This window comes from Pongo pygmaeus, chromosome 7 (assembly GCF_028885625.2).
Source record: "Pongo pygmaeus isolate AG05252 chromosome 7, NHGRI_mPonPyg2-v2.0_pri, whole genome shotgun sequence".
Lineage (NCBI taxonomy): Eukaryota > Metazoa > Chordata > Mammalia > Primates > Hominidae > Pongo > Pongo pygmaeus.
Window position 1 is genome coordinate 124,642,556 of NC_072380.2, and position 72,089 is coordinate 124,714,644.

A 72,089-nucleotide genomic window follows, 5' to 3' on the forward strand; every position below is an offset into this window, starting at 1 on the left:
TCTTGAATTCTTTACCATTCTCTGCCCAAGAGCCTGCCTTGTGCCATATGACTTGCAATTTCTTCCAGCTATAAAGGCAGTTGAATACAGACTCAACCATTTCATTTGCTTTGGTCAGTAGAATGAGATGGAAGTGAGAGAGTAACACTTCAGAGCCTAGGCCTACGTATCTTTCATGCTTTTACTTGCTTGTTTGTCCTCTGCCATTGCAATGAGAGGGATTTGTCTAAATCAGTCCACTGATCCCAGGGAGAAGAGGAAAAACACAGAAATAGTAAACAGACAAATGAGTTAGCCCAGCTGGTATCAACAAAACACTGTCTATATCAGTTGAATCCTGCAGATGAAACGGGACAAGCTCCCTTGTCCCCCTCGCAGGGTGTGGGACGGGGAGAGCGGCTCACTCCTTCAGTGTCCTGCTGCTCAAGCCTCTAGAGGAGCACACAGATGGGCAGGCTGTGGGGTCTAAGCCCACAGCAGCATCTGGGGGTGGAAGTTTACAGCTCCTGAAGCCCCAGTGGGTGGGTGCTACCATGTGCTCTTTTAGTTTTACTGTCTATAGCCAGCTTGTGTTAACCAGCTCAGTCAGACCCTCTACCTTGTCACAAGGACAGAGGGCTTTCTGTATTGGTTTGGTGTACCAGAAGAATCAGATCACACACAGGCTTGGAGAATGGGTGCAAGGTTTTATTGAGTGGAAGTAGCTCTACAGCAGATGGGAGAGCCAGAAGGGAGATCGTTTTCCCCTGGAGATGGGCTCTCCTCTGACTGCTGTCCTAGCAAAACTCTGCCAGATTCTGCTGGTTGATGGCCTGCTGGTGTGCTGGTGCCTGTCATGTGTTCTTCCACACATGCTCCCTTCAGTGTCCTCTCGATGTCCAGCCACTTGTGTCTTCTTACCTCGATCCCTCCTCTCAATGTCCAACCACCTGTGTATTCCTCCACCGATGTGCTCCTCTGGACGTCTGTCCAGCTGCCTGTGTGACTACCTGCTAGGATCTTGGGGTTTTTATAGGCACAGGATTGGGGCGTGGCAGGCCAGGGTGGTCTTGGAAAATGCAACATTTGTGTGTGAAGGCAAGAGTGCCTGTCCTCACGGGCCCTAGGGTGGATCCCTAGCCAGAGACCTGCCTTCCTCTACCCAGCACTTCCCTGACCCCTCCCATATTACAGACACATGAGAAACGTATGCTTTTATGATATGCCATTGACTTCTGGGAAGGAAACAGTAAAACCTAAATGATAGAATGTTTATTATTTAAATCTTTCAGTGTACCATTCTCTCCCAATGAAATGAAGCATGCTATAAAGCAGTTGAGTACAATTGATATAATTATAGATGCATGTTCACAAATTTCCCTTATTGATTAAAATTAAGTCATTTTTACATTTTTATACTTAATAATTATTAATGGTGGATTCATTGTGACATACCTCAAAACTTTATCACTATTTTAATCTCAATAATTGTAAAACTGTCTCTTTTAGACTCATGATTTAAATTTTTTTTCTTGGAAATATTTGCCCAACTTTCAAAAATGTTATCCAGTTTATGTTTTGCTTTTCATTTTATTGTCCTGAGAGTCTATATTTAGGTTTATCTCTTTAGGGATATCTTCCAATTCAATTTTCTTCAGCTCTACATCTTCTATACAGTTTCATGTAAATAATAGGCAAAGCATAGCATGTTGGAAAGAGTGTATCCTGCTATTTATCAACAGCTAACTTAATTGCATAAAAATGACTAATATTATAATACTATTAACAGGAATTAAAACTAATTATGGATATTCTAATCATCTCTTACTCGTGTCAATCTCCCGTACACTGAAATACTATAAAAAGTTTTGTATGACTTTTTTTATTTCTCACCTAAGTGGCAAAAGTCATGTCCTATTTCAGAATTTAATATGGCACTTGGAACCTCTAAAATCTCCATATCTAACCACCTAAGCTCATTACACACCATTGCTTAGCTGAAATGGGATTTCAGATTTTACAAAGTAATTCTTTCACAACTACTTTTGTAACCAATATAGAAGAAGTACATGCATTCCTTTGGATTGCAAGACCCTAAATAATAAGATCAGTGATAAATGGAGCAGTCTGCATTTATTGAGGTATTGGGAACTGAAGTGTTGAATTGATGCACTGCTAGGAGGTGTTTTTCTCTATTAATGATATTTCAATTTCCTCTGATATAAGAAACTCTCAATTCAAGCTACTGAGTAGGATATGTGTTATCTCTGGAGACTTCTTTTAAATTTAAGATTTTGTCACTCTCAATATGTGAGATATAGAGGCTAGTTTTAAAATTACAGACTCATTACTTTTCGACCTGTCCTACCATGCCACTACTCCACATGAAAATATATGTATTTATTTTATTCTGAAAGGAGTTAATAGAAAATTTGTAAGAACATTATGTGTCATATTGTAGAACACGTAGAGATTTTACATAACTGATAATTCAGGATAGCTCTCCTATAATGGATACAATTGAACTCATATTAAGAATACTGAGACTGGGCGCAGTGTTTCACGCCTGTAATCCAAGCACTTTGGGAGGTTGAGGCAGGCAGATCACCTGAGGTCAAGAGTCGAGACCAGCCTGGCCAACATGGTGAAACCCAGTCTCTACTAAAAATACAAAAAGAAAAAAAAATTAGCTGGGCATGGTGGCACACACCTGTAGTCCCCGCTACTTGGGGAGGATGAGCCAGGAGAATCACTTGAACCCAGGAGGCAGAAGTTGCAGTGAGCCAAGATTGCGCCACTGCACTCCAGCCTGGGTGACAGATGCAGACTCCATCTCAAAAAAAAAAAAAAAAAAAAAAAAAAAAAAACCCGAGAATTTTAAAGTTATTAATGGTTTTAAATACTTCACTATTTAATATATGAAAGCCTGCAATAAGCACATATTTTATTTTTATTTTGGGCATACATTTAATTTTGTATGTTAGAAACAAACCTTCTCTTTCAATGACAACATAGAGGCTCTAAGATTAAATTTCAGTTCTTATATCAATTTATATGGTAAATTCTACTATCTCTGCTATGACTGGAAGTGGTCAAGTATGTGACAAATGAAGGCAAGATGGTAGGATGGTGGCAGGGGAAAGAGACAGTGAAGTGGGAAGCTCTACATACTTTCAAACCACCAGGTATCATGAGAACTCACTATCACAAGAAGAGCAGAGGGGAAATTCACCCCCATGATCCAATCACCTCCCACCACGTTCCTCCCCAGTATTGGGGATTAGAATGCAACATGAGATTTGGGTGAAGAGTCAGAGCCTAACCATATCACTGCCCTTCACCCTATTCTTTTTTTTTTTTTTTTCACTGAAACTTACTCTGTCACTGATTCTCCATTGTTCTTAACATTTCCTTTCCGGTTTATATTATCTTCTGCTCAGCTTATTAATGTGATCAAACATTCCCCTCAAAGATAGAAACCTAAAGAGAGAGAAAGAATATGTCCTATTGATAGAATATTGCCCTTTCACTATCATGCTTTTACTTTATTTTTTAGTCTAAGCACACACATACTCTGTTTCCACTTCTTCTTTGTCCCCAGCTATCAAGTAAAACTTCTCTGGCAATGAGCTCCATGATACTAAATTATTGTCTTTCTTGTTCTTTTTAAACATTTGAAACAGCACATTAATTTCTGCTACATAGGAGATTTATACAAATCTAACTATTGTGTTTAAATACTAGTCACTTCTTCCTGAAATTCTTCATGTCTTTGGATCTCATAGGCAAGATGGCCGAATAGGAACAGCTCTGGTCTGCAGCCACCAGCGAGATAAACGCAGAAGGTGGGTGATCTCTGCATTTCCAACTAAGGTACCCAGCGCCTCACTGGGACTGGTTAGACTATGGGTGCAGCCCACAGGGGGCAAGCCAAAGAAGCACAGGGTTTCATCTCACCCGGGAAGCGCAAGGGCTTGGGGAACCCCCTCCCCTAGCCAAGGGAAGCCATGAGGGACCATGCTGTGAGGAACAGTGCACTCCAGTCCAGATATCATGTTTCTCCCACAGTCTTCACAACCCACAGACCAGGAGATTCCCTCTGGTGCCTATGCCACCAGAGCCCTTGGTTGGAAGCACAAAATTGGGCGGCCGTTTGAGCTAGCTGCAGGAGATTTTTTTCATATCCTGGTGGCTTCTGGAATGTCAGCGAGACAGAACTGTTCATTCCCCTGGAAAGGGGTCTGAAGCCAGGGAGCCTGGTGGTCTAGGTCACTGAATCCCACCCCCACAGAGCCCAGCAAGCTAAGATCCACTGGCTTAAAATTCTCGCTGCCAGCACAGCAGTCTGAATTTGACCTGGGATGCTCGTGCTTGGTAGGGGGAGGGGCATCTGCCATTACTGAGGCTTGAGTAAGTGGTTTTTCCCTCACAGTATAAGCAAAGCCTCCAGGAAGTTCGAACTGTGCAGAGCCCGCTGCAGCACCACAAAGCCGCTGTAGCCAGGCTGCCTCTCTGGATTCCTCCTCTCTGGGCAGGGCATCTCTGAAAGAGGCAGCAGCCACATTGAGCGGCTTATAGATAAAACTCCCATCTTCAAGGGACAGAGCACCTGGGGGAAGGGGCGGCTGTGGGCATAGCTTCAGCAGACTTAAATGTTCCTGCCTGCCTCCTCTGAAGAGACCAGCAGATCTCCCAGTACAGTGCTTGAGCTCTGCTAAAGGACAGACTGTCTCCTCAAGTGGGTCCCTGACCCCTGTGCCTCCTGAATGAAAGACACCTCCCAGCAGGGGTTGACAGACATCACGTACAAGAGAGCTCCGACTTGCTTCTGGCGGGTGTCCCTCTGGGATGAAGCTTCCAGAGGAAGAAATAGGCAGCAAACTTTGCTGTTCTGCAGCCTCTGCTGGTGATACCCAGGCAAACAGGGTCTGGAGTGGACCTCCAGCAAACTCCAGCAGACCTACAGCAGAGGGCCCTGACTATTAGAAGGAAAACTAACAAACAGAAAGGAATACTCTCAACATCAACAAAAAGGATGTCCACAAAGAAACCCCATCCGAAGGTCACCAACGTCGAAGGTCACCAACGTCAAAAGCCAAAGGCTGATAAATCTACGAAGATGAGGAAAAACGAGTGCAAAAACGCTGAAAATTCCAAAAACCAGAAGACCTCTTCTCCTTCAAAGGATTTCAACTCCTCATGACCAATGAAACAAAACTGGACGGAGAATGAGTTTGATGAATTGACAGAGGTAGGCTTCAGAAGGTGGGTAATAACAAACTCCTCTGAGCTAAAGGAGCATGTTCTAACCCAATGCAAGGAAGCTAAGAACCTTGAAAAAAGGTTAAACGAATTGCTAACTAGAATAATCAGTTTAGAGAAGAACATAAATGACCTGATGGAGCTGAAAAACACAGCACGAGAACTTTGTGAAGCACACACAAATATCAATAGTCAAATCAATCAAACAGAAGAAAGAATATCAGAGATTGAATGTCAACTTAATGAAATAAAGCATGAAGACAAGATTAGAGAAAAATAATGAAAAAGAATGAACAAAAACTCCAAGAAATATGGGAACTATGTGAAAAGACAAAACCTACATTTGATTGGTGTACCTGAAAGTGACAGGGAGAATGGAACGAAGTTGGAAAAAACTCTTCAGGATATTATCCAGGAGAACTTCTCCTAGCAAGACAAGCCAACATTCAAATTCAGGAAATACAGAGACCACCACAAAGATACTCCTCGAGAAGGGCAACCCCAAGACACATAATCATCAGATTCACCAAGCTTGAAATGAAGGAAAAAATGTTAAGGGCAGCCAGAAAGAAAGGTCGGGTTACCCACAAAGGGAAGCCCATCAGACTAACAGCAGATCTCTCTGCAGAAACCCTACAAGCCAGAAGAGAGTGGGGGCCAATATTCAATATTCTTAAAGAAAATAATTTTCAACCCAGAATTTCATATCCAGCTAAGCTTCACAAGTGAAGGAGAAATAAAAATCCTTTACAGACAAGCAAATGCTGAGAGTGTTTGTCACCAACAGTCCTGTCTTACAAGAGCTCCCAAAGGAAGCACTAAATGTGGAAAGGAAAAACCAGTACCAGCCACTGCAAAAACATACCAAATTGTAAAGACCATCGACACTAGGAAGAAACTGCATCAATTAATGGGCAAAATAACCAGCTAGCATCATAATGACAGGATCAAATTCACACATAACAATATTAATCTTAAAAGTAAAGAGACTCAATGCCCCAATTAAAAGAAACAGGCTGGCAAATTGGATAAAGAGTTAAGACCCATCAGTGTGCTGTATTCAGGAGACCCACCTCACATGCAAAGACATGCATAGGCTGAAAATAAAGGGATGGAGGAATATTTACCAAGCAAATGCAAAGCAAAAAAAGCAGGGGTTGCAATCCTAGTCTCTGATACTACAGACTTTAAACCAACAACAATGAAAAAAGACAAGGAAGGACATTACATAACGGTAAAGGGATCAATGCAACGAGAAGAGCTAACTATCCTAAATGTATATGCACCCAACATAGGAGCACCAAGATTCATAGAGCAAAACCTAGAAAGAGACTTCGACTCCCAAACAATAATAGTGGGAGACTTTAACACCCCACTATCAACATTAGACCAATCAAAGACACAAGAAATTAACAAGGATATTCAGGACTTGAACTCAGCTCTGGACCAAGTGGACATAATAGATATCTACAGAACTCTCCACCACAAATCAACAGAATATACATTTTACTCAGCACCACATCTCACTTATTCTAAAATTGACCACATAATTGGAAGTAAAATACTCCTCAGCAAATGCAAAACAATGGAAATCATAACAAACAGTCTCTCATATCACAGTGCAATCAAATTAGAAGTCAGGATAAGAAACTCACTCAAAACCACACAACTCCATGGAAACTGAACAACCTGCTCCAGAATGACTACTGGGTAAATAACAAAATTAAGGCAGAAATAAATAAGTTATTTGAAACCAATGAAAACAAAGACACAATGTACCAGAATAACTGGGACATAGCTAAAGCAGTGTTTAGAAGGAAATTTATAGAACTAAATGCCTACAGGAGAAAGCTTGACAGATGTAAAATTGACACCCTAACATCACAATTAAAAGAATTAGAGGAGCAAGAGGAAACTGATTCAAAGAAGCAGAAGACAAGAAATAACTAAGATCAGAGCAGAACTGAAGTACATAGAGACACAAAAAAACCCTTCAAAAAAATCAATGAATCCAGGAGCTGGTGTTTTGAAAAGATTAACAAAATAGACTGCTAGCCACACTAATAAAGAAGAAAAGAGAGAAGAATCAAATAGACACAATAAAAATGATAAAGGGAATATCATCACTGATCCCACAGAAATACAAACTATCATCAGAGAATACCATAAGCACCTCTACACAAATAAACTAGAAAATCTAGAAGAAATGGATAAATTCCTGGACACATACACCCTCCCAAGACTAAACCAGGAAGAAGTCCAATCCCTGAATAGACCAATAACAAGTTCTGAAATTGAGGCAGTAATTAATAACGTACCAACCAAAAACAACAAACAAACAAACAAAAAACCCAGGACCAGATGGATTCACAGCCGAATTCTACTAGAGGTACAGAGAGGAGCTGGTACCATTCCTTCTGAAACTGTCCCAAATAATAAAAAGAAAGACTTTTCTCCTACTCATTTTATGAGGCCAGCATCATCCTGATACCAAAATCTGGCAGAGATACATACAAAAAAGAAATTTCAGGCCAATGTCCCTGATGAACATCGATATGAAAATCCTTAATAAAACACTGGCAAACCGAATCCAGCAGCATATCAAAAAGCTTATCCACCATGATCAAGGAGGCTACATCCTTAGCTTGCAAGGCTGGTTTAATATACACACATCAATAAACATAATCTATCACATAAACAGAACTGATGACAAAAAACACATGTTTATCTCAATTGATGCACAAAAGGCTTTTGATAAAATTCTACAACCCTTCATGCTAAATACTTTCAATAAACTAAGTATTGATGGAACATATCTCAAAATAATAAGAGCTATTTATGACAAACCCACAGCCAATATCATACTGAATGGGCAAAAGCTGGAAGCAATTCCTTTGAAAACTGGCACAAGACAAGGATGCCCTCTCTCACCACTCCTATTCAATATAGTATTGGAAGTTCTGGCCAGGGCAATCAGGCAAGAGAAATAAATAAAGAGTATTCATACAGGAAGAGAGAAAGTCAAATTGTCTCTGTTTGCAGATGACATGATTGTATATTTAGAAAACCCCATTGTCTCAGCCCAAAATCTCCTTAAGCGGATAAGCAACTTCAGCAAAGTCTCAGGATACAAAATCAGTGTGCAAAAATCACAAGCATTTCTATAAACCAATAATAGAGAGCCAAATCATGAGTGAACACCCATTCACAATTGCAAAGAGAATAAAATACCTAGAAATCCATCTTACAAGGGATGTGAAGGACCTCTTCAAGGAGAACTACAAACCACTGCTCAAGTGGTTTGTAGACAAAAAGAGAGGACACAAACAAATGGAAAAACACTCCATACTCATGGACGGGAAGAATCAATATCGTTAAAATGGCCATACTGCCCAAAGTAATTTATAGATTCAATGCTATCCCCATCAAGCTACCATTGACTTTCTTCACCGGATTAGAAAAAACTACTTTAAATTTCATATGAAACCAAAAAAGAGCCCATAGAGCCAAGACACTCCCAAGCAAAAAGAACAAAGCTGAAGGCATTACGCTACCTGACTTCAAACTATTCTACAAGGCTACAGTAACCAAAATAGCATGGTACTGGTAGCAAAACAGATATATAGACCATGGAATAGAACAGAGGCCTCAGAAATAATGCCACACATCTACAACCATATGATCTTTGACAAACATGACAAAAACAAGCAATGGGAAAAGATTCCTTATTTAATAAATTGTGTTGGGAAAACTGGCTAGCCATATGCAGAACACTGAAACTGAACCCCTTCTTACAACTTATACAAAAATTAACTCAAGAGGATTAAAGACTTAAATATAAGACCTAAAACCATAAAAACCCTAGAAGAAAACCTAGGCAATACCATTCAGGATATAGACATGGGCAAAGTCTTCATAACTAAAACACCAAAAGCAATGGCAACAAAAGCCAAACTTGACAAATGGGATCTAATTAAACTAAAGAGCTTCTGCACAGCAAAAGAAACTATCATCAGAGCAAACAGGCAACTTACATAATGGGAGAAAATGTTTGCAATCTATCCATCTGACAATGGGCTAATATCCAGAATCTACAAGTAACTTAAACAAATTTACAAGAAAAAAACTACCCCATCAAAAAGTGGGGGAAGGATGTGAACAGACACTTCTCAAAAGAAGACATTTATACGGCCAACAAACATGAAAAATGCTCATCATCACTAGTCATTAGAGAAATGCAAATCAAAACCACAATGAGATACCATCTCATGCCAGTTACAGTGGAAATCATTAAAAAGTCAGGAAACAACAGATGCTGGAGAGGATATGGAGAAATAGGAACACTTTTACACTGTTGAGGGGAGTGTAAATTAGTTCAACCATTGTGGAAGAGAGTGTGGCAATTCCTCAAGGATCTAGAACCAGAAATACCATTTGACTCAGCAATCTCATTACTGGGTATCTACCCAAAGGATTATAAATCATTCTACTATAAAGACACATGCACACGTATGTGTATTGCAGCACTATTCACAATAGCAAAGACTTGGAACCAACCCAAATGCCCATCAATGATAGACTGGATAAAGAAAATTTGGCACATATATGCCATGGAATACTATGCAGCCATAAAAAAGGATGAGTTCATGTCCTTTGCAGGGATATGGATGGAGCTGGAAACCATCATTCTCAACAAACCAACACAGGAACAGAAAACCAAACACCACATGTTCTCACTCGTAAGTGGGATTTGAACAATGAGAACACATGGACACAGGGAGGGGAATATCACACACCAGGGCCTGTTGATGGGCACGGGGCTAGGGGAGGGATATCATTAGAAAAAAAAAAAACAAAACTTTTCTTTGACAGGCACAGTGGCTCACACCTGTAATCTCAAAACTTTGGGAGGCTGAGGAAGGAGACTCACTTGAAGCCAGGAGCTCAAGACTAGTCTGGGCAATACCGCAAGACCCAATCTCTACAAAATAAATAAATAAATTATCCAGGCATGGTGGTGCACGCCTGTAGTCCTAGCTACTTGGGATGATGAAGTGGAAGGATCCTTTGAGCCCAGTAGTTTGAGGCTGCACTCCAGCCTGTGTAACAGATTAAGACCTTGCTTCAAAAAAATAAAATTACGAACTTTCTTAAGTTGCCTATCATCTCTCTGAACACCCTCAAACCTTTAATGGAAATTTCTTTCTTCTGTCATCTTTTTAAATTAGCATTTCTCATGCCTCTGTAAAACGTCACTGCTCTTCTGGACATTACAGGCTTTACAATAATTTCATCTACTTTCATAATTTCATTGCTTTATGATGATGTCTCCTTAATCTATCTCTCAAATGAACCTACTTCAAATGTGATTACTGCAAAAACTTAGTGAATGCCTTTATTTCAATAAATAGAAAGATCAGAGGTTGAGTAAAAAATATAGGGAAGAAGAATAGCTGAACTTTATTAATATGTGTAACTGTAATATTTAGTCTAACACATATGACCATATTTGAATACCACAAAATCCTTGATTCAGGAAACATTATTATATTAAATGTCATGTATGAGAAAACTAAGGCTTAGAGAAGCTAAATAATATTCTCAAAGTTCTGTAGCCAACAAAGAACAGAGAAAAGAATTAGAACATATATGCTATAAAATCTAAGCCCATGTTGTAGCCCCTATGCAACAGTTGGGTCTATAAGTGTGTCAAACTCAACATGTTCAAACCATTTCTACCTTCTATTCCTGTATTATCTCTCCCTGTATGTGTTAATCTTATGACATTTGCATCTACTAAACCATAAAATTTGGCATTATTCCAGAACCACAATGACCAGGCTCTGTCAATCTCTCCCATTTTAGCTCTAACTGTTCCCTAACATGCGTTTCAAGCAGCAAAAATATGGAACAGCTTGTATTTCTTCAGTGTTGCCATGGTATTTTATTTCTTTGTGACCTTGCTCATTGTGTGCCCTCTGCTACAATGTACTCCCTCTTTTTTTATCTAACTAATTCCTACCTATCCATTATGACTCAGTTCAAGCATTCTATACTCCATCTATGGTTTCCTAAGACTTTAGCTACCCTAACTCCAAAAGCTACTATATACTTGTAGTTAGAGTTAGATTTGTTTAGTTATTATGACAAACATAACAGATGGTCATAAAATATAATTAAGAAAGATGACTTTTTTTTCCCAATTTGCACAGAGTCTTGCAAACTGCCCTGCCTAAACTTTAGCATTTGAGTAAATGTCCCTCTTGTACTCCCTCTGATTCCTCTAACTTACATAAATAATTAGTTGCCTGTCCAACTGCAATATCTAGCCTCTTTCTTCTTTTTGGTTAGAAAGACCCCACAGAAGTTTTTATGTGCTCAAATTCCAAACAAGTACATGTGCAGCTTTTTCTACTGCAGTGAGGCACTGGGCATGTGACCCAGTCTTAGCCATCGGGACCTGAGAGAAAGTCTGCTAAGAGTGAGAAAGATTATACTCAGTTTTAAAAAAGAGAAACATAAGGAAACCCCACTCTCTCTGAATGTTTCCTGAATTCGTTTGCTGGGGCTGCTGTAACAACATACCACAGATGGGGTGCCCTTAAACAACAGAAATTTATTTTCTAACATTTCTGGAGGCTGAGAGTCCAAGATCAAGTTCCCAGCAGGCTTGGTTTCCTCCGACGCCTTTCTCTTTGGCTTGCAGATGTCTTCCTTCTTGGGGTCTCTTCATATGGTTGTCCTTCCACACAGGTGCCCCTGATGTCTCTATGTGCCTAACATTTATCTCCTAAAGGTACACCAGGCAGATTCATTAGGGCCCATCCTAATGACTTGGTTTTAACTTCCACTTTTTAAAAAAGACCTTATCTCCAAATTCTGAGGTGCTGGGGGGTTAGGGCTTCAATATTTCACATTTGATGTGGGGGCGGGGGGTGAGCGGTTGCAGTGAAATTCATCCCATAACACTCCCCAACCCTTTTATTGTGTTGGACATTGCTGTGTAATATGATATTTGATAGCATAACATGCTCCAGAAGGAAAAGACAAATGAATCCCAGAGAAGTTAACCCAGAGTCCTAATATCACCGACTTGCTATGTTATCCAGCCCTGGAACTCCCGGGCTTCAACATTTTGAGATTTATAAGTGTGCTTACATTTTAAAATAATTTTAGTTTGGTACATTAAAACTTTTACCCTATAGCATATAATTGATACACTAATATAAGTATTTATGTGTTACAATAGTCAATGAATTGATTCTAACTCAAGTGATACTGCATTTATCATTACCCCTCTGCTACACATCACAGGGCTTAACACTCAGTGTACATTTATGGAACAAACTCTATGCTTCCACTCCCGCAGCTATCAAAGAACACACACACTCACAATCTCACATCAGATTCCTTCCCCTGAACCATGGATCACTCTGGAAAGGTCTTTGATGACCCTTTTTCCTTGTAACCACCAGAAAATCCCTCTTTTATATCCTTTTGCAACTACCTGTATCTCTAAGTCTTTCTGCATTTTGATGCTTTTTTGTTCCCTAATTGTTTGCACCTCCAAGCAGTTATGAGTAAATAATGATTTTATATTTTAGGAAATAACATATATTAGTTGTGACTTCATTATTCAAAATATATGATCCAGCTGATAGTTGGTATAATTTTTTTGATATTTTGGTCATTGCACGGTTTGAAGTTTAAAATATAATGTCCTAGAATCAGTAAGCACCTCTAATGCATTCATCTCTGTTCTGACACAGGCTCAGCTCTTCTTCATTCAACTAAATTTTACTTGTTCAATAATATTTTATCAAATGAAATGCTACATTCACTTTAATATTACATTTTATGGCTTTCAAATGGAGCTGCACTGACTCTTGAAATATGTAATGCACCATAACTTATGACAATAGTCTCTAATTTGAGCCTTCAATGTTTAAAGATTCTCATTTTTAAAATAAGACACACAGAAACATAAGTAGCTTCATGAAATGAATACTAATACTGCTTATACACTCCTTTATTTAGTTTTATAGGAAAAAGAACCTTTGAGTTTAACATATACTTCATGGTTCCTCTGATACATTACTTTAGGACCTCAAATTCCCTAAGTATCCATAGACGCTCTGAATTGATGCATATTTCTGGTGAAATTATGTTCTTCTCTATTTCCTCTTGACAGGCGTGGTAATGTTTCTTCTCAGTTCTCCACAGCTGAAGAGAAACAAAACTACAGCCATTGCCAGGCAATTTAGATAAACAAAACTGCAAGTAATCCCTACTATTCAAAAACTCCAACTTGCCCATTTTATTGAAAAACAATAGAGAGAAAACAAGAGAGATATTAAGACTGCATGAATAATCAAATAAGGAGCAAGGGGAGTTTTGGAAAGAAATGAACGTTATTTTTCTAATTAGTCATTATATTAACCAGGAAATGTGAAAAATCAATGTGTTAAAATAATACATTGAGAACACAATAATTTTTTAAAGAGAGTTCTTAAAATGCTCTTCTGATAATAGGTAATTTTGCTCTAAGGTAATGACAGCTACTTCCAAAAAACTTGTACTCTTTAAGAGTCTCTATAGCAGTATTAGTTTAGATTTCATATTACAACTTTGTACAAATGGACCTGTTATGTATCATATTTATTTATGTTCATATTGCATATTACATATGACTAAGCAGTAAGATCATTGTTTTAATAGCCAAAACAAGTATAATATTATATTTAAGGTAGAATTTTTCCAACTTAATTCACTGAATTGAGCTCACAGACATAATATGCAGCATGTACTTCATGAAAAAAATTATATGTTCTAAAGGCTATACTTTGTTGGCAGATGTACTAAGCAGATGTAAATATACTCATCTGAAAGGTAACAACTTTCACACAATTAACCTTTACACAACTTTACCCAGACCCCCAGAAAAAAAAGAGGGGGGGTTTTGGCTCTAAACGTCAGCAAGTGAGCAAAACTCCCAACACATACACAAGGAGCTGGGATTACTGCCAGTGGGAGCCAGAGGATGATGTATGGTATTGCTGAAAATGAATGCCTCTATAAAGGAGTTTATGGGGAGTGACACGGTAATTTTATAAAGTCACTAAGAAGTTGTGAGTATCCCACGTCAACCTTAAGATGGTTAAAAAAAGTGAACAATTTGAAGTAAAAATACATTAAAAAACATGTTTTTTAAAAAAATATTTCTCACTCGTGAAAATGCTGGTCAATGTTTGCCCCTGGAAGCCATTCATTTTTCAGTTCCTGGAGCCAAGAGGATTGTACAGATACCTATTGACCCCACTTATTTGCTTTGACAGAGTAATCTACGGTATAAAGACAAACAGCAGCCTCATAGTATTTCATAAAAGTACAATAAATAAATAATACATAGACATAATTAAAAGAAGAGAGATGATTCAGGACTGGAAAGATGACTGGCACAATAACACAGTAGTTATATTTTCCATACTGATTGAGCATTTGTAAAGTGGGGGCAAAAATGAGAGGGAGAAAGAAGAAGAAAGTGATTTCTGAACTTTTGTCATTTATTATAGGTTGTAATGAATACATACAGACAAACAAGCAGATATATAACCATAAAATCAAAATAAATAGGTCTTTTTTGGAAGGTTTGCTGAATTTTAACCATCTATTTTTGCAACATGCATTATTTCCCCTAAATGGTATGTGTACCCAGCCCCCTGCACCCCCCAAAAAATGTTTAGTGAAAGCAACCCAAATATCATGAAATTTGAAAATAGCTGAGATTGGTCTGTGTTGTTTTTCTGTTTTGATTTTGTTGCTTGTTTTTAAGAGAAGCAGAAAATCTGCCCAGGTTTATTAAGAGCCTTTAGGAAACGGTAGAATAATGCTTAAATGTCTGGCAGTTAAGCCATGTTTCTATATAAAAACTTAGGGTGCAGTTTTTGATCAGACATGTATCTAAAAATCAAATCTGTGCACACTGTCACCATTTCCTGTCCTCTCCTCTCTCACTTTCTCTTCTTTCATATCCAGTGTCTTTTTTTCTCTAGAATTCAACTCAGGCTGCTCCTATTAAAATCAATAGTTATCTCCACTGACTAAAGCTGGATATCAGCTTTCACTCCTCATCTTGTTTGAACTCTCAGCAGTATTTCATATTATTACTTACTCCTGCTTCACTGAAATTGTGTTTCCCCCCTGGCTTCCAAGATGCCATATACTTCTCATTCTCTTAACTCTTTGGCTACTCTGTCTCAGTCTCTTTTGCTGGTCATTTCTCATATTTCCAACAAATAAAGGTTGGGATTCCCCAGAGCCCAGTCCCTTGCCCTAGTCTGCTCTTTCTTGACACTCATCTCTTGATGTTCTCATCCAGTTTCCTGACTTCAAATAACATCTTTTTATTGACTACTTCCCAATTTTTATTAACATTCTAGTCTTTTTTGGTGTGTTTTTTTTTGTTTTGTTTTGTTTTTTTTTTTTTGAGACAAAGTCTCACTCTGTTGCCCAAGCTAGAGTGCAGTGGTGCGATCTCGGTTCACTACAACCTCCACCTCCTGGGTTCAAGCGATTCTCCTACTTCAGCCTCCCAAGTAGCTGGGACTACAGGCATGTGCCAACATGCCCGGCTAATTTTTGTATTTTTAGTAGAGATGGCGTTTCACTATGTTGGCCAGGCTGTTCTTGAACTTCTGACCTCATGATCTGCCCACCTCAGCCTCCCAAAGTGCTGGGATTATAGGCGTGAGCCACTGCATCTGGCCAGCCTTCTAGGCTTCTTATCCCAACTCCAGTCTTATATATCTAAATGCTTATCCAATATCTCAGTGTCAATAACAAATGCATTTCAAATGTAATACATCAAAAACCAAACACTTAATCTCCTTCCAAAATATGTTTGTTTTTTCTCAAGTTTTCAATTTAGCTAATGGCAACAATATCCTCCCACATGCTCAAACCTCACTCAGTCACTTCTAACATTTTTCTTCCTCATACTCTTTGTCAAATCCATCAGAAAGACTTCATGTGTATACTTATAAAATACATCTAGTATCTCATCATTATTTACCATCTCCAATGCTACCATACTGTGCTAAACTACTACCAAACTACTTGCATTACTGCAATAATGCATCTTCTTCTATCTTTGCATTCCAAAATATTTTTCTCATCACAGGAGCCAAAGTGATCCTTTTATACTCTTCAGTTTGATATTCTCCAGTGCCTATCTCTGTCATTCAGCGAATGTCCAACTTGTACAATTACATGGAAAGCTACAAAATCTGGACCTGTATCCTCTCTAACTTCTCTTAATAACTCTTTCCATCACTCACTACATTCTTGTAACACTGGCCTCCCTACATTTTTCTAAATACATAAGTTACGCTTGAATCCTTTGCACAGCTGTTCTTTCTACATGCAATGCTCTTCCATCAATGGGCCCTTTCCCCCTCAATTGTTTCCACCACTAGAATGTAAGCTCAATCAGCATAGTGACTTGAAACTTTTTTGTTCACTTTGGTATCTTCAGCTCCTGGAAAAATATCTGACACACAGTAGGTAGCCAAAACAGATGAATGAATGATGTTGCTGAACTTGAAATATTTGGAGAAAATATTTTTTTATAAAGGTGAAGTTAAGAAAGGAAAAGAGAGGCATATGTAAGAATTAACTTTGAGAAGTCGAACGGGAAGTTTTCATTTTATGTCACTGCATTCCAATTCCAAGATTGACAGTTGTTGTCAGAGTTCTTTTTTACCTGTATAGTGCTATGTCCAAATTCTTAGAACATTTTATCTCACACAGTGGTAATGTTATACTCTGATTTATTGCATTATTATATTAATAATATTTAGTGGTTAATTGATAAAAATGTATTTATATTTATAGCCCTTAACATACTTATCAAGTGTCAAGAATTGCACTGGACATTTCTTATGTACCACTTCAAAATCCTTTCATTCTACACTCATACTCTATCCACAGCTGCAGCAACCTGTTCCAGGCAGGTTTTGCATGCAGTGTCCTCAGGAAACTGTGCAGTCATGCGTGTTCACCCTTATGATGTGAGGGTGAGAACACTAGAGGGTCAGTCCATTATCAGTAGAAAATTAGAACTTATGGATATGGGCTTTATTGCTTTGTCCCCTGGGGAGTCATTTCTTAGATGCATTTAATAAGGAAATTTATAATGGACAGGTGTAATCAAACATCAGTGACAAATGGCAGCGATGAACTCAGAAATGCACTTACATTGGCTGTCTTCCTTGTTTCACATCCTCTGACTTGTTTTTCTGCTTTTTGCATACAAGAGTCTATGTCAGTCTCTGTCTCAGAGAGAGCACAAACACATAACTGTATTTAAATACCTTAAACTATTAGTTTATTCCTTCAAAAACTCTATTAGGTATTATTACAATCTCTTTAAAAAAAAAGAAAATAAGTCTCATCTAATTAACATATCTTACAAAGACAAAAGAGTCAGAACTGAATTCATTTTTGTCTGATTCAAAATGCGGATTTGTTCTGCAGGGTAGAAAGATCTAAACTAGTGAGCTAACAGGATTTTTGAACTCATTTTGAGCTAATAGGATTTTTGAACTCATTTTATGTTTTCATTTAAAAAGTAAAATGTCCAGGATACAGAGTTGATAATGCACAATAATTAAGATTACAAGTCAACTCATCAGAAATAACTTCAAAATAAAATATATAATGGGCCCATAAATAATTATAATGTGCCACAACAAGAATGTGAGGCCTTTCCCGTGTTATTTTGTGAATATGTGATACATACTTTGTTCATTTTATCTTTGTCTGCCTTGCAAAGTGCCTCTGGGAGGTTTATGGATTTGATGAGAAAGGTCCTTTGCCCTCTGGTTACAGTTAGTTTCAGCTGGTGGGAGGCTTTGGCAGTAGAACATAGGGTGGGCTAGAGTGTGGACAGGGTATCTATTGCCAAGGTTCCTTCACTGCCTCCAGGAAACATCACAATCTCAATACACAGTTCTCTTTGACTTGCAGAAACCCTTCTAACCCATGCTCATTCAAGTTCACTAGCCCTAGGGTACTGTTCCTCTCTGATAGTTCCCTTAACCTCACTCACAACTTTATAATTAGATGCTTTATTAAACTCCTCCAATGACCCCATTTCTGAGTGGGCCATCTGTTTCCTCCTGGGATTCTGGCTTATACAGGAGACAACAAAAACCATAAAAATATATATTCTTGAGAAAGAAATGGTTGAAAGTAATTGGAGACAAACTGTCCAATAGGGAGAGTGGGGGTAGGAATATAGTAATTATTAACGGGAATCAGTAGTCATATATTATAGAAGGGGGAAGGAAATAAATGTATTATTTATGGACCAGAGGGGGTCTCCACAGTATGATTTGAGAAATGTAAAGGTATATAAACTAATTAACTAACAAACCAACTGAAATTCTTTGCTATGTATATTTTGTAAAATAAATGTATAGTCCAATTTTCAACGGTGTTGGTCATCAATTGACAGAATGTTCACTACAGTGAGTATCACATTTAACAAAATGTCAACCATGACCTGTAGATTATATTGATTATATCCTTGATGTAAACTGGCATTGGCATTGGCATTGACCATAAAGATATTTACTGTGAATTGTGTGGTTTGAAATTTGAAATCATTTTTATATGAAAAGCATTTCTCTTACTACATATAGGTTTACATTAAACAGGTTTTATTCTACATAGACTGTCCCATAAAATTGGAATTTAAAGTTAAATTTTATGGATATGAAACCATGAAATCTAATCTTAATAAAGAAAATATCAGAAACTGCTTCAGGACTAGAGATTTATGTAGCTGTAGAATAAAAGATTAATGGAGTAGAAAGTATGAAGCACAGCTTACTGCATTTTCTTCTCCTTTTAGACATGGTGCTTGGCCTCCTATTACCTGGCAATTTTGTAATATCTTTCTTCACGTTTCTTATATAACTTTCACTTTGAAAATCATGTTTCAGCTTTATTATTTTTAGTAAGAAATAACTCTCCAGATAACTTTCACAACTGGTGCAAGTTTTATGAGCCTTCCCTGATTGTGTTCTCTCCGATTCCTTTTAAATAGAGTCCTTACTCACAGGAAGACAGGACACTTTCAACTTGCATTTTACATAAGCATTTTTTCCTATTAGGTTACTTTAACATGGGCCTAACATGTATACACAATCAGACCAATTTTATAGGTCGAACAGCACATCTATAATTCACATTATCTGAACCTTTTAAAGTTTTGTCATTGCCTTGAAGAATTATTCCTTGCCGTTCCTTTTGCCCTATGATTTTTATTTTTATACTTTGGAAAAATAATTTACATGTAAAATTTCCTCTACATATTATAGCTTTAAATGTTTATTAAAAATTATAACACACTTAAGGGAAAATATACAGAATAATTTATCGCAAAATGAATACCGATTTTATTTCCACCATGGACAAGAAATAAAACATTGCCAGTAACCCCCACCTCTCTCACTCTAAATAACCCTAATTTCTTCTTTCACTTGCTGTTCCTTCTCTCCCTTCCCAAAATGTTACAGTCATTCTAATTTTTACGCTAATCACTCTTTCCTTTTCTTTTAAATTGTACTCTCTAAACCCGTTTTGGTAATCACTGTGGTTAAGTTTAATCTGTTTTTATTCTCAGTGTGTAATGTTTTTGCTCAATATTATTTTTGTTAGAGTCATGCATGGTATTGAACATATTTATTTCCACAGCTGTATGACATTTCAAGTTTGAATATATTCTGTTTATTAGTACATAATGCCAACTTTTCTTCCAAATGGTGGCATAAACATTCACTCTTATTAGCAGTGTAGGAAAGTTCCCTCTTTGTAATATGGCTCTGGGATTGACTTTGCAAATGAGATAAACTTGTGTATGATTTACCAGATGGAAGTAAGGCAGAAACCATTATTTCTGGAAAATTACAGCAGTTCTTTAGATCACCACGTTATACCCTTTTAGCTGTGCAATATCCCAGCCCATCCCCTACTTAGGTAAGCCATAATTAATAGCCATATTAGCTTCCTAAATAATTTTATAAAGTCTAATTAACATTGATGCCAAAACCAGAATAATGAACTAATATGTTTCATATACTGGCAAGGATGGTAGATATGAAAGAGAAAAGATAACTTATGAGACACTGAACAAAGAGAAAACACAGGAGCTGTGGCTGACTAGACATAATGAACTAAAGAAAGAGATTATTACTAATGATTCAGGGCCACGGGTCTTAAGTAGCTGAGAATATGTTGATATTATAATCATACAGAAAAATCAGGAGGGAGTATCTGTTGTGAAGTACAACATGTTTAGATTGAATATTTTGAATAATGTTAAGGAATCACAGGAGATCATAAGGAAACAAATAATAAAGACTGAAAATACAGAAGTTGATAGAGATCAGAGATGAAAAAATGGATTTGTGGATCACTTTGAAGGCAGTAATGCTTTTCACAGCAATCAGTATCTTATGGTTAAAAGAAATAGTGAAAACTAATCCTTTATATTCAGAATATCTACACACATTTATAAATCCAATATCTTATCTTATAGCTGTTATTATTTTTTGCAATCCTCCTAGTCAGGCAATTTCATAAGTGGTCTGTAGTACTCATGACACTAATATGTATCACATATTTGTTCTATCTCAAATAGCACAGATTCATAGATTGCCACTTTCTTGAAAAGGGAAGATGATGCCATATATATCGCTGGATTCCTAAAGATATACGTAGTTAAAATTTATCAAATATCTGTTTAGTTAAAGGGCACAATAGATAAATAGATAAGACATAAATAAATGCAGTGGTACCATTATTCTGTGTGTAACTGCAAAGGCGAGTTCAACTTATATTAGGAATCTATACATATTTTTCCAGTTTTACTTATGCCTTATTAATTAGACTGTTACTGTGATTATTCAATAATCCAAATTTCAATGACTTCAATATGTATCTATTGTAAATCGGTAGCATAAATTATTAACATACTTTCTTTTTCCATTAACAATTTTTATCTCTGTAAAATCATGTGTTTCCCTCTCTGGTGAAGCACATCTCCTGCCCTAGGGAAAAGCACTAAACCTCTTCCAGAAAAAATAGGAAGAATCCGAGATAAATATTCCAATGAAAATAGCAGTACTTCTGAATGCAATTATGATCAAATTTTCTAAGGACCATGGTTTCCCAGTGGAATTAAATTTTAAGTATAAATCTCCCTAATTTATACAGTAATAAAAGCGAATGAAGAGTCCTGGAAGACTGCCTTGCCCTTTAGAGCTTACGGTCAAATAAAAAGTTTCATTTAGGGAATCCGGTCGAGTGAAATGTCCTGAGAATCTAGAGATGAAAGTCTTCAGAGGCTCCTGGTGTGAGACAGAGCAAATATTCTTACACAAAATCAGACTATGTGTGACATTACTTTCTTTTTTTTTTTTCTTTGAGAAAAGAAAAGCTCTATATTGCCAGTCAACTCACAAGGAAACAGGAGTAAAGGTCAAATTTATCTCTCCATGCTGATTTTAAGGCAATATTTTTATCAGTGATTGGTGGAAGGAAAGGGGAAGTCAGGAAAGTCTTTGGACAAGGGCAATTATGTCTTCATGCTACCTCATGGGGTGTATGTGTAAATTTAGCAGGATCTGATATGAAACATGTAGTAGAATTTCAGGCTGTGATGTCAGCATGCTCATTCTGCACAGACTCCAGGCAGCCATATCGGTTCCAGCTGAATCTGAACCAGTTCTTTTACCTCATAAACTGAGGGAGTTTCAGCATTTCAGCAGGTGGTTTCTTTTTTACTTTTAATTTTGTGGTTACGTAGCAGGTGCATATATTTATGGGGTACATGAGATGTTTTGATACAGGCATGCAATGTGAAATAATCACATCATGGAGCATGGGGTATCTATCCCCTCAAGCATTTTTCTTTAGTTACAAAAAATCCAATTACATTCTTTAGTTATTTTAAATGTATGATTAAGTTATTATTGACTATAGTCACCCCGCTGTGCTATCAAATAGTAATTCTTATTCTTGCTTTCTAACTATTTTTCATACCCATTAACCATCCTTATCTCCCCTCAACCTCACCACCCTTCCCAGACTCTGGTAATCATCATTCTACTCTCTGTGTTCATGCATTCAATTGTTTTAATTTTTAGACCCCACAAATAAGTGAGAACATGCACAGTTTGTCTGTGCCAGATTTATTTCACTTAACATAATGACCACCAGTTCCATTAATGTTGTTGCAAATGTCACAATCTCATTATTTTTTATGACTAAATAGTACTCCATTATGTATATGTACCTTATTTTCTTTATCCACTCTATTGATGGACACTTAGGTTGCTTCCAAATCTTAGCTTTTGTAAACAGTGCTGCAATAACCATAGGAGTATAGATAACTCTTCAATACACTGATTCCCTTTATTTTTGTTATATATTCAGCAGTGGGATTGCTGGATTATATGATACCTGTCTTTTTAGATTTTGAGAAACCTCCAATCTATCCTCCATAGTGGTTATACTAATTTACATTCCCACCAACAGTGTACGAGGGTTCCCTTTTCTTCATATACTCATTAGCATTCATTATTTCCTGTCTTTTTGGTATAAGCCATTTTAACTGGGGTAAGATGAATATCTCATTGTAGTTTTTATTTGCATTTTGCTGAGAATCAATTATGTTGAGCACCTCTTCATATGCCTGTTTGCCATTTGTGTGTCTTCTTTTGAAAAATGTCCATTCAAATATTTTGCTCATTTTTAAATCGGATTATTAGTTTTGTTCCCATAGAGTTGTTTGAGCTCCTTATATATTCTGGTTATTAATCACTTGTCAGACGAGCAGTTTGCAAATATTTTCCTCCATTCTGTGGGTTGTCTCTTTATTTTGTTAATTGTATCCTTTGCTGGGCAGAAGCTTTTTAACTTGATGTGATACCATTTGTCCATTTTTGCTTTGGTTGCCTGTGCTTAAGGGGTATTGCTCAATATTTTTGCCCAGATCAATGTCTTAGAGATTTTCCCCAATATTTTCTTATAGTTATTTCATAGTTTGAGGTCATAGGTTAAAGTCTTTAATCCATTTTTATTTGATTTTTGCAAATGGTGAAACAGGAGCCTCGTTTCATTCTTCTGCATGTAAATTGTTGTTGTTGTTTTTAATCTGCCATCCTGAAAATTTAAGAATTTATGTTACTCATTGATGCCTTAAATTATTTGGGGCATCATTTCAGTTCTTCCTATCCTATGTACATTCCTCAATTATGAATATTAAGAGCAATGACAACCCTAGCTACTTCTTGCTGACTAGTGTTGCATTTGTGGGTCTAAGAAATGATATTTTAAAATATTTAATTGTAAACATTTATGTTTCTCAGGTTGTGGTCAGACAGGTGGGTCAGAGAACTCTTTTGTATATTGGGTAATCACTTTATGTGCAGAAAATGTTGATTTAAAAAACAACTGTGAAACATACAGCAGGTATACAGGACTTGATGAAAAGGAAGAGAAATCCCAACACACACAAAATTTTAATTCCTAGCTTAAGTAATATTTCAAAAATAAATCATTTTTCCTGATGGGCTCCATGAAAACAAGGGTTTTAATATATTATTTCCAGATTTTTAAGAACAGACATGTAGGAACCAGAAAATGATTTAGGATTTAGTCCAGATTATAGGCAACTAATACAATCTCTAAAACAATAGTCAGAGTTGGAATCTAATAACAGATGTGTTTAAGTTTTCTTTTGAAATATAGTTTCTTCTCTCCCTCCAATTTCTCATTTTTACCACAGCAAATCACAATAGAAACAATTTGCGTATAAAATAAGTTTTAGTCTTATTATACCTGGCCTAATTATTTACATAAAGTGCAGCAAGAACAGTGCACTATAGGATCTTTAAAAGAAATTGCTCTGCTGGAAATTTTTAATAAGTGATCTTGGATTTTAAATGCTTTCAGGCTAGCTATACCAAAGATTTGTCATGAGACTGTGCCTATAATACCTGTATGAATTAGTGCATTCCTCTCTTTTTGAAGTCCCAAATTATCTTGAGGCTCTCAAGCCTGTAAGAAAGTGCCATTTTTAAAATTTTTATTTTAAGTTCAGGGATACATGTGTAGGTTTGTTATGTAGGTAATAAGCATAGTACCTGATAGGTAGTTTTTCAATCCTCACTTTCCCCTAACTCTCCAAACTCAAGTAGACCCCAGTGTCTATTGTTGTCTTATTTGTGTCCATGTGTAATCCATGTTTAGTTCCCACTTAAAAGTGAGAACATGCAGTATATTTTTTTCTATTCCTGCATTTGTTTGCTAAAGATAATGGCCTCCAGCTCCATCCATGTTCCCACAAAGGATATGATCTCATTCTTTTTTACAGCTGTGTAGTATTCAATGGTGTATCTACACCACATTTTCTTTATCCAGTCTACCATTGACGGGTATTTAGGTTGATTTCACGTCTTTGCTATTGTGAATAGTGCTGCAATGAACATATGAGTGCATGTGTCTTTATGGTAAAACATTTTATATTCCTTTGGGTATATACCCAGTAATGGGATTGCTGGGTCAAATGGTAGTTCTGTTTTTAGCTCTCTGAGGAATTGCCAGACTGCTTTCCACAATGGTTGAACTAATTTACACCCCCACCAACAGTGTTAAAGTGTCCTTTTATCTGCAAATTTGCCAGCATCTGTTATTTTTGGACAAATAATAGCCATTCTGACTAATGTGAGATGGTATATCATTGTTGCCTTAATTTATGTTTGTCCAATGATTAGTGATGTTAAGCATTTCTTTCAGGTAACTTGTTGGCTGCGTGTATGTCTTTTGAAAAGTGTTCATGTACTTTGCTCACTTTTTAATGTGGTTGCTTGTTTTTTGCTTATTAAGTTCTTAATAGAAGCTATATATTAGATTTTTGTTGGCTGTACTGTTTGCAAGCATTTTCTCACATTGTGTAGGTTGTCTGTACTCTGTTGACAATTTATTTTTCTGTGCAGAAGCTCTTTGGTTTAATTAGGTTGTACTTGTCAATTTTAGTTTTTGTTGTAATTGTTTATTTTTTTTTGATAGGGAGTCTCACTCTGTCACCTAGGCTGGAGTGCAGAGGCATGATCTCGGCTCACTGCAACCTCCGCCTCCCAGGTTCAAGTGATTCTCTTGCCTCAGCCTCCTGAGTAGCTGGGATTACAGGCATTCACCACCATGCCCAGATAATTTTTGTATTTTTAGTAGAGACAGGGTTTCACCATGTTGGTCAGGCTGGTTTCAAACTCCTGACCTCGTGATCCATCTGCCTTGGCCTCCCAAAGTGCTAGGATAACAGGAATGAGCCACCGCACCCGGCCTGTAATTGGTTTTGATGACTTTGTCATGAAATCTTTGCCAGGGACTATGTCCAGAACGTTATTTCCTGGGTTATCTTCCAGGATTTTCATAGTTTTAGGTTTTACATTTAAGTCTTTAGTCCATCTTGAGTTGACTTTCGTATATGGTATAATGAAGTGGTCCAGTTTCAATCTTCTGCATATGACTAGCCAGTTATCTCAGAACCATTCATTGAAAAGGGAGTCCCATTGCATTCTTACTCAAGGACAGAAATTTTGTACAGAAACTGTGTAGAGAAGGTAGCAGGCCAATCATTTGAAAGGGCTTTTTATCAGCTCTATAAAGTCAACCAATTCCTCAAAGAGAACTAGTCATATCTGAAAATATGCCATTCCAAAGTCTTGGTAAAACAATCAATGTCTCCACCTGAGTCATGTTAAAAAGAAAATAGATTCTTATTGAATGTATGCAAATAATGACATTGTCATAAATTAAGAATATTCACAAATAGCCTCCAAATTCTGGAGCAACCAAGAAGAGAGTAGGATAAATATTTCAAATTTTTGTTCACAAAATTATATTTTATCTAATTTTTTCAAGTTAGAAATGGCTCAAAAGAAAAGAGGGTTTTTTTGACTCTGGAAAACAAAACATAAGGAGAATCAGCAATATTTCAAATAAAAACATCATTAAAAAAATCTTTTTAGTCCTGTATCATTTCAGAACCATGTAATCAACTCCTGTTCTACTCAATGTCACATAAGTAATCTTCACGCAGCTTTTTAATTAGAGTCCTGGAAGTTCTTTCCTAGTCCAATGGTATGATCTCTAAAGCCATCAGAAACCTGTACTTGTATTTGTCAGAATCCTTTCCATAAAAAGTAATTTGGATTATACTTTATTGGAAATGATTTTAGAGAAGGATTTAAAACAATAACTGGGGATGACAAATCTTTATTAACTAGAATTCTGGAATACTGCTGAGTCAAGAACTTTATTCCTTCTGTTATTTATTTATTTATTGCTATCTCCTCCATCAGTCTGGATTCCATCAAATAGTGCTTACCACTATTTTTTTTTCATAATTTATAATCAGTCTTGCTATAAACCATTTGAATTCTCAAAGCATTGTCACATTCTGGGGTCAACTCATATTACCTTTGAAACAGTTAAAACTCTCCTTTTCATAGTGCATTATAATTCACAAATTCTTAACAGTGAAGGCCGAATCTGGTGGCTCATGCCTATAATCCCAGCACTTTGGGAGGCCTAGGTGGCAGATCATTTGAGCCCAGAAGTTTGACATTAGGCCTGGGCAACATGGCAAAACTCCATCTCTACAAAAAATACAAAAAATTCAATGGGTGTGGTGGCGCACACCTGTGGTCCCAGCTACTTGGCAGGCTGACGTGGGAGGAATGCTTGAAGCTGGGAGGTTGACACTGCAGTGAGCTATGATCATGCCACCGCACTCCGACCTGAGCAACAGAGCCAGACTCTGTCTCAAAAAAAAGTTATATTTTAATTGTAAAAACAACTTTATGCAACAAATATTATTGTCAGGCTTTGAAATGTAGAAAATTGAAGAAGCTAAAAATAATAGACAGCAATTTATAGAATGAGGACTCCATTGCAAGATTATTTTTCTCTCACTCATATCTTTTTATTTTTTTTTGATATCTGCCTTTCTTTGTTCTTTAGAAACATTTTTTTCTGTTCTTTAGTTCATTGACAGAATACAGCCATGATCAGCCTCCTAATTCTCACTTTCATGACAGGTTTCTACTTACTGATCCAATACCTTTTTTTCCCATCATGTGTACTATAACCACAATTTATAGATGATATTATGCCTCACAGAGTAAAAACTGCATTTCCTAGCCTCCAATTTTTTATAAGTAGTAGTCAAACAAATATAAGCAAAATTCCTTCAGGAATAAGTCATAAGCATTTGAGGTTTTACTCCATTTCTCCTTCCACCTAAGTGAAATGCAGAAATGATGGCTGGAGCACTAGCAGTCAACTTGAGGGATGCCATCAACAAGAAAGTGGAAATCAGTGCTAAGGATGGCAGAGTAGAAAGACAGAAGGAACTCAGTTCCCTGATTACTACGGAATCACCAAACCAACGGTAGAATACGTAACTCTAGACTTCTTCAAAATATGAGGTGACTATAAGCTTCAACTCACCTAAGCCCCCATAGTTTAGTTTCTTTTATTAACAGTCAACCTTAACTCTAATTTACACAGCATGCTATATTCAAATTCTCAAAGATTGATCAATCTTCCAAGTTCTACACCCCATATACAACTGGTTGACAGAACTTTGACCAGTTTCCTGCCATTTTACCAGTCATCTTTGTATAAAAGTGTAGAATTATATTTTACAAAAGTATTCTTTCCATGATAATCATATGGATGGAGATGGCAATAATTCTCAGAAAATTTGGGGAACAAGCAGGCAAAAAAAAAAGATTACCAAGACAGCTTTTCCAAAATTTCTCCTTCCTGTGGGAGACTTTTTGTCCCTTCAGTATCTTCAACTCTGTTTTTAGAAGTCAATTGTGGTTAATATAAATAAATGACAATTTGGGTGAAATATTGGATGCCTTTAAACCATAAAATTTATTGATACTAAGAATTAAATTGTAACTGTTGTCTGATCTTTTCTGTGTGCAGTGTAAAATGAGAAATAGTACATTGTTTTAATTCTTCTAATAAATATGCCATGTTGGATTTAAAGCCTGTGCATAACATGAATAATAAACATGTTATTGAGAAATGACTAGAAGTTGATATTATAGTCTAGGCAGAAACATGTGACACATTAACTTTTCTTTGTAAGTTTATACAATTGTCTTGACAAAGCACCTATTTCTGAATGCAACATAGCTTGTTAATAAAACTTTTACAACCATCGTTTTGTCATAAAGATCAAAGAAAATGGATATTTACTTAGCAGATGTTGCAATCATAACATTTCATTGGTTTGTATTGTAGCAAAGTTGCTTAATTTGATAACTTTTTTATTACTTTGTGAATAACAACATATATTTAGGAGTGAAATTTAATAATATTCAGTCAAAATAGAAGACTAAGCTAATCTAAAAATATTCAGAACAGTTTTTAGGTTCTACATATAATTCCCTCAAAAGACTGAATATTAAGATAGGCAGAGTAAGATTAAAATTACGTCTTCGCAGTCTTTTTTTTTTCTTTTGTGTAAACATGGGATATATCTCTACAAAGTAAAAGAGGTTAGAAAATTGAGGTTAGAAAATATGTAAAATTGTTCATGCTAAGGAAATTTTAAAAATCATATTAACATCTTAGGATATAAGATGGCAGGCAGTTTGATATACGGAGAAATTCTCAGGGTGAATGTAGAAAAACAATCGCTAGTACATTTCTTTATTAAGTAGCTATGACTTTGGGCAAGCAACTCAGTCTTAGTACATGTCAGTTTTTTCATGCAAAATAAGAGTTAATTTGATCTCACATGAATTGTGTGAAAATAAAAATTTTCTAACAGGCAATGCATTAACAAATTTTTGCAGTTTCCAAGAATGGAGATATTCTATCACATAGAAATTAACCATAATTTGTTATGCTTAGAAAAGTGAAATATTTCAAATATTTTGCCTGCAATTCAGAGAATTTCACACAGGCTGGATTTATGTTACTAAAGTTTGAGGAATCGTTTTTAAATTTATATTATCCTACCCAACAGATACATAGTATGGCTACTATGAAGTTTCTGTTTTTCTTTTGTTTTGTTTTTTAATTTAGTAACCCTGAGTAGAACACGCTTTATGAAACTCAAAAATTATCAGAAAAATTTTACTGTAATTATAAGAAATCTTTCACTGTAAAAGAAAGCAAATAGTTTATTTTACAATTACAGTTTTAGTTTTCTTCTATATTTTCAGGGATTTAAAAGAAATTCCTAAAAACTTCGAGATGGACAAGACTGGGAATAATACTAATACATAATCTGAATATAGCATGGTGTTATAGAAAATATGAATATGATCTACAGTATAAAATTTAGGAGGAAATTAAATTAGACACCTAATTCAGAATGATAGTTGAAACATACCATTTTAAAGATACCTGATTCTCCCTATCAAACACAGGAAATATGTATGCTTATTATATATGTGTATGTACACACATGCACATACATATACATATATATGTATACATATATGTACACACATATTTACATATCTGCCTTAGTTCTTGGGTGACCAATTTACCTGGTTTGTTTTCAACTTTCCCTGTTTAGCACTAAAATTCCCATGTCTGGAAACTTTTTTAGTCCCAGACTAATTGTATAGTTTGTCTGGGGATGTCATGATTTTAAAACTAAGTCCTATTTTCTGAGAAAACCTTCAGTCTCAGTCAAGCCAGGACATCTGGTCACACTACTTAGTTCATTGGTGAAGGTACACTACAGTGGAAGGAAGGGAAGAGAAAAATCAGTGGAGGAGGGATATAAATATGTGCTAGGCCCAGACCTACTGCTGGGCATGGGGCAGGATAACTGAGGGGGTCCCAACTGGAAGATTCAATGACAGACATTATGCATGCTCAAAACTGAAGATTATTCATAAAGACAGAGATAACATCCTCCTCTCACTCAGACACCACTAGACTAACAAAAGTACAAATAACAACTTTAAAATATATATATTTCTGAAAAAGAGGCAAGAGCAAAGTGAAAAAAATTCCAATGGTGCAGGAAAAGGGGTAAACATTTGTAAAAACCCAGATCTCAATCTAAACACAGGTGATACTAAAAATCTGTGGCCTGTAATACAGAAAGAGTATACATGGAAAAGCCAAATTACAAACACAGCTCAACTCCTGAATGGATTGACTCAACTCCCCAAAATGAAGTTCGGAATAAAGGAAAAGCATGTTAATTTTCAAGTATACAAATTGTCTTCCTCCACAAGATGTCTGGGTTTCAATTAAAAATTATAAGGCACATAAAGAAGTAATATTTTTAAAAAACCTTATTGTGAAGAGGCAAAGTAATTGTAACAGTATTACAAAGTAATTGTAAAAGTATTACAAAGTAATAAACAGAAGCAAATTGAAACATGACACGCATTTTGGCACTCTCAAACAGAAAACTTTAACTATGATCAATACTTAAATCTTCTGTAGAAAAACAGGACAGTGTGCATTATTGAATGGGTAATTTCAACAGAGAGATGGAAAGTATAAGAATGGATCAAATGGAAAATGATGGGGATAAAAATAAACAAATAGCAACAAGTATGAATATCTTTGCCTTTGGTGGCTTATCAGTGGATTTGAAACATGTAAAGCAAAATTAGAGAATTTGGAGACAGCTCAACAGAAATTCTCTAAACTAACACATGTAGTGTACCAAAAAAAAAGTGAAAAAAGAAAAATGGAGTAGCCAAGAGTTTGGGAAAGCATCAGATGATTTAATTTTGGAGTACTTGGAATTCCTGAAAGAAAATATAGAGAAAACAGGACAAATAAAACATTTATAGAACAATTTTCCAAAATTAATGACAGATATAAACGAAGCATATTAGATTCCCTTTCCACTCCCCTGCCCCCCTACATGTACATATCATATTCAAACTGCTAAAATCAAAAATGAAAATAGTATCTTCAAGGCAGCCAGAGACAAAAGACATTATAGAGGAACAAACTAAGAATTACATAGCAAGGCCAGGCGCAGTGGCTCATGCCTGTAATTTCAGCACTTGGGATGTCATGGCGGGCAGATCACTTGAAGCCAGTAGTTCGAGACCAGCCTGAGCAACATGGCTAAACCCTGTCTCTACTAAAAATACAAAAATTAACAAGGCATGGTGGTGCAGGCCTGTAATCCCAGCTACTCGGGAGGCTGAGTCACAAGAATTGCTTGAACCAGAGAGGCAGAGGTTGCAGTGAGCTGAGATCGTGCCACTGCACTGCAGCCAGGGCAACACAGCAAGATTCTGTCTCATAGGACAAAAAAAACTTTGCATAGCAGATTTCCCTTCAGAAACTGTAAAAGCTAGAAAACAATGTAGTAGCATCTAAAAGTGCTAAAAGAAAATTAGTCAGCCAAGAATTGTATAACCAACATAAAGATTGTTCATAGAGGAAAGCAAAATGGTAACTTTTCAGCAAAAAATAAAAGAGTGAGATAAAATTTATTGCCAGCAGATCTGCTCTGAAAGAACTTTTTAAAGAAATGTTTACAGAGAAGGAAAAAGATACAAGACAAAAGCCTGTACTCATACAAAAACTTAAAATTGCTGCAAATCAAATACATAAAGGTAAATATAAAATTAATTTTGTTTTGTTTTAATTATTCTAAGTAGTTTATTTTTTAAAGCAAAAATAATAGCAATGTTTTGCGTGTTTATAACGTGTAAAAGTAAAATGTTTTAAAATAATAGTAAAAAGAATAAGAAGAAAGATGTAGGAGTATACTATTGTAACTTTCACTATAGTGGAACAGTGTATTTTTTCAAGACTAATTGATCATTTACTTGTCAATATTAAGACAACCACTAAATTTTTAAAACAGAAGCAAACATATAAAATATTATATGAAAACAATAAATGAAAATAGTGGATTTAATATGGAATCATAAGAATATTCAAAATAAGTCAGAAATACAGAAAAGATATAAACTTTTATCAACACAGTATATTTTAATCCAGCCATATTAGCAATCACTTTAAATGTGAATGTTTTAGAAACTCCAGTGAAAACATACATATTGTGAAATGTATAAAAGGCAAGATCCAACCACATGATATCTTCGGAAAATCACATTAAATACCAGTTGCAGAGGTTAAAACTAAAAGAATAATGTAAACATTAACTAAAGAAAAGCTGAAGTAAATATGTTAACTTCAGGCAATGTAAATTTCAGAACAAGAAAGATTATCAAGGACAAAAGTGGACATTGATTAATAATACGGGGTCATCTCCAAAATGATGTAATTATTCTAAATGTGCATGAATTTAACAGAGTCCACCAATGCAGTACCTCTCAAACACACATGTAATGTTCATTAAGATGGACCATATTCTCACTCTTAAAATAAGTCTTAACATATTTATAAGAATAGAAGTCATACAAAGTACAGGTTCAAATAACACTGGGGTTAAACGAGAAATAAATAATAGGAAAATACCCAGAAAACTTCCAAATATATAAAAAAAAATACACAATCTAAATAATCCAAAAGTCAAGGAGGAAGTGAGAAACAAAATTTAAAAGTATTTGTAAATGAATTAACATAAGAATACAACATATTAAAATTTACAAGATACTGCTAAAGCAATTCTTAGATGAAAATTTTTACCATTAAATGCTTGTATTGGAAAATGAGAAAGGTTTTATAACAGTTAGCTAAGTTTCTATCAAAAAACTCTAGAGAAATATTAAAATAAAATGAAAAATTCAGGGGAAATAGTGAAGGTAATATCAGAATTCAAGAAAATTGAGAACAAACAATAGAGAAAATCAATTTAAAAAATCTGCCTCTTTTAAAAAAATCAATAAAGTTTATATTTTTCTTTTTTTTTTTCTTTTTTTTTTTCTTTTATTATTATTATTATCATTATTATACTTTAGGTTTTATGGTACATGTGCGCAATGTGCAGGTAAGTTACATATGTATACATGTGCCATGCTGGTGCGCTGCACCCACCAACTCGTCATCTAGCATTAGGTATATCTCCCAATGCTATCCCTCCCCCCTCCCCCCACCCCACAACAGTCCCCAGAGTGTAAGTCAAAACTACAAATATTAAGAATAAAAAAGGAAACATTACTACTTATGTCATTATCATTAGAAGTACAGAAAAGACATTCAAAGAATAGCTCTATGCCTTTAATTTTTTTAACTTAGATGAAAAGCACAAACTATTTGAAATCACAACTGACGTGGCTCACTTAAGAAGAAATAATCTTTATCTCTTGCAAACAAATAAAATTTTTACTTAATAACCTTTCCATGAATTAAATCTAAGATTCAAATGGTTTCACCTGAAAATGCTACCAAAGACTTAAAGAAAAAATAATACTAATCCTCCACAAATTATTTAGAATATAAAAGAGATGACATCTCCCAACACATTTTATGTGTCCAAAATTATGTTGATATTAAAATAAGACAGACATAACAAGAAAAAGAACTAAAATCTATTATAGCTTATGATTATAAATTCAAACATTCTCAAAAACAGCAAACAAATCAAATATCATATCATATAAAATAGATAATACAATAAGACTGAGTGATATATAGTTTAGGAATGCAAGGCTGGTTCAACATCTAAAAATTAATTTTATTCATCATATCAACAGACTACAGGAAAAAAATAATTTTCATAGGTAAAGTGAAAAATGTAACTTCGGGAAATTCAACATACATTCATGATCAAACACCCACAAACAAGGAACAGCAGGAATATTCCTCAATCTGATAAAGAATTTCTGCAAAAATCTACAGCTACATCATATTTAATGATCAAATATTAAGCATTTCCTACTTAAGATCAGTAAAAAGGCACACGTCTACTCTCAAAGCTCATTATTAATCATTGCCATAAAGTCCTAACAAGCGTAAGAGAACAAGAAAAATAAAAGTATCAGGATCAGAAACAACAAGAACAAAAACAAATTCCCTATTTGCCAACAATACATTTTTCTGTAAAAATCCCAAGCAATCTACCAAAAACACTTTAAAATTAATAAGTGATTTTAGCATTGTCACAGAATACATTATCAACATTAATCTTAATAGTATTTATAATTCAAGCAAAGAAAAATTATAACTGGATATAAATAAAACAGACTATGTATAATAGCATCAGAAAACACAAAATACAGATGCTCCTCTACTTATCATGGGATTATGTCCCAATAAACACATTGTAAGTTGAAAATATCCTAAGTGGGAAACACATTTAATTACATTTTTTGTAGTTTTGTGATTATTTTTCCAAGATGGTGAATTAGAGGCTTTTAGCGTGCCTCAGCCACTTGGATATAGCAAGATAGTGGATAAAGATAGCTTTAATTCAAATTAGAAAATGAGACCATCAGAATTGTGAAGGACACTTCAGATACCAGAAATGATAACATGAACAAACAGCCTCCATGACAGCAGCGGGCTGATAAAAGTTAGTGAAAGTCCAATACACAACAGGGGAAGAGAGCTTTCCTCTGTGACTCACCTTTCCACTAGGGATCCAAACAACCTAGGCCAAGGGAGAGCGCTTTGTTTCTCCCAAGCCCTGAAGCTAACTTGGGGAAAGAATATTGTGAGGAAAAGACACTGAGCAAAGCTGCAGGCATTTGCCATTTTCCTAGATCTAAGATGAATAGTAGGATGCTATTTTAAATTCAGAAACATACAAACACAGCCATTCTTCCTTAACCAACAGCAGGGCCATCAGGCATTTTAGTCACAGGAGAAGAGATTGGAGTACCTGCTCTAGAGCAGAGTAGAAGCCTCAACACCCAGAACTGTTGAAAGTACCACCACAGTAGGCACTGGAATTCCGCTCTTTCCTTTTGCAGGTCAGGGCACAAGGAGAGATTCCACAGGTGAATCTCTTCAGGATGATAAGCATTGCACCCCAGGCCAGCTTAGTAACCTGGAGGGTTTGCATGTGCCATTCCTGGGAGTCCTAGCCTTCTCCCCTGAGGTCATGGTGCAACACAGCTGCCCCTACACCACCCCCAAGCAGAAATCAAGGCATTTGGAGGACCTAATTGCCTGGACCAGAAGTCTGAGATGCCCCTCCTTCCCTGTGCATAGATCATGGTGCAGAGGGGGTCTCTCCACTCCAAACACAGGCAGATCTCCAGGAATTTGGAGCACCTGCTCAGATGGACTAGCAGCCTGAGTTCCCCCATCTTTCCTGTGAAGAGATCCTGTGCAGGGGGCTCTCTTCATTCTACAATGAGGCAGATCTCCAGGCATTTGGAGCACCCATTCTCCTGCTTCAGAATCCCGAGCTGCACCAGCTTCCCTGTGCAGAAATCTGGGTGCAATAAGGCCCTCTTATTGCAGGGAAATCTTCAAGCATTCAGGCTGCTCACCTATATCAGCACCCTGAACTTCCCCACTCATCCTGTACAGAGATCTGGGTGCAGGAGGGCTCTTTACTTTATACCCAGGCAGATCACCTGGCATATGGGGCACACACTCAACTGAATTAGGAGTTTAGGCCATCCTCTATCCCTGTGCAGAGAACTTGTGGTTTAGGAGGTTTCTCAGCTGCATGCCTAGGCACGCCTCTGGGCACTTGTGGGCTTCCTGTTGGATTTTCCTTCAATGATGTGCTTGTGCCTGCCATCAGGGGACCTGTAGGTAGACATGCCAAGTCCAGCTCTGCCCATCCTGTGGCCCAAACCCCTGAGGCTGAGGAGGGAGTTCAGACCACTGTGCTTTCCATGAATCAGTCCATTGCCTGACGCAACAGTAAGCTTCTACCACAAAGCAGCCCATTGCTTGAGGCAACAGAGAACTTCTTTCAGTAAAAAAGGTTCAAGTATATACCCAACCATTTTGGCTACAACCAGCTTTTACAAGTAAGTGTCATCTACTGGCTTGTAGATCAAACTGCATAGCCCAATATAAAACCTGCTGACAAAAGTGCATACTGCTATAGAAGGAAAGTGAAAAAAGCCTGCTCAGCATTCTCTGCAGTCACATTCCATACAGAAAAGGGAAAAGAGAAAGAAAACATAATAATAATATTTTAGAGAAAAAAACACAAAGAGAAAATTCTATCTACATAAAAATAATTACGAAAAGTAGAAGTGCTAGCATCTCCAGATCACAAGGAGCCAGCACAAGAATTCTCGCACCATAACAAATCCAAATATAGTCTGAATATGGTAATACCACCAAAAGATCACACTTGCTCTTCAGCAATAATCTCTAAACAAAATGTAACAGAAATGACAGATAAAAAATTCAAACTATGGATTGACAGGAAACTCAATGAGACTCAAGATGAGATTTAAAATAAAAACAAATAAAACTGTAAAGCAATCCATGAAATGAAGGAAGACACAAACATCTTACAAAGAAATCAGTCAGAACTTCCAGAATTAAAAAACTCACTTCGGTAATTTCAACTCACTTCAGTAATTTCAAAATACAATTGAATGCCTTATCAATAGACTGGACTAAGAGAATTTCAGAGCTTGGAGACAATTGTTTTGAAATAATGAAGTTAGACAAAATAAAGGAAAAAGAATTTTAGAAAATGAACAAATTCTTTGAGCAATATGAAATTATGTGAAGGAACAAAACTTATGAATTATTGGCATCTGAGAGAGAGAGAGAGAGAAAGAAAAAACGAAAGAAGGAAGGAAGGAGAGAGAGAGAAAGAAAGAAAGAAAGAAAGAAGGGAAGAAAGTAAGAAAAAAAAGAAAGAAAGAAAAGAAAAGAACAGAACACGGAAACAATATTTGAGGGAATAATTCACAAAAATTTCCCCAGTCTTGCTGCTAGAGAAGTAGACATCCAGATACAAAAAAAAATCCAGAGAATACCTGCAAGATACTATACAAAATGAACATCACCAAGGCATATAGTCACCACACTTCCAGGGTCAACATGAAAGAGAAAATCTTAAAGGCAGCTAGAGAGAAAGGTCAGATTCTGTACAAAGGGAACCTCATTAGGCTAACAGTGACTTCTTGGTAGAAGCCTTACAAATCAGGAGTGATCGGAGAGAAGCCTTACAAATCAGGAGAGAATATTTTTCAGCATTTTTAAAGAAAATTAATTCCAACTGAAACTTTTATAGCTTTCCAAAATGAACTTAATAAAACATCAAAGAAAATCTTTTCGAGACAAGCAAACACTAAGGGAATTAGTTACCACTAGACCAACCTTACAAGAGAGCTTTAAAGAAGTTCTAAACATGAAAATGAAAGAACAATACCTACTACCACAAAAACATACTTAAGTACAGAGCTCACAGACACTATAAAGCAAATACACAATAGAAACTACAAGGCAAACTGTTGACAACTTCAGGATAGGATCAAAACCTCACACATCAATATTAACTTTGAATGTAAATGGTCTTAATACCCAACTTAAGAGGTACAGAGAGAAAAGATAGATTAAAAAAACAAGACCCATTCATCTGCTATGTTTCAGAGAACTATCTCACACATAACAACACTCATAGGCTTAAAAGGTTTGAGAAAGATCTATCATGCAAACAGAACACCAAAAAAGAGATGCAGTTGCTATTCTTATGTCAGATAAAACAGACTTTAAACAATAGTAAAAATGGACAATGAAAGCCATTACATAATAACAAAGGGTAGAATCCAACCAGAGGATTTGATATACATATTCTAAATATATATGCATCTGATTAACTATTCTAAATATATATGCATCCAACATCGGAGCACCCAGATTCTTAAAACAAGTACTTCTAGTCTCACGTAAAGACTTAGCCCCAAAATAATAGTGGCAGACATCAAGACCCTGCTGAGAGTGTTTGATCATTGAAGCAGAAAACTAATAAAGAAATTCTGGACTTAAATTTGACACTTGACAAATTGGACCAAATAAACATCTACTGAATACTCCATCCATCAACTGCAGAATATATATTCTTCTTCTCATGTGCACACAGAACAACTCCAAAATCAACCAAATGCTTGACTACAAACCAAATCTCAATAAGTTAAAAAAAAAATCATACCAAACATACTCTCAAACGACAGTGAAATAAAAGCAGATATCAATACCAAGATCTCTCAAAATCACACAATTACATGGAAAATTAAACAACTTGCTTCTGAATGACTTTTGGGTAAAAAATGAAATTAAGGTGGAAAAAAATTCTTTGAAATAATTGAAAACAGAGACACAAGATACCAATATCTCTGGGATTCAGCAACAGCAGTGTTATGAGACAAGTTTATATGACTAAGTGCCTAACTCACAAAGTTAGAAAGACCTCAAATTAATGATCTAACATCATACCTAAGAGAACTACAAAAACAAAAACAAACTAAAGCTGAAGATAGCAGAAGAAAATAAGTAAAATTAGAGCAAAACCAAACAAAATTGAGACCCAAAAATACATACAAAGAAATAAGGAAACCAACAGTTGGTTATTTGAAAGGATAAATAAGATTGATTTACTTCTAGCATTCCCCTAAATAATTAGAAAAAGGCAAGCATGTCCACTCTCACAACTCATATTAAACATAGTTCTGGAAGTCCTAGCCAGAGCAATCAGGCAAAAAGAAGAAATAAAAGGCATCCAAATAGGAAAAGAAAAAGCCAAACAATCTCTCTTTGCTTACAATACTACAATATTATTCCATAGCTAAAAAATTCTAAAAACTCTGCCAAAAGGTTATCAGAACTGATCAATGACTTTAGTACAGTTTCAAAATACAAAACCAATGAACAAGAATTAGTAGCATTTCTATACATCAATAATGTTCAATCTGAGAGCCAAATCAAGAATACAATCCAATTTACAATAGCCGCAATAAAATAAAATAGAATCCCTAGGAATACATCTAAACAGGGTGATAAAAAATCTGTACAAGGGGAACTGTAAAACACTGCTAAAAGAAATTATAGATGAAACAAAGAAATGAAAAAATATCTCATGTTCATGGATGTAAATAACCAATAAAATTAAAATGACCATACTGCCCAAAGCAATCTACACATTCAATTTCTATGAAGTTACCAATGTCATTTTTCACAGAATTAGAAAAAAAAGACCATGTTAAAATTTATATAGAACCAAAAAATAACCTGAATTGCCAAAGCAATCCTAAGCAAAATGAACAAAACCAGAGGAATCACATTACCTAACTTCAAACTATACTATTACGCTATCATAACCAAAACAGCATGGTACTGGTACAAAAGCAGACACATAGATAATGGAACAGAATAGAAAACCCAGAAAAAAAAGCCACACACTTACATTCACTAATTTCAACAAAGATGACAAAAATAAGCAATGGGGAAAGGACTTCCTATCCAATAAATGGTGCTGGGATAGCAAGTAGCTATATGCAGAAGAATGAAACTGGACACCTACATTTCATCATATGAAAATTAACTCAAGAGAGGTTAAAGAATTAAGTGTTAGACTTCAAACAATAAGAATCCTAGAAGAAAATCTAGGAAACACTATTTTTTGTTTTTTGCCTTGGCAAAGAATTTAGGACTATGTCTTCAAGAGCAATTACAACAAAAGCTAAAATTCACAAGCGAGACCTAAATAAATTAAACAGCTTCTGCACAGCAAAAAAACTATCAACAGAGTAAACAGCCTACAGAATGGAAGAAAATATTAACAAGTCATGCAACTGACAAAAGTCATAAACAATTTAACAAGCAAAAAACAATAAAGACCATTAAGAAATTGGCAAAAAATATAACCAGACACTTTTCTTAAGACATATAATCAGCCAACAAACATGAACAAATCCTCAATATCAATACTCATTAGACAAATAAAAATTGAAGCCACAATCAGACAACATCTCACACCAGTTAGAACGGCTATTACTAAAAAAATCAATAAACAACAAATACTAGAGAGGCTGCAGAGAAAAGGGAATGCTTATATGTAAATTGGTTCAGCCACTATGGAAATCGGTTTGAAGATTTCTCAAAGAACTTAGAACTACAAGCTGGGCACAGTGGCTCACACCTGTAATCCCAACACATTGAGAGGCTGAGGGGGGTGAATCACTTGAGGCCCAGGAGTTCAAGACCAGCCTGGTCAACTTGGTACAACCCTTTCGCTATCTGGTTGTGGTGGTGCACAACCGTAATTCCAGCAACTCAGGAGACTGAGGCATGAGAATCGCTTGAACCCAAAAGGTGGAGGTTGCAGTGTGCCAAGATTGTTCTACTGCACTCCAGCCTGAGTAACAGACCTAGACTCTATTTCAAAACAAACAAAATCAGAGCTACTTTTTGACCCAGCAATCCTACTATTGAGTATATATTCCAAAGAATTAAATTGTTCTACCAAAAAGGCACATGGACTCATACATTCATTGCAGCACTATTCAGAATAGCAAAGACATGGGGTCAACCTAGGTGCCATCAATGATAGACTGTATAAAGAAAATATGGTACATATACATGACTGAATACGTATGCAGCCATAAAAATGAACAAAATTCTGTCCTTTGCAGCAACATGGATTCACCTGGAGGCCATTATCTTAAGCAAATTAACAAAGGAACAGAAAATCAAATACCACCTTCTTACTTATAAGTAGCAGCTAAACAATGGATTCTCATGGCCATAAAGATGGCAGCAATAGACACTGGATTACTAGAGGGAGGATGGAGGAAGGAGGTAAGTGTTGAAAACATAACTACTGGGTACTGTGCTCACTACCTGGGTGATGGAACCATTTGTACCTTCAATGTCACCATCACATAATGTACCTAGGTAAAAAACTGACCATGTACCCTCTCAATCTAAAATAAAGTTTGAAATTATAAAATTAAAAAATTTTTAAGCCCAGCACTTTGGAAGGCCGAGGCAGGCGGATCACCTGAGGTCAGGAGTTCAAAACCAGCCTGGCCAACATGGCGAAACCCCATCTCTACTAAAAAATACAAAAATTATTTGCATGTGGTGGCAGGTGCCTGTAATCCCAGCTACTAGAGAGGCTAAGGCAGGAGAACCGCTTGAACCTGGAAGGTGAAGGTTGCAGTGAGCCATGGTTGCATCACTGCACTCTAGCCTGGGCTACAGAGAGAGATTCCGTTAAAAAATAAATAAATAAATAAATAATAAATGTAATATCTGTCAGGTTTATTGCATTTGTGCAGACTGAATTAATATGGTATTAATTAATATGTTATAAATAAGCTTGACAGACTTGAAAACAAAAGAAAATGCATTTAGTACACTAACCTACCAAACACCATAGCTTAGCCTAACCTATTTTAAACATGGTTAGAACATACACATCAGCATTAGGTTGGGCAAAATCACCTAACAAAAATCCTATTTTATAATAAAGTGTTGAGTATCTCATGTAATTTATTGAATGTTGTACTGAAAATAAAAAATAAAATAGTTGTATGGGTATTTGACCTACAGTTTCTACCAAATATCTCTTGCTTTCACATCATTCTAAAATCAAAAAAAAATCCTAAGTTGAAATGTTGTTAAGTCAGGTAATATTTGTACTTATGTATAAATCTTCCAAAACATGTGCAAGTACTATATACTGAAAAACACAAAGTGCTGATGAAATGTAATTTTAAAATACTTAAATAAATGAAGAAATATGCTGAATTTATGGATCAAAACTAAATATTCTGCTTTCAATTCTCCACAAAGTGATCTAAACATTTAATACAATTACAATCAAAGGCCTAGCAGAACTTTTTTTTTTATATAGAAATAAACAAGATAGTTCAAGAATTGTATGGAAAGACTAACAAACTAGTGTACCCAAAACAATATTGAAAAATAAAAATAAAGTTGAAAGACTCACATTACAAAATATCCAGAAAATATAAAGGTGCAATGGTCAGAACAGTATGCTATTGGAAAAAGGATATGAATGCACATCAGTGGAACAGAACTGAGAGTGCAGAAACACCCAGATATGTCGTCACTTGATGTAAAACAATAGTGCAAGGGAAATTCAAAAGGAAAATTTGTTCAACAAATTGTGCTGACACACACATATATGTAGAAGAGTTAATTTCAAGATATACTTCACAACTAGTACAAATTTAACTAAATTTGATCATAGGCATAGATATAAAATTTAAAACCCTAAGATATTTGGAAGAAAATATAGACTAATGTTTTAAGCCATGGTTAGCTAGAGTCCTCTGACAGGAAAAAACATGTGACATCACTCCCCCCCGCCAAAAAAAAAAAACTTGCTAATTTTCATTTTATCAAAATTAGAACTTTTTGCTCTTCAAAATATATTATTAAGAAAAAGATAGCTGCGCCCCCCAGGCATGGTGGCTCACACCTGTAATCCCAGCACTTTGGGAGGCCGAGGCAGGCAGATCACCTAAGCCCAGGAGTTCAAGACCAGCCTAGGAAACATAGGAAAACCTCATCTCTGCAAAAAAAATACAAAAATAGTTGGGCATGGTCATGCATGCCTATAGTTCCAGCTACTGGAGGGGCCTGAAAGGGGAGGATTCCTTGTGCCCAGGAGGCGGAGGTTGCAGTGAGCCATGATCCCATGAACATACTGCTTCAATCCAGCCTTGGCTACTGAGCAAGACACTGTCTCAAACAAACAAAGAAAATAAAAAGACAAGCCATAGACTGAGAGAAAATATTTTGCAAACCCATTTGACAACATCCCTCCATGGGAAGAAGATTTGAGTAAATATTTACCAAAGAAGATAAATGGATGTCAAATAAAGCACATAAAAATATGCTCAACCTCATTATTAAGTAAATGCACATTGAACCATAATTAGAATTGCTAAATTAAAAAAGTCTGACAATACTAGGTGCTGATTAGGGTGCAGAACTACTTAAGCTTTCACACATTGCTGATGATCATTTAAAATGATAGAGATATTTTGGAAAATAATTTGGCAGTCATTGTAACAGTAATCATACATTTACCATATGACCCAGCAATCCCACTTGTAGGTATTTTTCATACAAAAACCTGTGCATGAATTTTTTTAGAGATATTTTATTTATAATACCCTGAACTGGAAACAACTAAGACGTCTTTTACATGCATGGATTAACAAACTATGAAACATCCATGTAATCAGATAGTATTAAACAAAAAAGACATAATTTAATTTATTGAATCTCACAGAAACATGGATGAATCTCCATGCATTATTGTTAGTGAAAGAAGCCTATTTCAAAAGTATATATTGTCTATCATTGTATTTATATGACATCCTTTTAAAGTTGAGCTATAACTTTAGGAAGCTGGTTTGTATTTACTGGATATTTTGTGTGAACGGAGGTATTGTCCACAACAGGGAAAAAGATAATTGTGATAGAAATGTTCTATATTTTTATAGTAACTGTGGTTATATAATTGTAACTTTTTTCCAAAACTTATGGACGTGTACACTTAAATTGATTAATTTTACTGTATGTAAATTATACTTTAATTAACAAAATGGCAATAAACAACATTTAAAAAAAATTTTTGGTCCAAATGTTTTTCTTTTTCACCTACTTGTTGTAGTTGTAATTTTTAAAAGTTTTCAGCATCTAATTACTATTTCAAATGATAGCATTTTAGCTACCTCCAGATGCTATAATGTTTCTTTTGTGTTATCTTTTGAAGTCTCGGCTCCTTCATGTGTTGCTGTCCTCATCTCATGTTGTTTGTTTGTTTGTTGTCATTTCTCCTTCTTGTTTGTTCTGCCTGGGTAATGCCCTTGTTTCTCTTGTTTCCTAACATAGATAAAATCTTATCATTAGAATCACTGATGGAATGCCTTTTCCATTTTTCTGATATTTCTGCAAATTGGAGGCATTCTAAGATCATACCATTTTTTAGCAAATAAACTCCCCAAGTCAATGTCTATTATCACATACAATTATTAATAACTGAATTTCTCTACCCTTTCTTTCTGCAATGTGTTCAATGTATTTTTTAAACTCTCTCTCACTCCCTCTCTCTCTCCTTTGCTCTGTGTGTGTGTGTGAAATAAAATCTTCATTAAATTTTCATTTGATAATTTTCACTGTGCTGAGATCTTTTAATAACAATTTTGTCAAGAGAAACCTTAGCTCTCTCTTAAGGTTAATGTGTCCTAAACATTTCTGAAGTATGTATCTATCTTCTTATCCAAACTCACTGATAAATAGATCAGAGAGCGAGACAAGCAGAGTTCTATCTTACCCCACTCCAGGCCTCCTAGCGTGTTTGTTTTGATTTACTTATTCAACTCACCTGAGGTAAAAAAAAAAACTGTGTCATTTTCTTCTCTCCGCATAAGGATATGGTTGGTTTGGGAAATAAATAATAACAAGTTTAGGAAAACTCATAAAATTTATCTGCATATCACACCAGAATATCCTTCTGCAAATAAAAAATATTTTGAAAAGCTTTGATAGATACACCATATCTACATTACACTTCAGATCTATCATTCTTGTCTATGGAGAAATGGGGAAAAAAGAATCATTCTGGTTATTCTCCATTTGTCTCTCCAGGCCTATTCTCAACTCTTCTTCTACATCCTTCTGTATGCATCAGGAGGCTACCCTGGATGAACTGCATCACCTCCACAGATCTTACCCTTCACAGCTTGGCTAAGTTGTCTTTAACAAGTAGGGAGCAAGATAAGAAGAAATTTATGAGAACTGGAGTACAAATTCAGAAGAAAGCAGAAAGTTTGACTTGATGGTTGATTAAATTTCCTAAAATTCTCCCAAAGGAGAGAAGATACTTTACTATCCCCAATAGGCCTGGACCCACAACTAGAAGCAAAGCGATCCACTATTGAAAAGGTGAGACGGTCAGATCAAGAAGCAAAGGCTGTAATTACAAAACCACTTAAAGGTAATAACCTCAATGATTTCAAATATCCAGGTACTTAAAAATGTTGGTTAACATTTCAGTATGTCCCTGTATTTCAGCATAAGAATAATAGGAGCTATCATTTATTTAACCTTTGCATTGTGTCATGTTTTTAATATAAGTATCACCTGTAAGCCTATCACAGTCATAGAAGATCTGTATTACTATATGCATTTTTCAGAGAATTACACAAAAATGCAGAATACACAATAAACTGTCCACAATCACATGGCTAATAAGTACTATAGCCAATCCTCAAATCCCACTATGATTCCAAAACCAGTTTTCTTTCTGTTTTCTCACTCTGCAATTTCAGCTAGGGTCCTTTCTTTTAAAATTGGGACACAAACTGTGGACACTTTGGACACAAACCTAGTGGGATATGCATTTAATAAAAATCTAAATCAGGACTATGATTTATTAATGTTATTTAATGTAATAATTGCATCCTTTATAGATCTTTATAATTTGTCAAGAATCTATTTCAACAAGAGACTAAAGATGCTACACAGAAATTTTCTGAGTTCCTTTCAGGGATCTACAAGTCTTTTTCACTTGACTATAGCCTGCCTTCCAACTATCTTATGAACTTCAGGAAAAAGGAGAAAAATGCCACTTTCTTCCTTTGGACACTCCCGAATATGTCTAACCACAGTATTATTCACACAGTGGGTAACCAACTTATTTTGCTAACTGACTGAAAGATTATATTACTGTATAATAAAGCTTCCTTTTCTTCAAAGGGAGTAAAGTGAAAGAATGCATAAAATTTGTCACAAAGTTTTCAAATAAAACCTGTTTATTAATGACAATTAGTAATAGAAATCATTAGTTATAGCATGATGCAGGGAATACTAATGAAGGTAAAGCATATTTTGACTAATCTGCTTTCCAAAATGTTCTTGGCAATAAGTGTTAGAATGAGGTCAAAGTCATTTTTCTTTTTTGAAATAGAAATGTAATTCTAATGCTTGTAAAAGAAAGCTTTGTCATCTGCCAGGAATTTTAATTTCTAAGCTGTCAACATTTTAGTACTTATATCCGATAACGGCTGTGATAATGCACACTCCAGTCTTGTATCAGTTGCTTGCTCTTCCACAAGTCAAAAGTGAAATATGGGTAACAATAATGTGAAAAACACAATGCTGAACTTTGATGCAATTTCAATGTTACTGAGTTATGTAAAATTGACATATGGATGACAATGTTACATATTTCCACATCTGATAGTGTTTTGCTGAAATGTGATTTTTGTACGAAAAGGAAATAGAAAGTAAAGTAGTTTCATTTAATTGAATAACTGATAAAATAATCAGTGATGCTCCAGTTTTTGACATGGAAGAAAAGTGGAAATGTTTTTCTACCTCTAGAGACACTGACAAAATAGAGAATGGGAATGAAATACAGAATACAGCTTGTAGATCCTCAAGAAGAATTAAGCCACCAAAACTCATCTCACTAACAAAATCAGGCACAAGTAATGGATAAAAGGGCAGAAGAGGAAACAACAACATACATATTTGAAAACTATTTGGCATATTTGGTTATGTTCAATTTGGTTTATGATCATGGAAACTTTGGTTTGTTTTGATAATTCTGACATAGGGAACAAAAAAAAGGGAATTAGTAAATCTTATAGTAAGAGAGAAACTCTTTAAAATGATCTGGAGTAGGATAAAGAGGGTAGGGGATCAAACAGAAATACTATCAGAAAGCAAACTTGGTTAAGTATGGGATCCTCATGTTATGTGATATTTTACAATCATTTAACAGCACTGGCTACTCCGCTTCAAGGCAGAAGAACTTTTAAACAGATGTCCTGGAAATAAGGGAGAGGAAAACTAATGAGTTAGCATCCCTATTTTCATGAAGTGCAGAAAGAGTCGGCAGAAGCACCAGTCTCATTAACAAAGATGAGACTTGGGATATCTTACTTAGATAACCTGGAATGTTGCTCACTCTAAAGTCGCAGGTCAGAAATGACTTTCAGTTCTAGAATAAGATAAAGAGAACAAACGTTTAAAATTCAGAGGTGAATCTAGGTTTGCATTATTGCAACAAAGTGAAATAGTCAAAATACAACCTCTTCCATAGTCCATAAATAATTCTATGTAAATAAGTCTGTAAATCTCTATAAATATTTGACCAAATACTATCCTTCATGTACTCCTGAATGTTTACTGTGCAAATACAGTACCACTCACCAAACAAATTAACACACTTCAACATTTCACTCCTTATGCCTTCAACATGTTTTTACCCTTCCGACTGGAATTCGTTTCCCCTAGTCATTTGCTTAGAGGATTTATAATTCTCTGTTTACACTTAGATCCAAAAAGGCTGCCAAAGAATCTAATTTCTTTCTCTTACAAAAACATTAAAACTCAAGAATTGACAAGTCTGTCAATTTTACCAATACTACAACTTAAACATACTTTTATATATAATTTTGTATATATTATATTTTAGTCATCTGTATCTCCCATTAGTCTGTGAGATATCTGTGAAAAATATTCATGACTTACTCATGTTTTTAAATCCAGTGCTTTGCACACTGTCTGACATAGTTAATAACTATTCATTAAATAACTAAATATCTACTGTCTTGAAATCTTGTTCTGAGCATATGGTCTTTAAATTTTATTTTTTATACACAGGAAATTCACAATTAAAATTTTGCATTATAATTTAAATAGGAGTCAAATTGTGTTAGTGGAAGCTATAGCTTTAATTTTTTAATTTTGGAATTTAAAGTCACTGTGTTGTGGTTTAATATGTTACTCATACTTCTGTATTTACTATAAATTGGTGATTGAATCTAGGCAAAATACAAGTTAGATATTTTGGTAAGACTACCTTGTGATCTTCCATCGGTAGACTAATAATGTCAGGCTGTCTTTTTTATACTGGTTAAAGCTATTAACGCTATTATCTTTTTGCCTTTGAGGAGATTTGGCTGATTTGGGAATGCTTTAATTTTACTACGATATGTCAAAATGTGTTTTTGTGTGTGTCACTTTGCTGTGGTTTATCGGTCTTAAGAATGTGAGATCTGATGTTCTTATCAATTCTTCAATATTCTTAATCACTACCACCTATAACTTGGTCTTTCTTGTTTCACTCTTATCTCCTTCTGGTAATTAATTAGAGTATTTTGATTTTCTAAAAAATTCTGTTCTCTATATCTCTTAACCTCTTAATATAATATCCTATTTCTTTATGTGCTCCATTCTCTCTTTTGTCAATGTAATTGGCTGACCCATTTATTAAATTGTTACAGTCCTTTTTTATTATTTTTATACATTTTCAAATCAACCCACTTGTTTTATTGTCTTGCCTCTTAAATTTTCAATTTCTTCTTTTATTTGTAGTAATTTATTAAACACATGTATATTATATTCTCAATGTGATGTATACAAATTCAGCATTCTTTGATGTTGCTTTTTAAAAATATCTTATATGTCGATCTGTTTCTCTGTCGCTTTTTTGTAAGTGAGCTTATATTCCTTATAACTATATTATAGGAAATATTTGATGTCACATTTTATAGCTTTACCCAAAAGCTTTTCCTTGTTTGTTTTTTTGTTTGTTTGTTTTTGTTTTTTTATTTTTATTTTTTGCCAGGTGCTAGAATATTGCTAAAAACCCTGGAACATTTTAGCCCAAATTTTTAAATGGAGTTTTTGAACCACACAGGTGCTAATATTTCAGCCTTTCCTCTGTGGGAGGCAGTATTCTGGCAAGATTTCTCAAGGAGAGTCATAATACCATCTTCTAGCCCCATTCCTTCATGCTTCAAATCTATAGCAGGCAAGAGTCTGAATAATGTCTCACTCTAACTGTGCTTTATTCTAGATTTTTCACAGCAAATGTGTTGCCTGTTACAGCTTCCAGCTTCAGGAAGTGGCTTCTTGCAAAGTGCATAAAAAATTACAAATTCCAAGCCACCAGAGGGTTGACAGATGCCCTGTGGCCACATTTAGAGGTGCCCGAGCTCTCTGGATTCATATTTTATACTTGTTTCTGGTTTGCGAAGATTTTTCTTAGTTTCCTGTTAGTTTACTCATGCATTTTAAATGTGGGAATTAGCTCATGTTTTGTATCTTTTTTTTTTTTTTTTTTTTAACTTTTTGGTGTTCTCCCTATACCAAATATGCAATTTTGTGAGAAACAATGTACACATTTTAACTAATTTACCTGAAAAAAATATGACTCCAAAAAGTCAAATATGTATCATCTTTTTATATGTAATATAATCAAAGAGTATATTGTTTGGTATAATTTTGAGCTACTCACTGTAGAACTGAAATTGTTCTGTGTCTCCCAGATAACAGCTCGTATTCAAATTGATTGGTTCTATCCAGTCAACCATTTACTTACATTTATTTGGCATCAACACAAACTCCTAATTTTGTAGACTAATCAATTCACAGTACTAATTCAATCTGATTATGCACTTCCAGTAAGCAAATGAGGATATTTATCATTATTAATTTTAATGAATGAGATTTACTTTCATCTGCTGTATATGTAAACATGCCTCCTGATAAGAAACAATTTCCCAAAAAGATGCTTCTATGTAAAATTATAATAAAAACAACCATATCACTGAATAGATGATTTCTCCAAAACTTGTGTAATTAATGACAGGTAATAAATATTTGTTTGTTTTTATTAAATAAGTCTTTTTTTTCTTTATGTTTTATTGATGGTAAGAATCTTTAAATTTTAGTGACCTTTTTTCTTATTAGCAATACAAAAATCAACATTTTTTTTTAAGTAAACTTATGTCATTTGGAAATAATAACATGCTTAACGTTCCAGGATAATTGGTTCTGATGTTCTCTTTATTCTATTCCTGAGGCAATGAACACTTTTAATGGGTCAATAATGGAGGCAAAATGCAGAGTGAGTATAAAACCATGAAATAATTAAGCTGAGATTAAAATATTCCTTTGTATTTTAAAAATATATATTGATTCAGTTTTTCCTTTATTAAATACCTTTTTTGCCCATCATCATTATAAAGCATGGCTATCAATATCACTTACACAAAAAATGAAATAATACTAACCTACTTGATTATGGTTTTAATAAAACAAATTATATTTAATAAAACATGAGGCTTAGCAAGCTTATCTCTAAAAAATATGAGGTGCCATAAGGTACCTCTCATATTTCTGCTGAATTATTGTTCTTCAAGCTACCATGAAGAAAAAAAAGGTATGTTCCTAATAAGTTTTCGTATCAGTAATACATAACATGACAGAATTTTAGTTAATAAATTTGCTGGTGGTGCTTCAATTTATGTGTCTATATAATGGCAAGTTTTGGGCCCAACTATGTCTGGCTCATACAGATACTTCCTGAAATGAATGAGCAAGAAAAAAAAATGCATTAATTTTAAATTACAAAATTTGGCATCAATTAGACACATGAAAGAAACTAGATTAAGGCTCATGACCCCTTTTCTTTAGTTTTTAGAACATTTACAATGCATAAGACAATTGTGATGGAGATCGGCAAGGGAGAAGAGACACAAAGGCTACAAGAGGAAGAAAATTGAGTATCTGAGCAAATTGAGTATCTGAGCTCACTATCAGGTACTAAATCATTGTGGGGCTATATACTTTGGGGTTCAACATGAAACTAAGTCAAAAACCATCGAGTCTCCCTATCACATGGGCTAGATTTTCAAAAAACAACCTTCATGAGTAAACTTCATGAAGTGTAACAGTGAAATCCCTGGCTATATATTTTTTCTCAAACACACACACACACATACATATTTTCACACACATACATATATATGTGTATATATACATATATATTTTTTCACACACATACATATGTATATATATCTGGAATTTAAAACTACATTTCTTTTTTGATCTTTTCCTATTATTTACAATGTGGTGGCAATAAGATTTGAATGCATGTCTTTGCACACACACATTCATACATCTGTATAATTGCTTTCCAGAAATGAAACTATGAAACTGCCTAATACTGAAGACAGTTTAATACAATGTAGTTTTCCTTTCTAACGTGTGCTTCTTTAGTATTTTTCTTTACCTTACTTAGAAATGGACGCATTAAAATGATTTTTTGTTTTGAAATATGAGATCTAACAAAATCTTTTGATTTATTTCCACTACTTAGAGTATGAAATTTCTGCATTGTGAAATTTAAAAAATTTTAAACCACATTTTAAATGAAAACAGTTTGGGTTTTTGTTTCCAGGAAACACATATTGAATATGACTTGTTTAGCACTCAAATGAGTGACTCACGCATTATGGCACTATTTCTACATATAACTACAGAAACACACAGGTGGCTCATGAGAAGTAAAAAAACACCCTAGAGCTTACAATGCAAATGTCAAAAAAAAAGTTTTCACAAAAGGAATGGTCACTTTTTGTTGGTTTTGCAATAAATAAATAAATAAGAGAAAAAGCAAACAACCTTAAATCAAATTTATAACTTATGTCTTGTTGAAATTGTCCTAGCCTTGATGAGTGTGTTTATTTATACTTTAAGTTCTAGGGTACATGTGCACAACGTGCAGGTTTGTTACATATGTATACATGTGCCATGTTGGTGTGCTGCACCCATTAACTCGTCATTTACATTAAGTATATCTCCTAATGCTATCCCTCCAGACACAGGAAGGGGAACATCACACACCCAGTGTGTTTATTTCAAGTATGTGTATATCTCAATCATCCTGTGTTCCAGCTCTCCTGCCTAGGATGTTGATAAGTTTTACATGAATTGACCTATCTGGGACCCTCATTCCACACACTTAATCCATAGATGTGTCTCCTTGACAATTCCATATATCTCTTGTATGCTTGTTTTTCTTGTTTTAGGTGACTTTCCTAAACTTGACAATTAACATACCTCATCTACAGAATCAAATGTCCTTCTGTCTGGTCAGTTATCATGTCTAAAACATTGTCTATCACATTCCTCAAGAACTACTGATTCTTGGCTGAGAGTGATGGCTCACGCCTGTAATCCTAGCACTTTGGGAGGCCTAGGCGGCCTGATCACCTGAGGTCAGGAGTTCGAGACCAGCCTGGCCAACATGGTGAAACCTCATTTCTACTAAAAATACAAAAAAATTAGCCGGGAGTGGTTAGTGCATGCCTGTAGTCCCAGCTACTCGGGAGGTTGATGTGGGAGAATCACTTGAACCTGGGAGACGGAGGTTGCAGTGAGCCGAGATTGCACCACTGCTCTCTAGCCTGGGAGACAGAGCAAGACTTCATCTCAAAAACAAAAATGAAAACAAAACAAAATGAAAAAAAAACAACAAAAGAACAAAAACAAAAGAATTGCTGATTCTAACATAATATATATTAATAGAATTTGCTTTTTAAAAAAATGGTTTTACATAAATGAAAAAAATTAATGAAAATGCAAATAAAGGAAAGATAACTTATGTTCATGGGATTGAAAGAATTAATATTGCTAAAATTTCCATTCTCCCCCAAATGATATCCAGGTTTACAATTCCTATAAAAATTCCAATGACAATTTTTACAGAAATAAGAAAAACAATCATAAAATTCATATGGAACCACAAAAGACCCTGAATCCCCGAATAGCCAAAAAATTCTTGAGGGGAAAATAAAGCTGGAGACATCACACCACCTGATTTTAAAATACATTACAAAGATATATTAATTAAAACATCATGATACTGGCATAAAAATAGACAAATAGGCCAATGGAGTAGAATAGAGAAACCCAAAATAAATCCACACATTTACAGCAAATTGACTTTTGAAAAAAATACAAAGAACACACAATGGGAATGGGCAATGTCTTCAATAAATGGTGTTGAGGAAACTGGATATCAACATGCAGATGAATGAAATGAGTGCCTTATCATATATCATACAAAAATCAACTCAAATTGAATTAACGACTTAAACAGAAGAAAGAAATCTTAAGGGAGAAAAAAAGCTGGAACACCACACCACCTGATTTTAAAATACATTATTAAGATATACTAATGAAAACAGTATGATACTGACATAAAAGCAGAAATACAGACAAATGAAATGGCATAGAGAGCCCAAAAATAAATTCACATATTTACAGTCAATTGACTTTTTTATTTTATTTTTTTGAGGCAGGATCTTGCTCTGTCACCCAGACTGGAGAGCAGTGGCCCAATCTCGGCTCACTGCAGCCTCCACTTCTTGGGTTCAAGTGATTCTCCCACGTCAGCTTCCCAGGTAGCTGGGACTATAGGCACACGCTCCACTCCTTGCTAATTTTTTTGTGTTTTTAGTAGAGATGGGCCAGCCTGGTCTCGAACTCCTGAATTTAGATGATATGCCCACTTCAGCCTTCCAAAGTGCTGGAATTACATGTGTCAGCCACAATGCTCAGACACAGTCAATTGACACTTGAAAAGGATACCAAGAACACGCAATGTGAATGTGGACTGTGAAACTACTAGAAGATAACAGGTGAGAAGTTCTATTACATCGGTCTGGACAATGATTTTTTTGGATATAACACCAAAAATATGGGGGAAATTTTTTCATCAAACTAAAAAGCTTTTGCACAACTAAGGAAACAGTCAGTCAAGTGGAAAGGTAACCTATGGAATGAAAGAAAATATTTACAAACCATATATCTGATAAGGGGTTAATATCCAAAATACATAAAGAACTGAAACAACTCAGCCGGAAAACAAATAACCTAATTAAAAAATGGACAAATGACCTAAAAGATGTTTCTCAAAAGAAGACATATGAATGGCCAACAGGCATGTGAAAAAATGCTCAACATCACTAATCATTAAGGAAAGGCAAATTAAAATCAAAATAAGATATCACCTCACACCTGTTAGAATGGCTGTTATCAAAAAGACAAAATATAACCAGTGTTGGCAAGAATGTAAAGAAAGGGAACTTGTGTACACTGTTGACGGGAATGTAAGTTAGTATAGCTATTATGAAAAACAGTATGAAAGTGTCTCAAAAAATTAAAAGTAAGGCTACCATATGATCCAGCAATCCCACCACTAGGTATATATTCAAAGGACATGAAATAAGTGTGTCAAAGAGAAATCTGCATTCCCATGTGCATTGCAGCATTATTCATAATAGCCAATATACGGAATCAACCTAAGTGTCCATCAACAGATAAACAGATAAATAAAACATGGTATATGAGGGTCTTCAAAAAGTTCAAGGGAAATGCATAGTATGACCAAAACTATGCATGAATTTCCATTTTTACACCAAAATAAACTAGTACTAACTTGTTATAACATGTCTGAACAGGATCTAGTTTGAGGCACTAAGAAGAATAAAACATCAGTTTGAAAGAGCCCTCATCAGAGTGACATAAATTTTGCTAAAATTAAAGCAAGAACAAACATCAAATTTATGATGAATCTTGGGTGAAAGAATGTGAAGTCACTGATGCTTTACAAAAAATTTATGAGGTCAATGCCCCCAAAGAAATCAGCAGTTTATAAATAGATAACTTATATTAAAAGGGGTAAAACAATGTTGACAATGAAGCCTGCAGTAGCAGACCATCCACTTCAATTTGTGAGGAAAAAATCAAAGAATACCCTGCTCCTCTTCAATTCATGCCCTCACTGAAAAAGACCAATCATTAACAGTAGAAACAATAGCCAACACAAAGATGTCTCAATTGGTTCAGCTTACTCAATTTTGACTGAAAAATTAAAGTTGAGCAAAGTTTTTACTCCATGAGTGCCAAACCACTGTGCCCAGATCAGCTGCAAACAAGAGAACTTTCAATGGAAATTTTAAACAATTGGGATCAAGACTCTGAAGCATTTCTTCAAAAAATTGGAACAGAAGATAAAACATGGCTTTACCATTACAATCCTGAAGACAAAGCACAATCAAAGCAATGGCTACCAAGAGGCAGAAGTAGTCCAGTCAAAGCAAAAGCTGATTTGTCAAGAGAAAAGGTCATGGAAACAATTTTCTGGGATGCTCAAGGCACTTCCCTCGGTAAGTTTCTGAAAGGTCAAAGAATGAAAACACCTGCTTAAGTTAGCCAAAGCTTTGGCAGAAAAAAATGCTTGTGAAAACTTCACTTGAAAGTCCTTTTATGCCACAACAAAGCTCCTGCTCATTTCTCATCAAACAAGGGCAATTTTGCAAAAATTTTGATAGGAAATCATTAGATATCCACTTTACAGTCCTCATTGGGCTCTTTTTCCAACTTCTCTTTGTTTCCTAATCTTAAAAATTCCTTAGAGGGCACTCATTTTTCTTCAGGTAGTAATCTAAAAAGGACTGCATTCCATTATGTTTAAATTCAAAGGAATATCATTACTTCAAAGATGAAGTATATGGCTGTTATCACTGCTTACAAAAGTGTCTTGACTTTACAGAGCTTATGTTGAATAATAAAGTTTATTTTTTTAGCTTTTAGCATATAATTCCATTTTTCTACTAACTTTCTGAAGTCTCCTTGTAAATATACAATGGAATACTATACAGAATTATAAAGGGAAGAAATCTTATTGTGTGTGACAATAGCAGGGAACCTGAAAGACATTATGTTAACTGAAATAAACCATGGACAGAAAGACAAATACCACATGATCTCACTTATATATGAAATATTAAAAAGTTGAATTTATAAAAGCAGAGAGAAGAATGGTGGTTACCAGGAGCATGATGGGAAGGGTGGGGAACGAAGAGATGTTGGTTAAAAAATACAAAGCTTTCAGTTAGGAGAAATAAGTTCAAGAGATCTATTACATAACAGGATGATTACAGTTAATGCCAATGTATTGTATCATTACAAATTGTTAAGGGAGTAGATTTTAAGTGTGCTTTCATCACAAATAAATGATAAATATGGCAGGTAATGCATATATCAATTAGCTTGATTTTTTTTCTTTTTCCCCGAGACAGTCTTGCTCTGTCGCCCAGGCTGGAGTACAGTGGTGTTATCTCGGCTCACTGCATCTCTGTTTTCCAGGTTCAAGCAATTCTCCTGCCTCAGTCTCCCAAGTAGCTGGGATTACAGGCACCAGCCGCCATGCCCGGCTAATTTTTGTATTTTTAGTAGAGACAGGGTTTCACCATGTTGGCCAGGCTGGTCTCGAACTCCTGACCTCGTGATCCTCCTGCCTCGGCCTCCCAGAGTGCTGGGATTACAGGCGTGAGCCACCACACCCGACAAATAATTTTTAATAATGAACAATTGCAAGGTGAAGAGACAAGATCCTGCTTATCAGATATTAAGTATACAATATAGTATTGTTAACTAAGATATATTAATATTAGTCATCATTTGGTAATCATTTCACAGTGTATTATGTATATCAAATCATTACATTGTATACCTTAAATATATACAATTTTTATTCATTAATTATACCTCAATAAAGCTGAAGTTTAAAAAAGGTTTAGTAGAATTGGCACAGCATATTGATAGTTTGGATAATTAATAATGATATCTTCTACCATCTAGCAATTTCTAATTTTATGGAGACACCACTGAACTAAAGTTGATGAATCCTGGGTTCTAGTCTGTCCTCCACCTTAGAAAAACCATATAATAAAAAGCAAGACAGATAAGCTTTCTAGACATTTAGGCCTGCAAAATGCTGAGTACATTTTAATCTACCTACATCCTAAGCTAATTGGAGAAGTTAAATATGAATAATCTTTGTATTAGGTAATGCAAGCACTTTCCTTAGCACCTGATGGATATTTGTTGAGTGGGAAGAAAACATAATTTTTTATCCCTTTTTTTTAAATTTAAGACTCAAAGTTTGAATGATTTATGTAACATACTGAATCAGAACAAGACCCCATATTTCTGACTTCTACACTATTTTGGACTTCCTTTAACCAAGGAACCAAACAAATTACCATTAGGTTATATTTAATGGTGACAATGATAATAGCTAAACTTTACACTTTGTGGAGATTTGCTTTAGAGTTATATGAAAGTGTTTAAACTTCTCATTACCTTATGGAGATATATATATATATATATAATATATGGATAAATATATATTATTAACTAAAACAGACAGTGAAGGTTTTTAAAAGTATCTCTAAGAAATGAAAATATTTTCATTCATTTTGAGTTTTGCCTATAGAAAGATTCTGAAGCATTGGCATGATTCTATCAGTGCCTTTCCTCATAGAGGTGACAAATAGGCTATTAAAAATCATCTTTTAAAGGCAGCTGTACAGTGAAGGAAAGGTATCATTTGCCCTTCCATGTTAAAATCCTGTCCCTTTCCTCTTCATATGGCGAACACTGACCCAGATGCTGAGCTGTGAGCCTCAGTTCCCCACAGCAGCAGCTGGTGCCTTGGCAGCCTCATTAAGTAGCTGAACTGGCCCCCTTTAATATCGTCTACAAGTCTAGAGCATCATTATGCTGCTAATAGCTGCTCTGGGATCTTATGCCCTTCTGCTTAACTTGTCCTCTTGACCGATATACTTCCACAGATTTTGTTAGTTTTATTAATGTATTAATTAGGCAATTATCATTTCGTTCTTGCCCACGTGAAAGAGTATCCTCAGAAAAATAAAATCTATAATTACTTTCAATCTTAAGTCATTGTGAGGTAAGAGTGCTTTTAAAAATCTACATATGAAAAAGGTGTTTTCCAACCACCAATTCCCAAACCAAAAAGGAATGCAATTATATATAGCAATAACCATTGGATCAATCTCTTCCTAAAGAAAGCCACAACCTTTAGCCTCAGGAAAAGAGGATCTACCACATTAATCTACTGGCATTTTCCTTCCTGTTTCATTGATTTACGTGTCTGTGAATTCACAATACTTAGGACAAAAATGAGAAACATATAAACCAATCAATACATTGTTTATTCATGTGGCTCTAAACAATAAACTAAATAAATAAACAAATGTACCCATCCAATGGCTAAAAGTACATATTGAAAAAAGTAAAAACAGAAACTGAGCAAGAGAATATTTCATTTACTTAATAAAAGAGATATTTAAATAGCTCTTTTGTAAAGCATAAGCCAACTCTCTTTGCTCTTTTTCTCAGAGCTTCAATGCATGCTTTTTTATATCACAAGTATGTGCTTTAGCATTTCTTTAGTGAGATTCTGCTTGTGGAAAGTGATTTAATACTGAAAATATTTTTGTTTAACCCTAATCTTTGAAAAATTATTTCAAAAGGGGTAAAATTACTGACTTTTTGTTATTTTCTTTTAGCACATTGAAAATAGCATCCTACTGTTTCTGGTTTCCATTGTCAATATTAAAAAGCATGTCAGTCTACCATTTTTGCTCCTCTTAAAGAAAATAACTATGACAATCTGCCGGTAAATACAATTCACCAAAATATATTTTTGTTTGAGTTATACTCCTGGAGCAGCCTAAGAAAGTTATGCTGATATATTACTTTATAGCACATTACATAGATATAAAAGAGTCATCTAAGGCAAGAGATTTAAAAAGTAGCACATCTTTTATTTGGAAGGTAGTCTAATATATAGTCCTACCCACTGGGCTTTTGAACTGCTGTACCAGTCAAATAAAATATGAACCAATATGAGAGCTGTTATTATACACTAAAACTAATTTATTTCTCCCTTGAATATTTTTATATATTTTATGAGCTTATTCATATAAATACAGAATGAGAATCATGCTATAATTTGTTGAGAAAACAGCCATACTATAGAGTAAGCTTTTCATTTTTCCAAACTTCAGTTAAAGATTTTCTCCTTTTCAATTCTATTCATCTTAAGAAGTCATTTTTACCAAAATAGAAAAAGATGAGATCTATAAAAATATATATCATAGCTATAATATTTTAGAACTTGTTTCTACTCACCAGCTCATTATTTATATCATGATTGTTTTCAGCAGAACACAGAGAGAAAAAAAAATACTAATGTAAACATCCTAAAATATATTGTGTTTAAAAAAGTAATATTTACATAGACTATGACAGCGTATTTCCAAATTTGATCATTTGGACCATATGTCCAGGGACATTAATCACAAAAATAAAACAATAGGGTATGTCTTCAGATTTACCACACAGGTAGATAAGACTGACATTTTTGTCACCCATGTTAGGATTCTGTGTCTAATGGAATTTGAGGCAGGAATTAATTTTTTCATGTGAACTGAACGACACAAATATTCATAAATATGCACAGCAGTGATGAATTATGAAGAACACAAGCTAAAAGATCTTTATCCTAAATATCTAATAAATATTTCTTAATTATTTTATCCTAGTAACTCTGGGTAAGAAACTTAACATGGCAGGGCGTAATGCCATCTAATTTTATATGCAATTTATCATAAAGTGTTTTAAGACAAAAGTTCACAAAACTACACAGTAAATTACATTGGTTTTCTAGTCACTAGTATGTGAAATACTGTGCAAAAGAGATGTCAAAAACGTTTCTTTTTGCCTCCTACTCTGAAAAATTGTTGCTGACAAGAATTTCAGATAGGAAAGGAATGTGAAGTAAAATGGTAGCAAGTCAGTTCAACAGACCATCAATCATTTAACTTATTTGCTATAAAAATTGCTAATGAATCATTCATTTCCTGATGCAGTTCTCATATGTGACTGTAATTTTAACAAAAGCTACAATTTGTTGTGTATTTTATTTTCTTATTGCAAGAATTGCTAATCAATGAAATAACCAATTTTTTAGAAATGATTTTGTTAACTCAATATCCAAACCAACATGGTCATTAATTTAAAATTATCATGACAATATCATTCATTTCACCAGAGATCAACTTAGCAAATTTTTTTTTGAGATGAAGTCTCGCTCTGTTGCCCAGGCTGGAGGCAGTGGCGAGATCGTGGCTCACTGCAAGCTCCACTTCCTGGGCTCACGCCATTCTCCTGCTTCAGCCTCCCGAGTAGCTGGGACTACAGGCGCCCGCCACTACGCCTGGCTAATTTTTTTGTTTTTTATTTTTTGTATTTTTTGTAGAGATGGGGTTTCACTGTGTTAGCCAGGATGGTCTCGATCTCCTGACCTCGTGATCCACCCGCCTCAGCCTCCTAAAGTGCTGGGATTACAGGCGTGAGCCACCCACCATGCCAGGCCTTCAACTTAGCAAAATTTATGTTACCAAATTCTGGGCAATAAGACTTAAAGCTAGGTCTGGAAGTATGCTTTTTGAAATGGGAGAGAGAAGGAAAAAAAAAAGAGAGAGAGAGAAATTAAAAGTGGATAGTTTCTTTTAGCCTCTTTTTCCTATGGATATTTTCTGGTCATATAATCTGAAATGGCTATAGCCATCTTGAACCAAGAATGGCTTTAAAACAAAATCAAAGCTTCAGAGATAGCAAAGAATAAAGATGTAAAGACTGCGAGTAATAGACCCTGTCTTTAAATCACTGAATTTTACCAATCCTGGTGCCACCACCATTCCTTGGGATTTTTTTAAGGTGAGATTATAAATCTTATTGCTTAAATCACTTTGAGTTGGATTTTCCACTAATGGGAAATGAAATATATGCTAATTTGCTCTCCTTACTGGAGAAATGAAGAAGCTATGGACCATAGGAAATAAGAAACTAAGTAAAATCCCCCTAGTTACTGAAGAGGATATTTACGATGAAAACCTAATATGCCTACATCTAAAGCCTGACCTCATTCTATTACAGCATGGGAACTAACCTATGGCCACAGTGGAAGTTATTTAGGTACACTGAAAACTTCAACTCCTTTCTGTTACCCTTTATCCCCCATAATATCACTGTTCACTACTGTCACTTTTTGAAAGGCCTAATTCAAAGAAAACAAGCATACATTAAAGTATGTCCTTTTCAGACAATTTTAAAGTGAATGATAAAAACTGGTATGTTAATTTGTAGGGAATGATTCTTAATGAAAATAAAATTTTGACCCTTAAACAACACAAAGATTAGGGGTATTGACCCCCACACCGTCAAAAATCTGCATATATTTTTTGAGTTCCCAAAAACTTAATTACCAGTATCCTACTGTTGACCAGAAGTGTTACTGATAACATAAATATTAGTATTAATACATAATCTATTTGTGAAAGAATACTATATATATATTGTATTCATACAATAAAGTAATCTAGAAAAATGAAAATGTTATTAAGAAAATCATAAGGAAGAGACAACATATTTACTACTCATGAAGTGAAAGTGGATCATCATAAAGGTCGTCATCCTCATCATCTTCACGTTCAGTAGGCTGAGGATGAGGGTGAAGAGGATAGGTTGGTCTTGCTGTCTCAAGGTTGGCAGAAGTAGAAGAAACGGAAGATGTAAAAGATGAGGCAGGAGAGGCAGGCACACACAGTGTAACTTTTATTGAAAAAAATCTATGTGCAAGTGGACTGTAACAATTCAAACCCATGATGTTAATTCTAACTGACACAAAACAGTAAAAGTTTTCTTCTGTATATTTTTGGTTTGCTGCAAAAATACACAGTGCCTCAAATACCAAACGGTTATACTATTAGCTTTAAATATTAAAACACATTAGTTGGCTTCTTTTAGGTATATATTTTCTCAAAAAGTGATGTGTATTTGTTTAAAAAAAACTCAGAAACCTTACTTTTGTTTTAGAGATTCATAAGTATTCAATGAAACATTGATTTTAAATTTTTAAAATGCTCTTCATGGCAAAACAATCATCTCTTCATAATATTCTTTCTATTGTTTCTTTTCTCATCATTCTTAAATAAAGCCTTTGCATATTAAAAGTTATAGGCTTTTGCAGATAGTCATATAATAACATGGGTTTTCTTTTGTTTTGTTTTGTTTTTTTCATTTCTTTTTAGCCAGTTGGGAGTAACATGTAGAGCATGTTGACAAAATTATTTAAAGAAGGATTTTCATCGAATTAACTGCTTTTACATTTTTTTCTGTTGCACATTAAACAATTGCCTGCAGCACATTGCAAAAAAAAAGTCGTTTTACGTTTAAATGTTACTAAGAAAATTTCAAGATTAGGATTCAATTATTTTTTAATAATACAGTCATGTGCTGCATAATGATGTTTCAGTCAACAGTAGAATGGATATACAACAGTGGTTTTACTGTACCTTTTTTTGTTTAGATATGTGTAGAGACACAAATACTTATCACTGCATTACAATTGCCTACAGTATTCCATACAGTATCATGCCCTACAGGAGCACGTGTGGAAGGAATAGGCTATACCATACACCCTGGGTGTGTAAAAGACTGTACCATCAAGGTTTGCACTTAGGTGCACTCTGTGATGTTCTCACAATGCCAAAATTGCCTGATTGTACAACTCTCAGAACACATTCCCAACGATAAGTGATGCACATATATTTACTGGCTCAGTCTAATAATTTTCCCTTTGTTTTGCTGATATTTTATCCTTTGTTCCCCACCAAAAATTTGTCACATAAAGTAAACAAAATTACTCTATTTCCTCAATAAGGAAGGTAGAAACTTTCGAAAAAGCATGTTAGCAGGGAAGCAAAAGGATGTGGCTTGTAAATTAAAAAATAGTCTTGGGTCTGCAGGCTGGGATCTTTGAGAACTACATTTATCTCAATGGCTTTTCCTGAAGTTCATATAAATGAGCTTTGTGCTTCACAGACTTTGTTCTCCCCTCCTCTGCTAGCGGATATTACCACTTGGAAGTGTGTGTGTGTATGTGGTTTTTTCTTTTCTTTTTTTTTGGTTGTGTTTTCTGTGAGATAGTCAGGATAGTCAGGGATCATATATACCCGGGCAGCCTTCTCCTTATCTATATCTTCCCTCTTTGATAATGGCAAAGATGTCCAGGCCTCCTCAAGAAGTAGAAAGATTAACAATTTTTTAATATAGAATGCCTTCTCTAGTTCTTGGATAGTAAGACCTCAAAAAGTATTAGTGAATATTGATGATGATAATTATTATCAGTAGCCTTTAATATTTTTTATTATACTTTAAGTTCTGGGATACATATGCAGAACATGCAGGTTTGTTACATGGGTATACATGTGTCATGGTGGTTTGCTGTACCCATCAACCTGTCATCTACATTAGGTATTTCTCTTAATACTATCCCTCCCCTAGCCCTCCATCCCCTAACAGGCCCTGGTGTGTGATGTTCCCCTCCCTGTGTCCATGTGTTCTCATTGTTCAATTCCCACTTATGAGTGAGAACATGCGGTGCTTGGTTTTCTGTTCCAGTGTTAGTTTGCTGAGAAAGACGGTTTCCAGCATCATCCATGTCCCTGCAAAGGACATGAACTCATCCTTTTTTATGGTTGCATAGTATTCCGTGGTATACATATGTCACATTTTCTTTATCCAGTCTATCATTGATGGGCGTTTGGGTTGGTTCCAAGTCTTTGCTATTGTTAACAGTGTCACAATAAACATATGTGTGCATGTGTCTTTATAGTAGAATGATTTATAATCCTTCGGGTATATACCCAGTAATGGGATTGATGGGTCAAATGCTATTTCTGATTCTAGATCCTTGAGGAATCGCCACACTGTCTTCCACAATGGTTGAACTAATTTACACTCCCACCAACAGTGTAAAAGCGTTCCTATTTCGCCACATCCTCTCCACCATCTGTTGTTTCCTGACTTTTTAATGATCACTATTCCAACTGGTGTGAGATGGTATTTCATTATGGTTTTGATGTGCATTTCTCTAATGATCAGTGATGGTGAGCTTTTTTTCGTATGTTCATTGCCTTCATAAATGTCTTCTTTTGAGAAGTATCTGTTCATATCATGCCCACTTTTTGATGGGGTTGTTTTTTTCTTGTAAATTTGTTTAAGTTCCTTGTAGATTCTAGATATTAGCCATTTGTCAGATGGACAGATTGCAATATTTTTCTCCCATTCTGTAGGTTGCCTGTTCACTCTGATGATGACAAACTCACAGCCAATATCATACTGAATGGTCAAAAACTGAAAGCATTCTCCTAGAAAACCGGCACAAAACAAGCATGCCCTCTCTCACCACTCCTATTCAACATAGTATTGGAAATTCTGGCCAGGGAAATCAGGCAAGAAAAAGAAATAAAGAGTATTCGAATAGGAAGAGAGGAAGTCAAACTGTCTCTGTTTACAGATGACATAACTGTATGTTTAGAAAAACCCATCATCTCAGCCCAAAATCTCCTTAAGCTGATAAGCAATTTCAGCAAAATCTCAGGATACAAAATCTATGTGCAAAAATCACAAGCATTCCTATACACCAATAATAGACAAGCAGAGATCCAAATGTTGAGTGAACGCCCATTCACAATTGCTACAACAAAAATAAAATGCCTAAGAATACAGCTTACAAGGGGTGTGAAGGACCTCTTCAAGGAGAACTACAAACCACTGCTCAAGGAAATAAGAGAGCACACAAACAAATGGAAAAGCATTCAATGCTCATGGGTAGGAAGAATCAATATCGTGAAAATGGCCATACTGCCCAAAGTAATTTATAGATTCAATGCTATCCCCATCAAGCTACTATTGACTTCCTTCACAGAATTAGAAAAAACTACTTTAGGCCGGGCGCAGTGGCTCAATCCTGTAATCCCAGTACTTTGGGAGGCCGAGGAGGGCGGATCACGAGGTCAGGAGATGGAGACCATCCTGGCTAACATGGTGAAACCCTGTCTCTACTAAAAATACAAAAAAATTAGCCGGGCGTGGTGGCAAGCGCCTGTAGTCCCAGCTACTCGGGAGGCTGAGGCAGGAGAATGGCATGAACCCAGGAGGCAGAGCTTGCAGTGAGCCGAGATCGTGCCACTGCACTCCAGCATGGGTGACAGAGCAAGACTCTGTCTAAAAAAAAAAACGAAAAGAAAAAAAGAAAAAAACTACTTTAAATTTCATAGGGAACCAAAAGAGAGCCCATATAGCCAAGACAATACTTAGCAAAAGAACAAAGCTGGAGGCATCATGCTACCTGACTTCAAACTATACTACAAGACTACAGTAACCAAAACAGCATGGCACTGGTACCAAAATAGATATATAGACCAGTGAAACGGAACAGAGGCCTCAGAAATAACACCACACATCTACAACCATCTGATCTTTGATAAACCTGACAAAAACAAGCAATGGGAAAAGATTCCTTATTTAAAAAATGGTGTTGTGGAAACTGGCTAGCCATATGCAGAAAACTGAAACTGAGCTCCTTCCTTACACCTTGTACAAAAATTAACTCGAGATGGATTAAAGACTTAAATGTAAGACCTAAAACCATAAAAACCCTAGAAGAAAACCTAGGCAATAGCATTCAGGACATATGAATGGACAAAGATTTCATGACTAAAACACCAAAAGCAACGGCAACAAAAGCCAAAATTAACAAAGGGGATCTAATTAAACTAAAGAACTTCTGCACAGCAAAAGATTAACCACTTGCACATATTAATATCCATGAAAAAATAGTGCAATGATCATTTATAAATATCCTAAGACTCTTTTTATTATCCATGACTATACTGGGCTAAATAATGGCTACTCAAGGAGATCAGCTCCCAATCACTAGTATCTGTAAACATTACTTTAAAAGAAAAAAAAAAGGCCTTTGTAGATATGATTAAATTAAGGATTTTAAGATTGGAAGATTATTCTGGATTACCAGGATGCATTCTGATAATAAGGGTATCTTTACAAGAGGGATGCAGAAGGAGATTTGACATAGACAGAAGAGGAAAAGTTCATGTAATTACAAAGGGAGAGATAGGAGTGATGTGGCCACAAACCAAGGAATGCCTGCAGGCACCATCAGAGCTGGACAAGACAAGAATGCATTCTCTCCCAGAACCTCCAGAGGGAGCACAGCCATGCTGAAATCTTAATTATGGTCCAGTGATACCAATTTTGGACTTCTGGCTGCAGAACTATGAGAGAATAAATTTCTGTGATTTTAAGCCACCAACTTTGCAATAATTCATTACAACAGCCAAAGGAATGAATACAATGATGTAACCACAAAAAGAAATACACTCTGAGTTATTTTAAATGGTCATACACACCATCTGTACACCTCTTTTCAAAAATAGGCAGTTCTTTGTGTCAGTCATTCTTCAGATATCCTAAATTAGGAAACCATAGAAGTTGCCCATATAGAGTGATGATGGGTACTTTATTCCCATTTCATGTACTTACATACCTCAAGTACCTTGCCTATTAAGTTATGAATTTGATCCTGTATAATTATCTTATGCTTCCTATTATATGTAGGTGAATATATTCTATTAGGGATTCATAAGACTACTTTTTATTGTAATTTTTGTGCCCCCCAAACTCTCTGTTTCCTTAAAAACAATAAACTGTATATGGGGAAGTTCGTAAATAAGCATACACCATCCAAATGGAAATAGGTTTATATTGACTATGACCTAGTTATTGCAGCCTTTGTTTCAATTCTGATTGACAGCCAAGGTAAAAAATACTTCAATTTAGGGGGCATGAGCCTTTAAGTCTTCACAGAGAGAAAATTCTGTTCATGGTGAAGAGAAAGTTTTATCTGTGTAAAGATTACGGTGAGATTTTTGGCTTGCATATGACCTTCTTAGTTCCACTTGTGAAATATTTCAAATGATTTTCAATCATTTTTGTGATTCAACATTATTTCCATACTATATCAAAATATTCTCTTAATTTTATGTATTTTTTCTTTTTATGATTATGAATGATTTTTGACAGAATAACTACTTCAGAAAGTTGGCCTTTCAAAGGACAATCTCCTTTAAATGATTTGGATGCAAAGTTTGCCATTGCACTGTAATTTACATTTGCTGAATGATTACCAGAAAAAAAGCTCTATAAAAATCAAAATGGAACGAAGTATCTTTTAAACATGAGACAATACAACTACATTCCTGAATAGAAACCACTTCAGAAAACAAATGACAAGGCTTCAACCTAAATTAAGTAAAATCAAAACTGTAGAAAAATTATAGGATGCTGTCAGACAGCATGTAAAAACCACACACCTGAAAATTCCAAATAAGTGCAAATTACTGTGTACCAAGTTTGTTTTCCTAGTCATTTCATCACATTAAGACTTGAAAAACAACGAAAATTGCTATGGTTTTTGCTTTTGTCTTTTTGCCTCTTAATGTGCCTCTAAAGGAGTCATCAGAGTCTAGTAATATATATTGTTTAACATAAAATTAAAACTCATTTTTGGCTGACATAATTAGCATGGTCAAGTACTAATTTACTCACTAAGGACTGAAAGTGTTATTATGAAAGATTTTCAAACTAGAATTTATGTTTGTTGCATCAGATGATCACTAGCTTAGGAATAGGAACTTGCATCTGCATCCAATAGAAATTACTCTTGAAAGTCCAAGTAAAACGAGAATTACAGAATGCTGCCAGGATTATGTGCTGGAAGATTAAAGAACGTGGTCACAAATTCCAGGTGATCTAATTCTGTTTGACACTTAAGAAAAAAAATGTAAATTGTAAAAAATGTAAATGTATTCTTTATTGGCTCATTCAGATGTCTTGCAAAGAGAATTCACTCAGAAAACAGAGAAACCTAAATTCTATCACATTAATACTAGATATTCCTAGAGCATAAATTCATTTCTGGCATATAATGATTTATTAAATGGAGAGTTTCCAAATACACCATGACATTTTACTTCAAGTATATTTTATGAGAGCTAATGCCATTTTTGCAAGCCCTGTGAGTTCAACAGTCTATAAATTTAGATAATAGCCATTATGTTTCCACTTTTTATCAGATATTTTATAAACTTTGTAGATCTGACTAAAAGATAAGGTTATATATTCCTAACATATGAATTCTAAACAAATGTTAACCTTCAAACCTAGCGATGCGACTGACAAAATGTTTTTAAGCTGCAATTGCTGGAGAAGTTCTAAGCATCTGAATAAAAATTTCTTTTGAGTATTCAAGTACTACTCAGGGAAAATTGTCATAAAAATCTCTAATAGAAGAAAGAAACTATAAATAGCTCAATGTATAGTAAAAACTGGGGTATACCAAGACATCATAGGAGAATTTTACCTTTTTGGTTTTTTTGAGACGGAGTTTCGCTTTTGTCGCCCCGGCTGGAGTGCAATGGCTGGATCTCAGCTCACTGCAACTTCCGCCTCCCAGGTTCAAGCAATTCTCCTGCCTCAGCCCCCAGAGTAGCTGGGATTACAGGCGCCCGCCATCACGCCAAGCTACTTTTTGTATTTTTAGTAGAGATGGGGTTTCACCATTTTGGCCAGGCTGGTCTCAAACTCCTGACCTCAGGTGTTCTACCCACCTAGGCATCTCAAGTTCTAAGATTACAGGTATGAGCCACTGCGCCCAGATGAGAATATTACTTTTGAAAACTAAGCTTAAACTAGTAAAATACTTTAGAAAAAAAATGAAGGCAATAACATTATTTTGTTCAATGTTCTAGACCCATTCTGTTGTTTTTAGGTGCTTGGACAAATTCTCCAAGAACTTCATACACTGATTTTTTGCTTGAGGCACCGTTCCCCTTAATCTCTACCTGATTAAGTCCCATTTTTCCTCCTGATTTCAGTTTGCATGTGACTTTAAGGTAAATTTCTCTTCAAAGTCATGCCTGACTACCACCCTGTCATCAGAGATGTAATTAGTGGGTAATCTGTGTTTTCGCTCTACCCTTAACCCTTAACTTACATTATCAAAACACAGCAATTGCCACATATAAATGCTATTTATGCCACATTCCTACAGGGCCATTAACCCTCTGACTTCAGGAACCCTGTCTGTCCTTATCACCTAGGCTTAAACAAGTTATTCAAAATAAAAGCTGTTCAAAAACTATTGTCATCTTATTGAATGAATACATTAAGGAGAAAGTGGGTGAATAGAAAGAACGCTGGGTTTAAATGTTTGTGTTCCTGGTTTTTTGAAGAAGAGGTGTAAGATTCTCTCATTTCCACACCCTGCCAGCAGACGCAATGGCCCCCAATTAGTGAAAATTCAGAATTAGTTTTCCCATTTACTGAATCACCATTAGGAAAAATAAACTTCACACTGAGTAATACAGAAGACTTCAATTGTTTTCTTGAAAGATTGTCTCAACTTTTTGACCAAGACCAAATTTTATAAATCTAAGTTTAATGTAACCCCTAATTCTTTCATACCATTTGCTAGAATATAAATTGCTTCAACCTTTTGAAGTAGAACTTCTAAATAACACAAAATGCAAAACACATATACATTTCGACCTAGCAATCCTAACACCACGCAAAAACACATGTACAAAAATATTCAAGTGTGCATATTATTGAATAATTAAAGACAACCCAAACTTCATCTTTCAGAAACTGGCTAAATATTAATAAATTATGGTACAATTAAATACTATGTAGCTATTTAAATCAATGAAGATGAACTGACTATACTGATATGAAAGAGTATTTCAAATTTGTTAGATGAAAGAAAGCACATTACAGAACAACATATAGACTGTGATTGTGTTGTATTTTTTGTGTACACATATGCATATATATTCATTTGTAATTCATTAAATAAATATTTCTTGAGGAATTACTATAGGTTAAGAAGTGCTGTGTGCAGGGGATATAAAGTGACAAATTAGATAAACAAGATTCCTTTTATTTCACATTCTATAGTATAAAATGCAATGTTCATAAGTGAATATAAAATGATCTGGGAGAAGGCACACCAAAGCTTTAACAATGCATACTTAATCCAGGACTGAGAGAGGCAATTAAGAAAGAGGTAAGAACAATTTTTATAGTTTGCTCTTTATATTTTTGTTTACAGTGTTTAAATTTCCTCACAATCAGCATGTATTTTGAACTAAAAAACTAAAACTTTCATAACTCACATGGTTCAATTCCTCCAACAGTTTCCTAAATTATCTCACATCACAACATAAGAACTTCAGTTTGGAACTTAAACTTATTTTTTTGTTGTTTTGTTTGTTTTTATACCCAGTTTATACCCAGCTCTTCCCACGTTCCCATGGTCTACTGATTTGTAATATTTCAAATGACTTTCTTCTCTCCCACTTGATTGTAACTTCTGTTGAAGGAAGGAAGCTTATCTTATTTACCTTTATACTCTAGAACACTTAAGATAGAAAGGTAAATGCGGTCTTTACTAAAAAGTTTGTAAATAAACGTGTTGATGGCATTGGAAATAATAACTTCTTTCTAAACAGTTTTATTATTTCAGATAATGTAAACAATTTTATTTAATAAGTTGTAAAAGAACATTCTATTACTAGTCTCTTTTAGTGACAGTGCCTTTAATTTAAAATACTTTTAATGGTATGTTTAGAAACATGAAAGGTAAAAACTATTCCTACTTTCCAGTAAAGTTCTCTGCCCCAACAGAGTGACTCTTAAAATATCTATATTCTGCAGTCTCATTCAATATATAAAAGCAGAACACTTATTTGATTAAAACATGACAGATGTTAAGGATTTTTGATTGCCAAGCAATTTCACATATTTGGCCATATGTGAAAAATCATTTGGGGATCAACAGAATTGAATTCTGTTTAATGAACTTTAAAGTTCCTTACTATATAACTTTAAGTCCAAAGGGTAAAATCCACTTACTACATAATCTAAAAGTCTGTTGTGTTTGGTAGGAATTAGAGAAGGGATTTATGTCTTAATATCCATGCCTACTCATGAAATATTGGGATCAAATAGGCATTAAACATCAAAAATAAAAAAGTCCAGATTTTCCTAAATGTTATTTATTTAAATGTGGGAGAGAGATGGGTTGTTAAGGAAGCTTAATGGAAACATAATCTGATTAATTGGGAAACAGGTCAAAATGCTACAGAAATCACAAAATTAAATATCCCTACTCACAGAAAAGGAGTTCATGAGAGTAACCAGTAGTGATAAGAAAGTCAAGTTGAAGTATAGAGGGTGGTATTATTCACTTAATGAATATATTTAGTACATTAAGTACCATTGAGTGTACTAGGTGCTAAGGTCCAATAGGGAATAGAAATCACATAGTGGATTAAACAAAAGAATTTTAATATAAAAAGTATTCCATTTTGATAAGAGAGTAGCTATAAGATATGGGAAAACTACAAATGGCACCCTAGGGCTAATGGTGAGTACCTAAGGAAGGACAAACTGGTAAAGGGGGCTTCTCCTCAAGGTTGGAGTTCACACCTTCTTGAAGAAGGCATAGGTCAGCCCACTGGATGGCAGAGAAATGTGTCAATTTGCCCAGACTTGCACTGGCAAAGAACAGCAGGACCAGCAGGCAGTCACAGGACCAGCAGGCACCAATCCTCTGGAGTGCAGGTGGGGAGCAGGTCATCAGCAACCTCAGTTAACATACAGAGAGACTGAGACTTCTCCTGGATCCAGGTGGGCAGTACCAGGGCTAAGGCTGTCATCACTGAGAGGACCACATGTTCTTTACGTGTGACTGGGAAAGAGCTCCCTTGATGTCCTCATCCCCCTGCCCTGATCCACCACACAGCAGCTAGAAACTGCAGAAGAGGTCCTGCCTCCTATAATGTCTCTCAGTGCACTCTACTGAGAACAGTTAACAATGAGCTCACTTTAAGGAAGACATGCTTAAAGGGATTCCATTTATTACAGTAGAGCATATATTGAAGGGTGAATTTAGAGCTGAGAAGAAAGAAACTGATAATTGGAACAATTACAGGTAACTTTTACCTTGAAGAACTGTAATCTGAAATGTGTAGAATTTGTGATCAGGTTAAATAAAAATTAGTATTACAGTAGACCTTCAAGAGAGGAAGATCTTGTCAGATAGGCAGTAACATAACAGGGTGGAATATAAATTCAATTTTATATGTGACTACAACAAATAAAAAATAGGAAATCAACAATGGGGCATATCTTTTTAGATAGCATAGCCCAGT